General features: G+C 39.5%; 1 protein-coding gene across 1 annotated transcript; it reads right to left on the bottom strand.

Moving 5' to 3' along the window:
- Positions 1-36923: 36923 nt before the first annotated feature.
- LOC140824171 (protein FLX-like 3) lies at positions 36924-67758 on the bottom strand. The gene is made up of 5 exons (XM_073185768.1): positions 67478-67758; positions 51890-52031; positions 51552-51747; positions 37112-37194; positions 36924-37007 (listed from the first exon to the last, which is right to left on the bottom strand). Exons 1-5 carry the CDS (start codon positions 67756-67758, stop codon positions 36924-36926), a joined length of 786 nt encoding a protein of 261 aa, XP_073041869.1.
- Positions 67759-69964: the final 2206 nt, after the last annotated feature.

Here is a 69964-nt window from a genome sequence, read left to right as displayed (position 1 = left end):
TTAGACATAGAAAACACATGCTTACTCTCAAGCTCAATCATACCTTAGGACCTTCTACGATTTGCCACGACACGCCCTTAATAATCCTTGCACTAACCCATAACATCAAACTTAAAATGAACTTACAAATATTTCCCAAAACAAGGGTACACGGACCCCGTGTTTGGGTCCGGGATAGGGTCCGTGTACATACTGCCTAGAGTGTGTCGGGAAACGGAAGGGGCACGGACCCCGTGCTCGGGTCCGGATGGGGGTCCGTGTAGACTCTGGAAGAAGACATTGAAAGGAAGCAAAGGCACGGACCCCGTGTCAGGGTCCGGGTGAGGGTCCGTGTAGGCACTGGAAAAAGACACTAAGTGAAACCCAAAGGCACGGACCCCGTGCCCTCATCCGTGTAGGGGTCCGTGTAGATACTGGAAAAAGACTCCGAGAAGACAACAAAGGCACGGACCCCGTGACAGGGTCCGTGTACAGGTCCGTGTACCCACTGTGATCGCGAACTTACGAAAATTCTGAACACCCAATGCTTATTCTTCTAGACTCGGTTATACGGACCAAGCACCGACACCTCGAGACTCATCCTAGCATACCACAACATAAATCCAAATTGTTCAAACGTTTCAAAACAACAGTGTTCGCTCTACGACACACACAACCCAAAATACGGCAATTGACATCAAACCGTTTCCTACGACTTCTAATTAGTTCGAGTGCCTATCGACATGAAACGTAACCTCAAAAACACTCTTAACATCATTACTAACATACCCGTACGCAGCAACGATCGCCCGTCGATTTCCAACGAAGCCTGCAACTTAAAACTTCAAGAAACGTATCAATAACAAAATTTTCTGAAAATTTCAGCTTGCGCAGTCGCACGGAAAATATCATAACTCACTCAATTTTCGTCCAAAAATTTCGAATCATATATCAAATCGAAGGTATCGAAAAGTTCTACGTTTTTGCCGTTGAAAGATTTCCCAAAATATGAACATAAAAATCGCAGTATTGACATGAACAGTAAAAACGAGTTTTAGATCTAAAAATTTTCCTTCGAAATTGATCCGATTCATGATCCGCTCAAACTACTATCATCATACATAACTTTTACGCATAAAAATTGACACAACGCATAATATGACTTGATCGACACAGCAAGAACAGAATATACGTGCTTTTTTGATGATAACGTTACCGAAAGACGACACCGAAAAGGAGATAGAGAGAGGCTTGATCCGGGACGAACGTGACACCGATTTCTTGCAATAAAACCCACCAAAAACCCGATGGAAGGACAAGGGGAAGGGGCGGCTGCTATACTCCTCAAAAACCCTAGCTTTTGCTCTCATAAATAATAAAAATTCTGATTTGTGAATGTGTGTGTGTGTTAACCGATTTTTAGTGTGTGTAAAAGTGTGTTGGTGTGGGTGCGTGTGTTTTAAATATTTAGGAGACTAACTTGCTAATTAAAATAATTACTACACTAATCTAAAATGCTAGTCTCCCCCAAATAATAAAACCTCTACAAAAAGAAATACTAATTTTACTCACTTTTAAATAAAAATTCTTTAATTAAAATATAACACACACCATACTAGACTTTAAAAGTTCTAAAATCATAAACTCACAAAATAATTAATTTAGGATTCAAAGATGCTAAAACTTACTAAATTAATTAAAATGCCCCCAAACTCAACTTAAAATAAAATACCATATTTTAACTGGTCACAATCGTCACCGGTCTCTTCCTCGATCTCGCCTCGAATAATCGCCTGAATCATTAAGCTCGAAAGACATTTTAACGTGCATCACATAAACATAAATAATTTAAAATAATGCATTTAAATAAATCATGCATCGCCAAAACTCATTTAAATTTAATTTAGATGATTTAATAATTAAATGAATGCATGGGTTATACGTGTATTAAATTTGGGCACTACAGTTCCTCCCCCACTTATAAAAATTTCGTCCTCGAAATTAAGTCTTACCGAACAACTCCGGGTAGCGAAGTCTCATGTCGGCCTCTGACTCCCAAGTGGCTTCTTCCACCGATTGATTCAGCCATTGGACTTTGACCAACTTAGTCGTCTTGTTCCGAAGTCTGCGCTCCTGTCTGTCTAGGATTTGGACTGGTTTCTCCTCGTAAGACAGGTCTGGAGTCAACTGCAGCGGCTCATAACTCAGAACATGAGAAGGATTAGCCAAATATTTTCTCAGCATCGAGACATGGAACACATTGTGCACCCCGGCCAGATTCGGCGGAAGGGCTACACGATACGCTAGCGTCCCAACTCTGTCCAAGATCTCAAACGGTCCAATAAACCTCGGACTCAACTTGCCTCTCTTTCCAAATCTCATAACACCCTTCATAGGTGCTATCTTGATAAAAACGTGATCTCCTACGGCAAACTCGAGATCTCTCCTCCTTTTATCTGCATAGCTCTTCTGACGGCTCTGGGCGGTCTTCATTCTGTCACGAATCTTGACCACCACGTCTGCAGTTTGCTGAACTATTTCTGGACCAAGTTCTGTTCTCTCACCAACTTCATCCCAATGAACTGGTGATCTGCACTTCCTCCCGTACAACGCCTCATAGGGAGCCATACCAATAGCTGCTTGGAAGCTGTTGTTGTATGTGAACTCCACTAGAGGTAGTCTAGATTCCCACGTTCCTTGAAAATCAATCATGCACGCCCTTAGCAAGTCCTCTAAAACCTGAATCACTCGCTCAGACTGGCCATCTGTCTGCGGGTGAAAAGCTGTACTGAAAAGCAACTTCGTCCCCATGGCTGCATGTAAGCTCTTCCAGAAGGACGATGTAAACCTCGGGTCCCTGTCGGACACAATCGAAACTGGGAAACCATGCAAACGGACTATCTCCTTAATATAAAGCTCCGCATACTGCGTTATGGAGAAAGTCGTCTTCACTGGCAGAAAGTGCGCTGACTTAGTGAGTCGGTCCACTATAACCCAAATAAAATTAAAACCTCTGACTGACTTAGGTAACCCAACGACGAAATCCATAGTGATGTTCTCCCATTTCCACTCTGGGATAGGGAGGGGCTTAAGCAAACCTGCTGGCCTCTGATGCTCTGCCTTTACCTGCTGACATGTGAGGCACTCAGATACAAATCTGCGGATATCTCTCTTCATCCCTGGCCACCAATACAGAATCTGCAGGTCTTTGTACATCTTGGTACCTCCTGGGTGAATAGAATACGGAGATGCGTGCGCCTCTGTCATAATATCCTGTCTGATCGAATCAACACTAGGCACCCACATCCTGCCTCTGTATCTCACGATACCATCTGACACTGTGTACAAAACACTGCCCTTAGCTTCGTCCTTCAGTCTCCATTTCTGTAGTTGCTCATCTGAAGACTGTCCTGCTCGGATGCGGTCTAGTAAGTCAGATTTGACTGTCAGATTAGACAGTCTAGGAGCTCTGCCCTTATGATAAACCTCTAGACCAAACCGCTGAATCTCAGACTGAAGAGGTCTCTGAACTGACAATTGTGCTATGACTGCCACTTTTCTGCTCAAAGCGTCTGCTACGACGTTAGCTTTTCCCGGATGGTAGCTAATCTCGCAATCATAGTCTTTCACAAGTTCTAACCACCGTCTCTGTCTCATATTCAGCTCTTTCTGCGTGAAGAAATATTTGAGACTTTTGTGATCGGTGAAAATCTGACACTTCTCGCCGTATAAGTAATGTCTCCAAATCTTCAATGCAAAGACAACTGCGGCTAATTCCAAATCGTGAGTCGGGTAGTTCTTCTCATGCACCTTTAACTGTCTGGAAGCATAAGCTATAACTCTACCCTGCTGCATCAACACTGCTCCTAAACCGAGTTTAGATGCATCGGTGTATAACACATAGTCCCCTTGCCCTGATGGCATGGCTAACACCGGTGCTGAAATGAGAGCTTGCTTCAAGGTGTCGAAGCTCTTCTGACATTCATCACTCCACACAAATTTAGCATTTTTCTTGGTTAGTGAAGTGAGTGGCACTGCTATAGACGAAAATCCCCGAATAAACTTACGGTAGTAACCCGCTAAACCCAAAAAGCTGCGGATTTCTGATGCATTCTTTGGCTCTACCCATTCCTTGACAGCTGCCACTTTGGCTGGATCCACTTCAATCCCTCTACTAGACACTATATGCCCCAAAAACGCGACTTTCTGCAACCAGAACTCGCACTTACTGAATTTTGCATACAACTTACGGCTCTGCAAAGTCTGCAAAACTGTCCTCAAGTGCTGGTCGTGCTCCTCATGGCTCTTCGAGTATATGAGGATATCGTCAATGAACACTATGACGAACTGATCGAGGAACGGCTGGAATACTCGGTTCATGAGATCCATGAAAATAGCTGGAGCATTGGTCAATCCAAACGGCATCACTAAGAACTCGTAATGCCCGTATCTGGTCCTGAAAGCTGTCTTATGCACATCTGCATCCTTTACTCTCAGTTGGTGATACCCTGATCGAAGATCGATTTTGGAGAACACGACAGCTCCCTGCAACTGATCGAACAAATCTTCGATCCTAGGCAACGGGTACTTATTCTTGATCGTTACCTTGTTCAACTCACGGTAATCGATGCACAGTCTCATGCTCCCATCCTTCTTTTTCACAAAGAGTACTGGTGCGCCCCACGGTGAGAAGCTCGGGCGGATAAACTCCTTGTCTAAGAGTTTTTGAATCTGCTGTTTGAGTTCTAGCATCTCTGCTGGAGCTAATCTGTACGGTGCCTTAGAGATGGGCACTGTACCTGGCATGAGGTCAATGGCAAACTCCACCTCTCGATCTGGTGGAAGGCCTGCGACGTCGTCTGGGAAGACGCCTGGAAATTCACTGACTACTGGCACTTCCGAAATAGAAGGAGTGGGCACGTCAGGCGCTGCTATAACACTGGCCAAGAAAGCCTGACATCCCTTTGAAAGTAATTTCCTCGCCTGCATGCACGAAATCATACGAGGAAAACTTCTCCATCTAACCGGCTCGAATAAAAACTGCTCCATACCGAGCGGTCTGACCAACACTGACCTCTTCTGAAAATCGATTAGAACTCTGTTCTTAGTCAGCCAGTCCATACCCAAAATGATATCGAACTCTGGCATCGGTAAAACGATCAAATCTGCATACACTAGGTGGCCCTGTAGTTCTAGATCGATATCCCTGATCACACTGGTAGCTAACAACTCTTCCCCTGATGGGACTGTCACTGAGAAGTTCAAGTCTAGACCGATGGACTTGATGTCCAGGTGATTAGCAAAGGTCTCTGATATAAAGGAGTGAGTGGCTCCTGAATCTATCAGTGCAGTGGTAGCTAATCTCTTTATAAAAATGTTCCCTGAGATACGTTAGCACAACACGACTTATATCCAAAATACTAACGTTAACCTTACGCATAATAAAATTCAATGTCCTATGTCATTCCCAAAATGCTAACAAGATAATGACCCAAATATATCCTAACAACACTAGCATCCTAATAATTCCAAGTAAAATTCCACATGCAAGGCAAAATACTACTGAGCTTAGGTAGAAAAGTTTATCGGTCAGTAAAGTCGTGTCTGGATCTGCCTCCTGAGCATGCATGGCAAAAACCCTCCCTTGGGTTGGTTGCTTCCACTGCGGACACTCCTTAAGCATGTGGTCGGTTGCACCACACTTGAAGCACTTGCCTGATCCATACAAGCATGGTCCTGGATGTTGGCGGTTGCATTTAGGACACACTGGGTAAGCGGCGGGCTTCTGAGGCGCCCCCTGCTGTTGCATCGGACCCTTGCCCTTCTGTGGGCCATGGTGAGGTTTCTTTCCAGGCTGCCCCTGGTAAGGTTTCTTAAATGGTGGCCGCTGCTGATACTGTTGCTGCTGTTGCGGTGCCTGAAAGGGCCTCTTGCCCAGGCGGTCCTTCTCAATCTCCCTCATGTCCTGCTCTGCCTCCAACGCCCTCGCTACTGCGACCTCATAGGTCATAGGCCCTACCACCTTCACGTCACGGCGCAAGATCGGCCGCATCCCAAGGAGAAAGTGTCTCACCTTGGCCTGAGCATCATTGGCGATCAAGGGCATAAATTGGCAACCCTTCTCAAACTTCTGCACATAATCAGCTACGCTGCTATCTCCCTGTCGTAGTGTCATGAACTCTCCAATCAGTTTCGTACGCACTTCCTCAGTGAAGTACTTGGAGTAGAACACCTCCTTGAACCCATTCCACGTGAGAGTCTGTAGGTTAACTATCACGGATGCGCTCTCCCACCAAACTCTTGCACTCCCATGAAGTAGAAAGATAGCGCACCTCACTCGATCAGTATCCTGCAACTCCATGAAATCGAAGATTACTTCGATGGATTTAACCCATCCCTCTGCTATCAATGGGTCCGTCGTCCCTGAGAATTTGTCTGGGTGCATCCTGCTGAATCTCTCATAGACAGCCTCAGCTCTGGGTCTCGCCCCTGCATCAGCCACTGTCTGGTTACCCATAAACTGGGCAAAGAACTGAGTCATTCCGGCCATCATCTGGGCCTGCATGTCGGGTGGTGGAGGTGGTGGAGGATTGGCTCTCTCCTCGCCTCGAGGCTCTCTGTCCTCCTCCCTATCTTCCCGGTTAATCTCACGTCTAGGAGGCATACTGTTTAACATAATTTACCCAACACGTAAACCCAACATGCATGATTATAATACCAATGACAAAAGATGCACGTAATTTGAACTTAAAACATATACATGCTGAAATCATGACTTAATGCATAGTACATAGCATAACTCAAAACTTTTAAAACTTACAGACTTGAGGTGTGACTTCGAGAGCTTCTTGCGACTGGCAGTAGGCGTAACCCTTTACAAGAACACCGCTCTGATACCAACTGTAACGAACCGTATTCTACACTACTTAAAATTTGCGGAAGAATTAAAAATTTTCTTAAATAAAAACATTCATACGGTCGTCACTCAACATTCATAAAAATAAATCTCACCATCATCCGTCACCAATAAAATTTTGCTAAAATAAACTGTCTCAAAACGTCTCACGTTCAAATCAAAACATCAGAGTATTTTAAAAATTTGCATAAACATAAACTTGCGGTCCTCGGGTTTAGCCTGCCACTCAGCCCAAGCCTGCCCCTTGGTCATCACCTCCTGTCTCCTCAACATAGTCACCTGCATCGATCAAGTCTAGTGAGTCTAAAGACTCAACACGTATAAACTGGAATAACGAGTACTACATATTAAGGTCGCATGCAACTTTAAAATAGGACATACATACTTGGAACTTGAACTTGCATAATAAACTTGAACATACGTACATACATACTTCGACGTGCCATAACTTAAACTTTTCATAAACATGCTGCATACTTGAACATACTTTAACATACATAACTTCATCATTTGCGTAGAGGATGTTTCAAAGCGAGTGACCCGTAACATAAATGAGCCTGATCAGACTATACCACAGTACTGGGCTGACAGGGACGTATCCGCTGCCGCATACATAAGATCCCTGTTCATAATTTAACAGGCCAGTTGATCCACGTTCATAATTTAACGCTTCACAACCACGATCTAACCCGTTCATAATTTAACGGGCGGATTGGTCCCCGTTCATAATTTAACGCTTTCCAATCCTAACATAATTTGGTCACAAGACATTTAGCATACCTCGAAAACTTAAAATATTTTATTGCACGTCAACATACTTACTTGGCGTTGAGGGATTCGTTGGACTTCGACTGGGGCCGTTGCTGCAACTTACTAACGTGAATTTCATACTTAACTTGCATTGCTTAGACATAGAAAACACATGCTTACTCTCAAGCTCAATCATACCTTAGGACCTTCTACGATTTGCCACGACACGCCCTTAATAATCCTTGCACTAACCCATAACATCAAACTTAAAATGAACTTACAAATATTTCCCAAAACAAGGGTACACGGACCCCGTGTTTGGGTCCGGGATAGGGTCCGTGTACATACTGCCTAGAGTGTGTCGGGAAACGGAAGGGGCACGGACCCCGTGCTCGGGTCCGGATGGGGGTCCGTGTAGACTCTGGAAGAAGACATTGAAAGGAAGCAAAGGCACGGACCCCGTGTCAGGGTCCGGGTGAGGGTCCGTGTAGGCACTGGAAAAAGACACTAAGTGAAACCCAAAGGCACGGACCCCGTGCCCTCATCCGTGCAGGGGTCCGTGTAGATACTGGAAAAAGACTCCGAGAAGACAACAAAGGCACGGACCCCGTGACAGGGTCCGTGTACAGGTCCGTGTACCCACTGTGATCGCGAACTTACGAAAATTCTGAACACCCAATGCTTATTCTTCTAGACTCGGTTATACGGACCAAGCACCGACACCTCGAGACTCATCCTAGCATACCACAACATAAATCCAAATTGTTCAAACGTTTCAAAACAACAGTGTTCGCTCTACGACACACACAACCCAAAATACGGCAATTGACATCAAACCGTTTCCTACGACTTCTAATTAGTTCGAGTGCCTATCGACATGAAACGTAACCTCAAAAACACTCTTAACATCATTACTAACATACCCGTACGCAGCAACGATCGCCCGTCGATTTCCAACGAAGCCTGCAACTTAAAAATTCAAGAAACGTATCAATAACAAAATTTTCTGAAAATTTCAGCTTGCGCAGTCGCACGGAAAATATCATAACTCACTCAATTTTCGTCCAAAAATTTCGAATCATATATCAAATCGAAGGTATCGAAAAGTTCTACGTTTTTGCCGTTGAAAGATTTCCCAAAATATGAACATAAAAATCGCAGTATTGACATGAACAGTAAAAACGAGTTTTAGATCTAAAAATTTTCCTTCGAAATTGATCCGATTCATGATCCGCTCAAACTACTATCATCATACATAACTTTTACGCATAAAAATTGACACAACGCATAATATGACTTGATCGACACAGCAAGAACAGAATATACGTGCTTTTTTGATGATAACGTTACCGAAAGACGACACCGAAAAGGAGATAGAGAGAGGCTTGATCCGGGACGAACGTGACACCGATTTCTTGCAATAAAACCCACCAAAAACCCGATGGAAGGACAAGGGGAAGGGGCGGCTGCTATACTCCTCAAAAACCCTAGCTTTTGCTCTCATAAATAATAAAAATTCTGATTTGTGAATGTGTGTGTGTGTTAACCGATTTTTAGTGTGTGTAAAAGTGTGTTGGTGTGGGTGCGTGTGTTTTAAATATTTAGGAGACTAACTTGCTAATTAAAATAATTACTACACTAATCTAAAATGCTAGTCTCCCCCAAATAATAAAACCTCTACAAAAAGAAATACTAATTTTACTCACTTTTAAATAAAAATTCTTTAATTAAAATATAACACACACCATACTAGACTTTAAAAGTTCTAAAATCATAAACTCACAAAATAATTAATTTAGGATTCAAAGATGCTAAAACTTACTAAATTAATTAAAATGCCCCCAAACTCAACTTAAAATAAAATACCATATTTTAACTGGTCACAATCGTCACCGGTCTCTTCCTCGATCTCGCCTCGAATAATCGCCTGAATCATTAAGCTCGAAAGACATTTTAACGTGCATCACATAAACATAAATAATTTAAAATAATGCATTTAAATAAATCATGCATCGCCAAAACTCATTTAAATTTAATTTAGATGATTTAATAATTAAATGAATGCATGGGTTATACGTGTATTAAATTTGGGCACTACAATACAAATAGTAGAAAGAATATGATAAGCTCATATGATGAGTATCATGAAACTCATATTTGGAATACTGTATATTCTAAACAGTTCCTAGTCGATTCAGCCGCCGCTAAGAAGGATATAGGCCGCTCGAGTTCGAGACTAGTATCTGCGATGTGAGTACCATGTTTCATTGGTAGGGGACATTGTGATTTCCGAGCATGCAGATAGGTGCTCCTGGTAGAGTGCACTGAACAACCCTCCATAAAAGACTTTCCAAGTGGTTCTCACTTATCGAGTGGAAACGTCCTAGTTTATGGTTGTACACCATTAGTCCTTATGACCCGGGACAACATTGAGACTCTATGTGCAAGAACTACACTTTGACTTGTTTACCGACTCTCAAGGGGTCATCAGGTGGCAAGGTTGGGTGTTCTGTCGAAACATATAGGAGTCGATGCATTATAGTCGGGGATTCACCGCTTACCTTCGGGTATGGATATCCTATGTGTTCTCATGTGTATGTAGGTTGAAATCTCTTATCAGAGTATGGTGGTAATTATGAAGGGTTTCATAGATTACACCATCGATGCAACTATAACATGACACATAGTATCGATTCATTGACAACTCTCGATATACCAATGGTTGTCGAATCGGTCGGGATATATGAGTTGAAGGGACCGTACTGTACGCTAACCATAATTGAATGGTTCTTGCAGGCACTATCATTTGATACCTAGGGAATCATGTAAGCGATGCTGCTAGGCGTTTAACATGATTGTTTGGGTACTATCAGACTTGAGTTCTGACGTTCTTGTTATCAAGGAGTTGATAAGTAAGAATGAAGCAATTGGGGTATGCTCATATAAGGACATGTTTAGTCCGAATCACATAAAGATGTGAACCCACGGTTAGTTGTATCAATGAACCATTGAGGGTCACACAAGTGCTAACTTTTTAGATCCCGTTGAGAAGTAAAATAGTTCAATGTGTTGAACGGCTTATAAAGGAGTTTATAAGCGTAAATAAAATAGAAGTATGACTTCTATAAAGAGAATATAACTTTTAATTTGAGGAAATGTTCCTAAATTAAAAGTTGACCAAACGAGTAATGTATTTGAAAATTGTGATTTTCATATACATTATTATGGACTAAATTAAATTAATTCAAGTGTTGAATTAATTAAACACTAGTGGACCTAGTAAAGTTCAAATAATTAAATTAATTCAAGTGTTGGATTAATTAAGCAACATTGGGCCTTGTAGAGCCCAATTAGAAATAATTATTAAACTAGTGGGCTTGAGTAAAATCAAGTAAAGGTTAAATGGTCTCAAATGTGTTTGAGACATTTAAATAAAAGTCCATGGGCCTTGTAATTGTTACAAGCCCAAGTCAAAAGGCATGCTTGGAAGGTGAAGGGTTGGAGACAACTTTTTAGTTAATTGCATGGCATGCACATGCACCTTTTTGCTTTAACTTTTTCCACAACCAAGAAAAGTCTCCCCCTTCTCTCCTCCCCACCCCTTTGGACGAAATTTTGCTCAAAAATTTCTCTAAAATTTTCTTCTTCAATTGTTGAGGAAAGAAAAACATTTCTCAATGAAAAATGCTCTAATTTTTCTAGTGCAAAATTAGAGTGGTTCTAACATGTTACTGGTGGACCTAATTTTGAAGGAAATATTCAAGAACAAGGTGAAGCTTGTAGATTGCCATCTTTGAAGAGCTTAGTTGTTTATCAACTAAGTTGGAGCCAAACATCAATATCAAGAGATTGATACGTATATTTTTTTTAACACCCTATGTATGACATTTTGGTGTTTGTTGTATTTGTTACACAAAATATGAGGTGGCCGAAATTTCTTGATGAAAAATCAAAATTTTTAACTTCTGTTGCGCTTCCGGTCACCATAACCGATCCCCTTTCAAGTGGTATCTGAGCTATGGTTACGACTTTGTGTAGCATTTACAAGATATTATATTGAGATTGATTTCTAACCGCATAAGAATGAAATTTGCAATAAAAATCAAGGCATGACAAAGGGGTATTTCGGGCAGCATGTTGCTGCCCGTGTCGGGCAGCTCTGGCTGCCCGAGGGGCTGCCTGTTTCGGGCAGCAAGGGCAGCCCGAGAGGCTGCCCGAACCCCTCTGTCGAAAATAAAAAAAAATTGTCGTCCGAATCCGGCGACGGAGCTCCGGCGATGGCGATGACGACTAGTGTTTCGAAAAGTGTTTTGGATTATCAAAGTGTCATAGGCCTTGAGTTGTTGGGTCATTGGATGGCTAATATATTTGTGAATTTTAAATGGGCCAAAATGTTTTTTGGTGAAAAATAAGTTTTTGGGCCTTTAAGTTTAAAATTACAAAAGTTGCAAAATTTTCTCATAAAATAAATAATTGAAGTTGGACTTTAATTATTTATAGTAAATTATGATTTATAAGAAATTCGTTTATAAATAAATTAATTGGAAAGTAGAAAAAGGTGTTTTTATACTTTGTTAATTTAGTTTATAATCGTGGCGGTTAGTGATTCAAGATATATAATATTGGATCAATTAATTATTGTGATAATTAATTGATGGTGTATGATATGTGATATTATGCATGAAGGATGATCAAAAGCCCAAGCTCAATTTGCTAGGTGTATGCTAGGATATTTTGTGTTGAATGATTGTAATAATTATCAATTTATAAAGTGGGCTTGGTTTATGGACCGTTCCCACCCCCATGAGATGTATCCCTATTTGCCATGGATATTTATTTGTAAATATTAGTATAGTGGATGATCAAGATTGGAAGATGGTGGCCATGATGATTATGAAGATCGAAGACATGTAAATATTGGAAGCTAATGTAATAGTTGCATTTGCATCTCATTCATTTCCCTAGGATTGGACCTAGGCCCGTGTTTAGCTCACACGGGCCATTAGTATTGGGGCGATTGATCATCCTTGTTTTGTTTACTATTTATAATATATGCATGATATGTTATAAATAATGAGTATGTGCGTTATTGTTATGATAATAACAAAGTTGCATGAATCCGGCAAACATACAATCAAACATGGCGAGCTTTTAAATAAAATTAATGATGAGACTTTCAAAAAATTAAAAACCCTCATTTTGAATAAGATTCAAAATTAATATCAAGCCCGAAAAAGGGAATTATAAATTTGTTTATAATTTCCATGTCTTCCATCGACAATGGGTGCATGATGAACGCTACCCGTACTCGAGGCTCGGCTCATATTATTGGGAGGGCTCTGGGTGCCGGAAAGCTGTAACATCCATTGACATGGTGATGTGAACTACGTGGAACTCCTATGATTTCGGCTCATATTATTGAGGGAACTCATGGCGACCGTCCATTATGGTTCAACATCGATGGGTAAGACTTGACAAGTAAAGATGAACGACATCATATTATTGGGTCCTAATCAAACGTGAGACAAAAGTTTACGTAGAGGGTTGCATTGTGATGCAATTGGAAACTACCTTTTAGGAATTGTGATTGGCTGATATTATTCGGGATCATAATTCGCTAATTGGACCTTATGTACCTACTGAGGAAAGGAGTTTCCCGTTTTCACTATAGGGTAGTGAAAGATGTCAAAACAGTGGGAGCAAATATTTATGAAGTAAAAGTCCAAACTTCATATCTTACTAAATATTTTAAAATAATCATCAACATTTATATGTTCTTACTTTTCAGTACAAATTGACAATGTCTTCAATTCTCGAAAAACACATATTAACTGGACCTAATTACCTCACTTGGCTAAGAAACCTGAAAATCGTCTTGAATTCGGAAAGGATAGCATATACACTGACTGAGTCGCCCCCTGTTGAGGCTCCGACTAACTGCACTCCTGAGGAATTGCATACTTACAAGGAATGGTGTGACCATGACTTGAAAGCCAGGTGTTATATGCAGGATTCTATGAATGATGAGCTGCAGAGGCGTTTTGAGGATGCAAAGAGTGCTGCTGACATTCATTTGCATCTCAAGGAGCTCTTTGGTGAGCAAACACGGCCTCTTAGGCATGCTACCGTCAATGAGCTGATCACTTTGCGCATGCGAGATGGGGCCTCGATCCATGAGCATGGCCTGAAGTTGATTGGGCTCGTGGACAAGCTCGTTGGCATGGATCTGATCTTGCCTTCGGAGTTGACCACCGACGTGTTGCTCTTATCGCTGCCTAGCTCATTTGATCCTTTTGTGGTGAATTTGAACATGAACAAGCTAGAACCGACCCTTGAGGAGTTGGTGAGCATGCTTGTGACCATTGAGTCCACCATCAAGAAAGAGAAGCTGGTTCTTTATGTGGGTTCTTCATCTGGTACGAAGATTGATCCACATGAGAAGGGAAAGAAGCGTTCTTTCCAACGTCCCAAGAAGAACGTGCCCTTGATGAGGCAATCTCCGAATCCCGTTGTGGCAGCCATACCAGTTGAGGCTGACAAGACTGCTGATGAATGTCATCACTGCAAGAAGCCTGGACATTGGAGGCATAACTGTGGAGAATATCTTGCCCAGAAAGGTTCTGGAACTGGTATGTTCTATATTGAAGTAAACATTTCAATTAACTCTACTTCTTGGGTATTGGATACCGGTTGTGGCTTATATCTCTGTAATGAGTTACAGGTGATGGGAAGAAGTAGAAGGCTTAGGGAAGGTGAGACCTTCTTGAGGGTGGGCAATGGAGCAAGAGTTGCTGCCAAGGCTATAAGAGATGTTTACTTGCTATTGAACAATGATTTTAAGTTAATTTTAAGAGATGTTTTGTTTGTACCTGAATTGGTGAAAAAACATTGTTTCCATTTCTATTTTGATAAAGATGGATATTCTTGTTTCTTTTGCAAAGTTGTTTGCAATATTTACAAGAATAAATGTTTGATTGATACTGGTGAACTTGAAAACGATCTCTATAACTTAAAATTGAAAGATATTCCACTAAATGTCCATTTAAAGGCAGACACCATATGAGATATGGATGGGTAAGCCACCCAAATATTCTTATCTTAGAATATGGGGGTGCCCTGCTTATGTGAAGCAGGTAGTGGGAGATAAATTGGATAGTCGATCCATTTTATGTTTCTTTGTGGGATATCCAAAGAATTTTGTTGGATATTATTTCTATCATCCCTAAGAAACAAAGGTGTTGTTTCTAGGAATGCAACCTTTTTGGAAAAGGAATTTTCTATTGGATAGAAAAAGGGAGATGATAGAACTCGAAGAGGATCGAGAGACACCCAGAATTATAGAACCCACACCCGAAGAGCCAAGAGAGGAGATACAAGCTCCTAGAAGATCTGAGAGAGTCTCGAGACCACCTATGAGGTATGGTCTGCTTCTTGAAGAGGGCCATGATGAGCCTATCCATGGATGTGATCCAAGGGACCTTCAAGGAAGCATTATCTGATGTTGATTCATCCAAGTGGCTTGAAGCAATGGAATCTGAGATGAATTCCATGCATTCGAACCAAGTGTGGAATCTCGTGGATCCACCTGAGGGAATTGTTTCCATAGGGTGTAAATAGATTTACAAGAGGAAACTTGGGGCGGATGGGAAGGTATTGACCTTCAAGGCGCGATTGGTGGCAAAAGTATATACTCAAAGACAAGGAGTTGACTTTGAGGAAACCTTTTCTCCAGTTGCAATGTTCAAGTCTATAAGGATATTGCTAGCCATAGCTGCATGGTATGACTATGAGATATGGTAGATGGATGTCAAGACAGCCTTTCTTAATGGGGATATTAAGGAAGAGATTTATATGCCTCAACCTGAAGGGTTTACATCTGTTGGAATTGAGCATATGGTATTCAAACTTCAGAGATCTATTTATGGTCTAAAAGCTGGCATCTAGGAGTTGGAACCTCAGATTCGATAGTACGATCAAAGAGTTTGGTTTTATTAAGAATCCTGAGGAACCTTGTGTGTATAAGAAGGTCAGTGGGAGTGTTGTGACATTCTTGGTGTTTTATGTTGATGACATTCTACTCATTGGGAATGATGTAGGAATGTTGCAATCAACTAAGATATGGTTAGCGAGTAAGTTCTCGATGCAGGACTTGGGTGAAGCATCTTTTGTATTGAGAATACAAATCTATAGAGATAGATCGAAAAGATTGCTTGGTCTCACCCAGTCCACATACATTGATACCATCGTGAAGCGGTTCTCGATGGCTGACTCCAAGAGAGGACATCTACCAATGTGTCATGGCGTGTCCCTATCCAAGTCTTTCTCCCAAGACTGATGCAGAGATAGCGGCGATGACAAGCATTCCTTATGCATCTACAGTTGGTAGCATCATGTATGGGATGATATCTACACGTCCTGACGTGGCTTTCACACTAAGTGTAGTGAGTAGATATCAATCGAACCCTGGTCTTCCACACTGGAAAGCTGTGAAAGACATCCTCAAGTAGTTGAGAAGGACCAATAAATTGTTATTGGTCTATGGGGTGGAGAACTGAAATTGGAAGGCTATACCAACTCTAGCTTCCAAAGCGATATCGATGACTCGAAGTCAACCTCTGGGATTGTATTCATGCTCAATGGTGCTGCTGTCTCTTGGAAGAGTTCCAAGCAAGACAATACTGCGGATTCCAGCACAGAGGTCGAATACATTGCTGCATCAGATGCAGCAAAGGAGGCTGTTTGGATAAGGAATTTCGTCCGAGAGTTGGGCGTCATTCCTAATGGAGTTGCTCCTGTCCCGGTGTTGTGTGACAACAAGGAAGCTATAGCTCAAGTAAAGGAGCCCAGGTCTCATCAGAAGTCCAAACATGTATTGGGAAAGTACCACATCCTCAGAGAGATCGTGGATAGAGGAGATGTCATGATTGACATAGTCGGCTCCGCAGATAATGTTGCTGATCCACTAGCTAAGCCTTTACCTGGACCATTATTCGAAATGCATCGCGAATTGATGGGTTTAAAGCACATGGGTAGTTGGCTCTAGTGCAAGTGAGAGATTTTTAGAGTAGGTGCACGTCGAGCCAAGTGTTGGCCGAGTGTTCACAATGAAACTCTATGTATAAGCAATCTTTATTTTAATAATATTTGAAATTATTGTTTTGGCACATCTTTATCTGTATACCCATGCTAGTTGCATAGATAAAGCCCTTGAATATACAAATAGTAGAAAGAATATGAGATGCTCATATGATGAGTATCATGAAACTCATATTTGTAATACTGTATATTCTAAACGGTTCCTAGTCGATTCAGCCGCCACTAAGAAGGATATAGGCCGCTAGAGTTCGAGACTAGTATCTGCGATGTGAGTACCATGTTTCATTGGTAGGGGACATTGTGATGTCCGAGCATGCAGATAGGTGCTCCTGGTAGAGTGCACTGAACAACCCTCCATAAAGGACTTTCCAAGTGGTTCTCACTTATCGAGTGGAAACGTCCTAGTTTATGATTGTACACCATTAGTCCTTATGACCCGGGACAACATTGAGACTCTATGTGCTAGAATTACACTTTGACTTGTTTACCGACTCTCAAGGGGTCATCAGGTGGCAAGGTTGGGTGTTCTGTCGAAACATATAGGAGTCGATGCATTGTAGTCGGGGATTCACCACTTACCTTCGGGTATGGATATCCTATGTGTTCTCATGTGTCTGTAGGTTGAAATCTCTTAACAGAGTATGGTGGTAATTATGAAGGGTTTCATAGATTACACCATCGATGCAACTACAACATGACACATAGTATCGGTTCATTGACAACTCTCGATATACCAATGGTTGTCGAATCGGTCGGGATATATGATTTGAAGGGACCGTACTGTACGCTAACCATAATTGAATGGTTCTTGCAGGCACTATCATTTGATACCTAGGGAATCATGTAAGCGATGCTGCTAGGCGTTTAACATGATTGTTTGGGTACTATCAGACTTGAGTTCTGACGTTCTTGTTATCAAGGAGTTGATAAGTAAGAATGGAGCAATTGGGGTATGCTCATATAAGGACATGTTTAGTCCGAATCACATAGAGATGTGAACCCACGGCTAGTTGTATCAATGAACCATTGAGGGTCACACAAGTGCTAACTTTCTAGATCCCGTTGAGAAGTAAAATAGTTCAATGTGTTTAACGGCTTATAAAGGAGTTTATAAGCGTAAATAAAATAGAAGTATGACTTCTATAAGGAGAATATAACTTTTAATTTGAGGAAATGTTCCTAAATTAAAAGTTGGCCAAACGAGTAATGTATTTGAAAATTGTGATTTTCATATACATTATTATGGACTAAATTAAATTAATTCAAGTGTTGAATTAATTAAACACTAGTGGACCTAATAGAGCTCAAATAATTAAATTAATTCAAGTATTGGATTAATTAAGCAACATTGGGCCTTATAGAGCCTAATTAGAAATAATTATTAAACTAGTGGGCTTGAGTAAAATAAAGTAAAGGTTAAATGGTCTCAAATGTATTTGAGACATTTAAATAAAAGTCCATGGGCCTTGTAATTGATACAATCCCAAGTCAAACGGCATGTTTGGAAGGTGAAGGGTTGGAGACAACTTTTTAGTTAATTGCATGGCATGCACATGCACCTTTTTGCTTTAACTTTTTCCACAACCAAGAAAAGTCTCTCCCTTCTCTCCTCCCCACCCCTTTGGACGAAATTTTGCTCAAAAAATTCTCAAAAATTTTCTTCTTCAATTGTTGAGGAAAGAAAACACTTCTCAATGAAAAATGCTCTAATTTTTCTAGTGCAAAATTAGAGTGGTTCTAACATGTTAGTGGTGGACCTAATTTTGAAGGAAAGATTCAAGAACAAGGTGAAGCTTGTAGATTGCCATCCTTGAAGAGCTTAGTTGTTTATCAACTAAGTTGGAGCCAAACATCAATCTCAAGAGATTGATAGGTATATTTTTCTTAACACTCTATGTATGATATTTTGGTGTTTGTTGTATTTGTTACACAAAATATGAGGTGGCCGAAATTTCTTGATGAAAAATCAAAATTTTTAACTTCCGTTGCGCTTCCGGTCACCGTAACCGATCCCCTTTCAGTACTCACGTTGTACTCACCAGGCAGATCGAGTTTGTAGGCGTTGTCATTGATCCTCTCAAGAACTTGGAATGGTCCATCGCCTCTTGGTAATATTTTTGAACGCCGCTTCTCAGGGAACCTTTCCTTCCTTAGGTGTAGCCACACCCAATCGCCCTTCTCAAACACCACCTTTTTCTTTCCCTTGTTGGCTTGCTTTGTGTATTGTTCATTCTTCTTTTCAATATTGGTTTTGACCTTTCTCATGCAAGCTTCTAACAAATTCAGCCTTCTTTTTCACATCCATGTTTAACCTTTCACTCACAGGTAAAGACATCAAATCCAACGGAGTCAAAGGATTAAAACCATAAACAATTTCAAAAGGCGAATAATTGGTAGTAGAATGCACGCATCGATTGTAAGCAAACTCAACAAATGGTAAAAAATTCTCCAGATTCTTTAAGTTCTTTTTAAGAATAGCACGCAAAAGTGTTCCTAAAGTTCTATTAACAACTTCAGTTTGTCCATCCGTTTTAGGATGACAAGTAGTAGAGAACAGCAATTTAGTGCCAAGTTTATCCCATAAAGTTTTCCAAAAGTAACTCAAAAATTTAACATCACGGTCAGACACAATAGTCATAGGCATGCCATGCAAACTAACGACTTCTCTAAAGAACAAGTCCGCCATGTTAGAAGCATCATCTGTTTTGTGACAAGCAATGAAATGTGTCATTTTAGAAAATCTATCGACAACAACAAATATTGAATCCCTCCCCTTCTTAGTCCTAGACAACCCCAAAACAAAATCCATAGAGAAGTCAACACAAGGCTCACTAGGGACCGGAAGTGGTGTATACAATCCATTCGGTTGTGTTCTAGACTTAGCTTGCCTGCAAGTTATGCACTTATCACAAACTCGTTCAACATCACGCTTCATATGTGGCCAATAGAAATGTTCATGTAATACACTTAAAGTCTTAGCCACTCCAAAATGCCCCATTAGACCACCCCCAAGCGCTTCCCTAACAAGTAATTCACGAATGGATGATCTAAGGATGCACAACCTATCTTCTTTAAACAAGAAACCATGATGCAAATAAAATTTGTCATGTGGACCATGCATACATGTTTCAAATACATCCTTTAAGTCCTCATCTAACACATATAATTCCTTCGCAAGCTCAAACCCCAAAATTTTTTACTCCAAGGTAGAGATTAGTACGTACCTCCGTGATAGTGCGTCGGCCACTACATTTTCCTTACCTTGCTTGTACTTGATGATGTAGGGGAATGTCTCTATGAATGCCACCCACTTCGCATGCCACTTGTTCAGCTTTTGTTGACCCTTAAGGTGCTTTAGAGATTCATGATCCGTATGAATCACAAACTCCTTAGGCCTCAAGTAGTGTTGCCACGTCTCTAGGGTCCTTACGAGCGCGTAGAATTCCTTGTCATACGTGGGATAGTTCAGCGCTGCTCCATTGAGCTTCTCACTAAAGTAGGCCACCGGTCGACCTCCTTGCATCAAGACTCCACCAATACCTACATGTAGTAGCCCGAATTCCAAATTGGGTAATTAACGGAGTAATGGTGATTAAGAAGGTTTAAGGTGTAATTTTGGCTATGGTCATGATCGGACGGACCGAAGAGGGTTCGGAAGCACCGAAGAGTTCGGACGATCCGAAGTGTAGTTCGGTGAATCCGATCATAGGTGTCAAGTGTTGATCGACACGTCATTTTCCATGCATGTTCGGACGGTCCGAAGTGTATGATCGGAGGATCCGATCATGAGCTGTCAAGAGCCAATGGACACGTAGCGTTCGGACGTTCCGAAGTGTTGTTCGGAGGATCCGAACATGGCCTATAAATAGTGCTCGGATTTCTCATTTGTGACTTGCCAATTCATGATTTTGCCTCATAGTTGAGAGGATTTGGAAGGTTTCTAGGGTTAGTTGTTGGTCGAGCGATAGCCAAGAGCTGCCAGGAGTAGTAGCGTAGCGGCGCCTGAGTTTCAAGGCAATCGACATCAAAGGGCTGTCGACGGACGAAGGTAAACCCTAAACCTTTGGTAGTACTAGGGAGTACTGGTTTTGCTAGTCGAGCATGGTATTATTGATTGAGTATGCTTTTGATGCGTAGGCTTGTGCTAGACCTGATTAGCGGTGTTGCGTAAGGCTAGGCTTGCTGTGATAGAGGTACGAAAGTACTATCCGAGATATCCTGGTTGAGTATACATTCATATATGTGTTGCATGAGTATTTGCTGCATTGTTATATGTCATATGATGCATGCTATTATGTCACGAGTTATGATGCATATTGCATATCATGTTGAGCCGTATCTCCTTCGAGATAGCCTTTACTGTTGAGCTGTATCTCTTTCGAGATAAGCTATATCTTGGGGCCGCTCAGCCCTGTCTTGTGGACGCATGGACACCGAGAGTACACAGTGGCCGACGGGTCGGGAGGGCTTCGGTGGTCCGGGACATTTTAGGTCCACGTCTGTTCTTGCAGTGGATGCAGTGACCCAGAGGTTGGACCGCGCGGCACTATCCACTTGGCGCCTCTAGACTGAGCATTTTGAGATCCTTTGTGATTCCTGTTTCTTGACTACCCTGGTATCATATCATAGCATGTGCATTTCATATAGGTTTGTATACTCATACTTTTGTACTGGGCGTTCTTATCGCTCACGTCCTCGGTTTTGTTTATTCTTGGACACCCCATTCCCACGGGGCAGGCCTCAGGTTGGATGGCTCAGGAGGAGCAGGAGGAGGACGTTGAGTAGCTGGTTGGTTTAGTTTTCAGTGTTTTCCATTTGATTCGATATGGTTGTACTGGATATTTCATTTTGAGTTAGTCTAGACTTCGATTTCGATTGGGTTGTATAACTATTGTTGTTGGCCATATTTCCGCTGTTATCTCTGATTATAATTAATTAGGTTAATTGCATGCTTAGTTTTTGATTAGTAGGTGATTCTGGAACGGGTCACTACATTTATGGTATCAGAGCATGCGTATGATTTTGGGATATAGATTCTGTTTTGGGATTTCCGTTGACCATTTTACCATTTTCCCTATTCTATCTTGTAGCGATGGCTGACCATTTTGATGACGGGAGTAGTCAGGGGAGTGTAGGTCGATGGGGTGATCAGGACGATCGTAGGCGTTACCGTGAACATCGTCATCGTCGGGATGGTCCTAGGCGTTTTGATTTGCATCGTTTTATTCAGATGGGGCCTAAGCCTTTAGTTGGTGGTGAGACTCCCGATGATGCTGAGGACTGGTTAGAGCGCATGGAGAGTTGTTTCCGTGCATTTCAGTGCACCGAGGAGCAGAAGATAGAGACCCTTAGCTTTCTTCTCGAGGGCCGTGCGCGCAAGTGGTGGCGATCGACTTCTGCGCCGATAGTCCAGTCCCAGGGTAGGGTGACTTGGGTCGATTTCCGTGCAGCTTTCATGCAGCTGTACTTTCCTCGAGCCCTTCGCCAGGCCAAGACGATTGAGCTCCTGAACCTTAAGCAGGGGAGTATGTCTGTTGATGAGTATCAGCAGAAATTCTTTGAGTTGTTACCCTTCGCTCCTCATATCAGTGGCAGTTCTGAGGCCAAGTATGATCATTTCCTCCAGGGCCTTAATCAGGAGATCTTTGATCGAGTCACTGTCTGTGATAATCCTACTTCTTATGATGGGTTAGTGAACCGGTGTCGCCAGGCAGAGATCAGTCTCCAGCGTGGTAGGGCTATTCTTTCTTCTTCTAGACCTCCGAGTACTTTGAGGCCTCGATCTCAGTCATTCAAGAAATCTGGTTCATCTTCTTCTGGATCTGGATCTCGATCTAGTGGTGTTTTCCGCTTTGGTAAGAAGAAGGAGTCTTGTGCGCATTGTGGGAAGAACCATCCATCGGAGCAATGCCGAGTAGCCGCAGGAGCTTGTTATCAGTGCGGAGAGATGGGGCATATTAAGAAGAATTGTCCTCAGTTGCGAGGTGGAGCAGGATCCAGTTCTGGATCTCAGACGACTGTTCAGCAGAGGAGGCAGGGTCAGGCAGTGGGTAGTTCGAATCTTCGACCTCGTGCCCAAGGTCAGGTTTTTGCGCTGAACCAGGATCAGGCTGCAGATGAGACGGAGAGAGTCATAGCAGGTACTTTTCATTTATGCGGTATTCCTGCTTTTGTTCTTATTGATACAGGAGCCTCTCATTCCTTCATTTCTGCACGATTTGTTAAGCGTCATAGGTTACCCTATGTTTCTCTAGACGTCATTCTTTCTGTTTCTACCCCGATGGGTCATTCGGTGTTAGCGAAGCGTCTAGTGATGGGTTGTCCCTTAGATTTTGAGGGTAACGAGTTGACTGCGAATCTTATGATCCTAGAGATGGAAGATTTTGATTGTATCTTGGGTATAGACTTATTGACTACCTACCGAGCTACTGTGGATTGTTACCAGAAGCTTGTTCAGTTTCGTACGACTGAAAGCTCTAGTTGGTTTTTCTATGGTGAGGGAGCGCGACCTCCGATGCCAGTGGTATCTGCTCTGAAAGCCTGTCGTGCTTTAGAGTCGGGCGGGGAAGGCTACCTCATCTATGCGATTGATTCATCCACAGGTAGTGTTGGTCTAGAGGATATTCCAGTAGTTTGTGAATTTCCTGATGTTTTCCCAGATGAGATTCCTGGTTTTCCTCCGGTTAGAGAGGTGGAATTTGGCATAGATTTAATGCCAGGGACTGCACCGATTTCTCGTGCCCCCTATCGTCTTGCTCCGTCAGAGATGAGAGAGCTGAAGCAGCAATTGCAGGATCTTCTTGATAAGGGTTATATTCGCCCGAGTGTTTCGCCTTGGGGAGCTCCAGTCTTGTTTGTCAAGAAGAAGGATGGATCGATGCGGTTGTGCATTGATTATCGCCAGCTGAATCGGGTGACGATCAAAAACAAGTACCCTTTACCCCGTATTGATGACTTGTTCGATCAGCTTCAGGGTACTTCTGTTTACTCCAAGATCGACTTGCGATCGGGTTATCATCAGATGAGAGTCAGAGATGATGATATTTCCAAGACTGCATTTCGTACTCGTTATGGGCATTACGAGTTTCTAGTTATGCCATTCGGATTGACGAATGCGCCAGCGGTGTTCATGGATCTGATGAACCGAGTCTTCCGAGATTTTCTGGATCAGTTTGTGGTGGTTTTCATTGACGATATCTTGATCTATTCCCACAGTGTGGAAGAGCATGCCCAACACTTGAGGATTGTGTTGCAGATTCTTCGCGAGAAGCAATTGTATGCTAAGCTGAGTAAGTGCGAGTTCTGGATTGATCGTGTGGTATTCCTTGGTCATGTGATTTCCAAGGAAGGAGTTTCTGTGGATCCCAGCAAGATTGAAGCAGTGCTGAATTGGTCACGTCCGACGACGGTGGCTGAGATCCGTAGTTTTCTAGGTCTGGCAGGGTATTATCGTCGCTTCATCGTGAATTTCTCTCAGATAGCCAGACCATTGACGCAACTTACTCGGAGGGATGTTCCATTTGAGTGGTCATCCGAGTGCGAAGATAGTTTCAGAGAGCTTCGTCGACTTCTGACTTCTGCACCTGTTTTGGCGTTACCGTCAGGATCTGATGGTTTCAGTGTTTACACCGATGCCTCCACTCAAGGCTTAGGGTGTGTGTTGACGCAAAACGGTCATGTGATTGCTTATGCTTCCAGACAGCTGAAATCTCACGAGGAGAAGTATCCCACTCATGATCTGGAATTGGCAGCTATTGTGTTTGCGCTGAAGATTTGGCGTCATTATTTGTACGGTGTTCAGTTTGAAATCTTTACTGATCATAAGAGTCTGAAATATCTGTTCACTCAGGCTGAGTTGAACATGAGGCAACGTCGTTGGATGGATTTGCTGAAGGATTATGATTGCGAGATCAAGTACCATCCAGGTTCTGCGAATATCACAGCTGATGCGCTTAGTCGCAAGGTGAGAGCCTCTGCACTTCAGATTTGTGCTATGACTAGTGCCATCCAGGATAGTTGCTCGTTGGGGTTTAACTTCAAGCATCGGAAAGGTATGGAGAGCATTCGTGTTGCTACCATTTTATCTGAGCCCAATTTGTTCACTCGGATTCGAGAAGCTCAGATGTCTGATCTCAAGACTCAGAGATTAGCTCGGTTAGTTGGTGGTGATAGCAATTTCCATTATCAGTCCAATGGTCTTCTGTGCTTATCTAATCGGGTTGTAGTACCAGAGGATGACACTTTGAGGGACGAGATATTGTCTCAGGCGCATCGAAGCAAGTTAAGTGTTCATCCAGGAAGCAACAAGATGTATAGAGACTTGAGGATGCGGTTTTGGTGGAAAGGGATGAAGCGCAGCGTGTATCAGTTTGTCTCCAAGTGTCTAGTTTGCCAGCAGGTTAAGGCAGAGCACCGTCGACCGGGAGGATTGTTGTTGAACTTACCTATTCCAGAATGGAAGTGGGAGCATATTACGATGGATTTCATTACTCACTTGCCATTATCTTCGAGGAACAGCGATGCTATCTGGGTAGTGGTGGATCGACTCACCAAGTCTGCTCATTTTCTGCCGTATAATCGTGATTTCACTTTCGATCGTATGGCTCGATTGTACATTCAGGAGATTGTACGTTTGCATGGAGTGCCTGTCAGTATTGTTAGTGACAGAGATCCTCGTTTTACCTCACGGTTTTGGGGTAGTTTCCAGTCAGCTTTGGGTACTACACTGAGTCTGAGTACTGCTTATCATCCGGAGACTGACGGTCAATCAGAGAGGACTATCCGTACGCTTGAGGATATGTTGCGAGCCTGTGTTATGGATTTCGGAACCGCTTGGCAGGATCATTTGCCTTTGATTGAGTTCGCGTACAACAACAGCTATCATCGTAGTATTGGTATGGCACCATTTGAGGCGTTGTACGGGCGACGTTGTCGTACTCCATTATTCTGGGATGAAGTCGGGGAACGACAGGTAGAGGGACCGGAGTTAGTCCAGCAGGCTATAGATAAGGTTGCAGTAATCAAGAAGCGGATTAAGACTGCTCAGGATCGACAGGCTAGTTATGCGAACACAAAGCGTCGACCTCTTCATTTTCAGCCAGGTGAGAAGGTGTTTCTCCGAGTTTCGCCTTTTCGCAGGATTTTGAGATTTGGTCTCAAGGGTAAGCTGTCTCCGAGATTTATTGGTCCATTCGAGATACTGGAATGTGTGGGAGATTTAGCTTACAGACTTGCGTTGCCGCCGTACCTATCAAGTATTCATGATGTGTTCCACGTATCCTTGTTGAGACGTTATGTAGCAGATGAGTCGCACATCTTACATCCATCTGAAGTTCAACTTGATACGGATTTGTCTTACGTGGAGCGACCAGTTCAGATTCTAGATCGCAAAGATAAGGTGTTGCGGAATAAGATCATTCCTCTTGTCTTAGTGCAGTGGCAGCGTCGAGGCACTGAAGAAGCCACTTGGGAGTTAGAGAGTCGTATGCGTTCGGAGCATCCAGAGCTCTTTTGAGTTGTGCTTTGTATAAGTTTGTGTTTTCAGTTGTAATCATAGTATCAGTTGTATTCAACAACAATTGAGATGTATTAATGATGTTGTTATTTCGTTTTGTTCATTCTCTAAGCCTGATTTCGAGGACGAAATCTTTTAAGGGGGGGAGAATGTAGTAGCCCGAATTCCAAATTGGGTAATTAACGGAGTAATGGTGATTAAGAAGGTTTAAGGTGTAATTTTGGCTATGGTCATGATCGGACGGACCGAAGAGGGTTCGGAAGCACCGAAGAGTTCGGACGATCCGAAGTGTAGTTCGGTGAATCCGATCATAGGTGTCAAGTGTTGATCGACACGTCATTTTCCATGCATGTTCGGACGGTCCGAAGTGTATGATCGGAGGATCCGATCATGAGCTGTCAAGAGCCAATGGACACGTAGCGTTCGGACGTTCCGAAGTGTTGTTCGGAGGATCCGAACATGGCCTATAAATAGTGCTCGGATTTCTCATTTGTGACTTGCCAATTCATGATTTTGCCTCATAGTTGAGAGGATTTGGAAGGTTTCTAGGGTTAGTTGTTGGTCGAGCGATAGCCAAGAGCTGCCAGGAGTAGTAGCGTAGCGGCGCCTGAGTTTCAAGGCAATCGACATCAAAGGGCTGTCGACGGACGAAGGTAAACCCTAAACCTTTGGTAGTACTAGGGAGTACTGGTTTTGCTAGTCGAGCATGGTATTATTGATTGAGTATGCTTTTGATGCGTAGGCTTGTGCTAGACCTGATTAGCGGTGTTGCGTAAGGCTAGGCTTGCTGTGATAGAGGTACGAAAGTACTATCCGAGATATCCTGGTTGAGTATACATTCATATATGTGTTGCATGAGTATTTGCTGCATTGTTATATGTCATATGATGCATGCTATTATGTCACGAGTTATGATGCATATTGCATATCATGTTGAGCCGTATCTCCTTCGAGATAGCCTTTACTGTTGAGCTGTATCTCTTTCGAGATAAGCTATATCTTGGGGCCGCTCAGCCCTGTCTTGTGGACGCATGGACACCGAGAGTACACAGTGGCCGACGGGTCGGGAGGGCTTCGGTGGTCCGGGACATTTTAGGTCCACGTCTGTTCTTGCAGTGGATGCAGTGACCCAGAGGTTGGACCGCGCGGCACTATCCACTTGGCGCCTCTAGACTGAGCATTTTGAGATCCTTTGTGATTCCTGTTTCTTGACTACCCTGGTATCATATCATAGCATGTGCATTTCATATAGGTTTGTATACTCATACTTTTGTACTGGGCGTTCTTATCGCTCACGTCCTCGGTTTTGTTTATTCTTGGACACCCCATTCCCACGGGGCAGGCCTCAGGTTGGATGGCTCAGGAGGAGCAGGAGGAGGACGTTGAGTAGCTGGTTGGTTTAGTTTTCAGTGTTTTCCATTTGATTCGATATGGTTGTACTGGATATTTCATTTTGAGTTAGTCTAGACTTCGATTTCGATTGGGTTGTATAACTATTGTTGTTGGCCATATTTCCGCTGTTATCTCTGATTATAATTAATTAGGTTAATTGCATGCTTAGTTTTTGATTAGTAGGTGATTCTGGAACGGGTCACTACACTACACCTAAAGCATCACATTCAATTTCAAAAGTGTTAGCAAAATCAGGTAAAACAAGTAAGGGAGCATTAATCAATTTTTGTTTAATAAGATTAAAAGACTTCTCTTGCTCCTCGCCCCAATGGAATGGAACATTTTTCTTGATTACCGCTGTCATCGGTGCAGCCAGTGTGCTAAAATTCTTAACAAACCTCCTATAGAAGCTTGCAAGCCCATGAAAACTTCGGACTTGACCAACAGTAGTAGGCGTTGGCCAATCTCGAATAGCACTTACCTTATCTTCATCCACATGTATCCCCTGTGAGCTTACCACAAAACAAAGGAAGACAAGTTTTCTTGTACAAAAATCACATTTCTTTAAGTTAGCATATAAATTTTCAGCCCTTAATGTGATTAGCACAAGTCTCAAGTGATTAACTTGCTCATCCAAATTTTTGCTATACACTAGGATATCATCAAAGTAAACCACAACAAACTTTCCTATGTGTGCACGCAAAACATGATTCATTAACCTCAAAAAGGTGCTAGGAGCGTTAGTTAAGCCAAAAGGCATGACCATCCACTCATATAACCCGTATTTGGTTTTAAAAGCAGTTTTCCACTCGTCACCTTCCCTCATCCTAATTTGGTGATAACCACTCTTCAAATCAATTTTGCTAAAGATACAAGCACCATGCAATTCATCTTACATATCATCTAGCCTAGGTATGGGATGTCTATACTTAATGGTTATGTTATTGATTGCCCTACAATCTACACACATACGCCATGAGCCATCTTTTTTAGGAACTAATAAAACAGGTACCGCACAAGGTGACATGAACTCACGTACAAAACCTCTATCTAACAACTCACTTACCTGCAGTTGAAGCTCCTTAGTCTCCTCCGGATTGCTCCTATAAGCTGGACGGTTTGGCAATGCACTCCCGGGCACCAAATCAATTTGGTGCTCAATCCCCCTCAATGGTGGTAGTCCTTGAGGTAGCTCTTCCGGAAATATATCATCAAATTCCTGCAATAGTGAAACAACAATGCTCGGAAGGGACCCGGCTATATCACTAGTGTTATAGAGGATCTCTTTATAAAGAATCAACACAAGTGGTTCATGTGTGTGCAACAAGTGTTTCAACTTACTTTTTTGGGCCATATATGATTTCTTTTTGGCCTCTTTCCTCTCATTTTCTTTCCTCTCATTTTTTCTTTTGTATGGCTATCTCACTCTTTTTATCACTCTTTTTTTCAGTCATCTCATTTTTGTTTTCAAAGGTTATCTCACTTTTTAGTTCACTCTTTTTTTCGGCCTCATCTCTCTTTTTTTTTTTTCAAATGGTCATCCAACACTTGCTTTTGGGACAATAGAAGTAGAACAATAGAATCTTTCTTCATCATAAATGAATACCTATTCTTGTAGCCATCATGTGTCACCCGCCTATCATATTGCAAAGGTCTACCCAACAATATATGACATGCATACATGGGTACCACATAACACAAGACCTCATCCACATGCTTCCCAATAGAAAAAGACACAAAAACTTGCTTGTTCACCTTCACCTCCGCACAATCGTTCAACCATTGAAGCCTATATGGTTGGGGATGCTTTAATGTAGGTAAACCCAATTTTCCACCATCTCACTACTAGCCACATTGGTACAACTCCTCCCATCTATGATTAAATTGCAAACTTTTTGATTTACAAAACACCTAGTATGGAACAAGTTTTCCCTTTGGTTAGTCTCCTCCTCCTTGACTTGGGCACTCATGATATGCCTTGTCACTAGTGGTTCACCTACAACCGCCTCATATCCCTCATCAGGATCCTCTAGCGCAGGCATCTCATCATCATCGTCTTCCTCCTCACTTTGAGACACATACTCACCATATTCATTCAAAATCATTACCCTTTTATTAGGGCACTCACTAGCAATATGTCATAACCCTTGACACCTAAAACATCTAGTATCTCTAGAACGAGTAAGAGGACTTTCAGATTTACCTTGCACTCCTTGTTTAGGCGCCTCTTGCTTGGTCTCAAACTTGGGCTTGGTCACCACTTTATTTTCATCACGTTTTGCCACATTTGGTCGCCAAGAAGATGATGAACCCCCAGTTTGATTGGTGCGGCCAACTCCACGCCTTTTAAGTTGTTGCTCCACTTTTATGACCATTTGCACCATCTCGTCTAGATCCAAGTAGTGCCTAAGCTCCACTTGATCTTGAATTTCCCTGTTCAAACCACAAAGAAAACGTGCCATGGTCGCCTCACTATCTTCCTCAATATTGGCCCTAATCATGATTACTTTCATCTCCTTATAGTAGTCCTCAACACTCTTCAACCATTGCCTCAAGTTTTGTAACCTCTTAAACATCTCCCTGTAGTAGTGATTGGGCACAAACCTCTTCCTTATTACCGTTTTCATCTTATCCCAAGATTCAATAGGTCTCTCATTATACCTCCTTCTAGTGGTCACTAATTGATCCCACTAAATGAGAGCATAGTCTAAGAATACAACCACCGCCAAACTCACCTTCTTTTGTTCGGAGTAGTGGTGACATTCAAATATGAACTCTACCCTCTTTTCCCACTCTAAGTACGCCTCCGGGTCAGACTTGCCATGGAACGATGGAATTTTCATCTTAATGCTACCTATGTTACCATCTTCCCTATTCCCATCATATCTACATCGTACGGCTTCTCTTTTTCCTCTACCGAATCCTCTACCTCTTCCATTCCTACCCCAATTTTCATTTTGACTTTCCTCGTCTCCTCCCAAATCATAGTCCTCCTCTTCTTCTCCTCTACCCAAATCTTTATTAGACTTAGCTTTACCCCCACTAGTACTAACTTCAAGCCTACTCATCTTCTCATGTAATGGCTCCAACTCAACCCTCATCATTCGACTAAAATGCCCAAACAACGCCTCCATTTGAACCTTAGACAATCCCGGGTTCGAACTATCTCCTACCTCCCTCTCCATCTAATATCAAATTTGTACCTGCAAGAAAACGTTAGTAGAAACAAAATAATACTCACCCAAATGCTCACGGTCACACCAAAGAAATTCACTCGTCTTTTCTCTCAAATTTTTTTTTTGCTCACAACAAATACACACTAGTCACTCCAAAGAAATAACACTCACACTCAAATGTTTCCACACGAATTTAATGTTTCTTTCTAAAGTGTGCTCAAGCTTTGTATTTGAGTATCAAACAACCAAGTTCAACTTGTGAACAAATGTGATCGACTCACTTGGACTGCGTAGACAAGCAATTTGAAGATAAATACTATTAATTTTTTTTTTTTACTGTGTGAGACACTTGTATATGACTCACAAAAAGGAATAGAACAAAATATCAAAAAGAAATAATGGTGAATTTTCGGATTTTTTATACTTTTTTTTTTACTCTAAGGCCGAGTAAAAACTTGAAAATCCAACAAAAAAATATCACCAAAATTTCAGAAACTGATGAAGAATGGTAGAACAAAAACAGATCCGAAAAAGGACGAAGAAATAATACATATATGAAGATTTAAGAACAAGATAAACTTACTTGAATTCAATGAACTTAAGCTCTGATATCAAATGATGTGAATCTTTGTGCGAACGAATAGCAAACACGATTAAAATTGAATCGCGCCCTCAATTCAATAACGAACAAAGAATCGTTGTTGTCCCGATCTTTTGGTGTGTGTGATTTTCACCTCTAAACTATAAAAAGTTTAGCAACGAATAATCACGGAATAAACAATCAATATTATGACGAACCTTCAAAGAACAAGTCGAAGACAATCCGCATAAGCACGATCGACAAACGCCACAAAGTTAAAAACTTTGATAAGTTTGATTTTGTTAACAAAGCAAAAACTTTAATTGTTTAAGAGAGAAACTCAAGAACAATGATAAAATATCAAATATCAAATATGATCTGAATTGTGTGTCAAATTTCGTCCAACATGTTTTTAATAAACAAAATATATCAAAAATCTAGTCTCCAAAATAATTAAAACTCTAGGAAGGAAAATATTCTCGCTCAGCCGCCTCAGACACGGACCCCGTGTAGCCCTCCGTGTACGAGTCCGTGTACTCACGGGAAATCATCTTCAGCTGGAAACAAGGGGCACGGACCCCGTGTCCACCTCCGTGTACGGGTCCGTGTACACTCGGTCTTCGCAAATGTCATAGGACACGGACCCCGTGTCCTGGTCCGCGCTCGGGTCCGTGTAGACACTGGAATTCTTCATCCTCGGCTGTAAAGGGCACGGACCCCGTGTGCAGGTCCGTGTACACGTCCCGGGAGTCTCGGCCGTCTCCAACAATGCTTGAATGATATTCCGTTGGCCTCCCGACGTACTCCCATGCGTCACGACCCTTTCATGCTTGCTCATGACTCCCTATAGTGCCTCCTTGAACTTCTTTAGGCGTCCCCTCGTGACTGGTCCTTCCGGTAACTGCAACGGATCTCATGCCTTCTTTGGAGCTTGACCACCCGTGTTCGCATCACATTCAGCACATGATGACGACATCATGAACTGCGATCTCATTAATATTATGAGAATTTAACCCAATTATGTAGTTTTAGTTAATACAGTGTGCCCCTAACTGTTAATAGTCAGACATGTACTCATGTGCCCAAAGTGTGTGACTGAAAATTCTCAATGCAGACACATCTGAATCACATAATTAGACCCACATTAATTTGTACTTCCCAAGAATCAATACATAAACTCTATTTCCATATTTTTTATTAACTTCACAGATCAAACAAAATATCGCAAGAAAGATTTTTGGAATAGAAACATTCATAAGCCAGATAAAATAAATCACTAAACAATGATTAAAGAAACTAAAAGCAACCTTTATTTTGGAATCTATGGTCAAACATGTTCATGGTCCAATTACCTTGTCATTGCAGAAAATTTCGATAAAAGCGATTTACCAATCTGCAAGAAGAGCAAAAAGAGAAGGCAGAGATAAGTCAGAGAAACAATGACATTTATAAAAATAAAGGCAAGGATTCATAAAAAAATAAAAAGAAAACTTATAGTGAAAACACCATTTGATATCCTCAACTAACACTAGTAATTCAATAAAATAATCAAAACAGAAGCAAGAGCCAAGTAGATAATACTACATAAACTCATCGTAGTATCCACAACGGAAACAGACATGGTTAGAGCAATGAGATATTACCCTTGATTCGCCAAGGGATTCGGAATTCAAACACCAACTTTGGTGATACCTCCAAGAAAATGTATTCCTTCTTGACCAACTTCCTAATAGATTATAATTCAATCAGCACAGTCGATTATGTAGCAAAGTCCAGCTAAAACAAGCCACAACACTGAAAACTTTGTGGTTTGCTTCACCAGGTATTGTGGCCTGCTTAACTTGTCTCCACTAAAAATGTTAATAGAAACAATATTACACCCACAAGACCGCTTTCCTATAATATTCTTATGAGTAATTAACTCAAGAAATTCATTAGATCACTAAATATAAAGACCTCTCCAAAGCCCAAATTCTAATCAATCTGCCCCCTCCAAGGGATGCTGGAACAAGCATGTGATAGAAGACAACTAAAAGGCCACTTCCACCAAACTATAAATTCAACAAGTGGTAATAATAAAAAGTCGTAACCTACAATTTCACTCATATCTTCATGCACAGTGTCTTGTTGCAGTGTTGAGAATAGCATTTAATTCAATCCATGTCAATCTCCTTTATATCGACTGTGAGACCAAGTTTTCATTGTCGAAAAAATACTTCCAGGAGAGAATCAGAGCTTGTAAAGGCACCGACTGAATTCTATAATTTATTTTAACAATGCAAGCTGAAACCTCCAAATAACCAAATTGGTGAAAATCACATCGATGGTCAGCCAACATCTGCATATAATTTTGGATGATGAGGCCAACTGATTATATGATGAAATGTTGCATGGGGATGTTCTAATTCCGTCACCTATCAAAACATATCACAACTTAGTGGAATAGATATCCCATATTAACACAGCATATCCGCTCAGATATTCTCACATTTCCTAGACTCCAAAAGCCTAAGCTTGCATTCCTATAGAACCAAGGCACAGACGCTTGCTATCTCCTTGCCTTTTTGTTTTCTCGTCAATCTTGGAATTGAAAATAACACAAGAGAAAGGGAACTGGAGCCAAAAAAACATATAATTTAACAAAAAGGTAATACTATACACGCATCAACTATAAAATTCTCAGTTACATTCAGCATGATGAAAAATTATGCATTAAATTAATCAGATCATGACAAATAATTAAAGAAGGCTTGAGGCACTCTTGATCCAGAGGGGGCAATCGTATGAGCCAGCGACAGGGGAAGGGGGAGGCAAAAGCACCCAAGCACAATCATATGGGTGTATATTACAAGCTAGTTATGACACATTACCTATTTAACAGGAGGATACTTACTTGCCTATATAGTGAAGCCAGCTTCATCATACAGCAGCCATCACAACTTCTTTTGGTCGTTCCACGATCATGATGACTTATAGGGCACCTTGTTTACCTCAGAGCTGGTAAAAACTACTTGACTACATAGAAAGAATTCAGGGGAACAAAAAAATGGCAACCAAATGGGAACTTCTTGCTCATTTGCAAGGTACTACTATTGTCAAAATCTGGACAGGCCAAAACATTAAGGCTACGTTTGGTTGGAAGGATAGGATAAACTAATGATTAGTATATAAATGATAAAGAAAATGATTGTGGTAGGATTGTAATATATGGTGTAAAATAATATTATGTTTGGTAAGATTTTTAAGTGTAGGATAATTTTGAATTTTTTGATGATAAGACAAAGTTGCCCTTCCCTTTCTCGGCGGCGGCCGCCGGCCGGCCGGCTGGAAATGGTCGGCCGGAAACGGCCAGCGGCGGCCGGAAATTTCGGCCGGCGCCGAAATGGTCGGCGCCGGCTCCGGCGGTCGGTCGTCGGCAGGCGGCGGTCGTTAAGGCGGCGGGAAGTGGTGGTGAGTTTGAATTTAGGAGAAGGGTAAAATTGAAAAAAAGGATGGATTAAGAGTAGGATAAATAATCCTAGGGAGTGAGGAGGTATTATTTTAACCTACCTAATATAACCTAATCATTCATAGGAGGGATTGACTTGGTTAAATAATCACCCGTACCAAACGCCGGATAAAATGGGATAAAATAATCTATCCCACTTTATCAAGCGAACCAAACGCTCCCTAAATGACAAGAGACAAATAAATAAGAAGAATAGATTCGACACTTGCAAGAGTAAGCCTATATAGGCAGTTCCTAGGTGCTCCTTCAGACAAAATGAAGTGAACTTTCCACATTCCAGTGAGCAAAATTATGACTAAACCATGAAAATATTTAATTTCCCAGCTTCTCAGATGTCACTAAACAAGCTCTCTAGACTCACCCTAAAAAAATTATAATCGCAGCACCATATCAATACAACAGCCGCACAGGTAACTCCAGCACAAGATATTCGACCTAAACCAGTATTGACAACTTTCCGAGCTTTACAAAGAAATAATCACTCCTAATCACAGCTTTTACTGACATATGACAGTAACTCGTTCTCATTCCCAGCAAATACCTTCTTCCACCATAACACGCTCATAACAAAATTAATGCATGACCTTAGGGGTCAAAGCTCAGTTCTAGATCAGGATCACAAAGGCAGCGGCATACTTCCAGCGGTAAACTCAAGTTTTTATCGATAACATAAAAAAATATCACAAACCTCAACATATGCACAAGTATAAGCTATGGGATGTGCTGCTAAAATAATGCCATCAGATCTGCTGACATAAATCTCTGAGTCTTAACAAAGACCAATCCAAGCTCCTATTCCAATGAAAAGTAACTTACGGCACAATGAATTTTATCCAGCTAGATACAGAAATTTAATCTCCATTAGATCTTCTCCAAGCATTCAAATGGAAAATTTTAATATCAAATTTGGTTACACGGCAACCTTCTAGGTGACCTACCCATCTGCTACAACTTAAAAAGATATCACATATCAAATTAACTATTACGAAGCATCTAAGGACATTCTAACTCGACACATTTATCCGAAAAGACAAACAAGCTGCTGACTCCTGAAAGATCACACCATGGCTGTCATATTTTCTATAGTTCAAAACGGACCAAATGTGTAGAAAAGTCATCAACAGCTTGAAAGCAACCTCTGCGGACACTACAATTTTTGGCATTTTCACATAACCAAATTCGCTTCAAAAAATATAAAGTACATTACGTCTGCTGTACATTTTCACCACCAAATCATTTCAACTTCATTGGAGCGACCTCTGGATGGAAAACTCTCCCACCATCTCTCTGCTCTCAAAACGGCTTAATTCACCTTGAAACTACATTAATCGTACATCTAATCTAGAAACCAACCAACCAACCAAATGCAGAGAAGATTTAATGATGTGATCTGAGATTAAAAAAAAATAGAAACAGCGACACCACAATTTTGAGGCGAAAAACAAGCCAAGGCTGCATGAAAATGCTATTGACCGGAATTAAAGTCACATAAAGACAGATGATGAAAAGATAGAAGTGTTCATCTGAGATTTTCACCACCAAATCATTTCAACTTCATTAGAGTACCTCTGAACAGAAAACTCTCCCACAACTACAAATTTTTTCTCCTTCAAAACAGCTGAATTTCAACAAGAAATCCACCCTGCAACTCCATTAATCGTATATCTAATCTAGAAACTAACCAACCAAATGCAGAGATGATTTAACAATGCAACGATTTGATAAAAAGTACTAGAAACAGCGACACCACATTTATGAGGCGAAAAACAAGCCAAGGCAGCATAAAATGCTATTGAGCAGAATTATAGTAACTTAAAGACAGATGATAACAAAAGATAGAAGTGTTAATCTCCTATACAGGTACGTAAACGGCATAAATATATAGAAATAAACTAAAGGTCTTAGTACGCACAAATTCATGAAATCACACTCTATTTCCCTTCACTATTGGGCTTCAGAAAACAGGGCTCGTGATTTGCGCTCCAAGAACTTTTGTCATATCCATCCGCATCTCAACGTCGAATCACCCACGGTTTTTCAAGGCCATCCCAGGAAGCAGAACCTGAACAATATGGACCGATGTAATTTATAGCACCCTGTAACAAAAAAGTAAAGGTCAAAAATAAAAATAACTCCTCGCACAAAATGTCTCAAGCCAAAAAGAAGGAAAATCTGGTGCATTAGATTATTAAATCCAAACCTGAAGAATCCCACATACATTTTCATAAGGATTAGGAAAGCTAGAATTGGGATTGCTGAACTCCATCGCTCCAATAGGTCCACCTAAACAGCCAGATAAGAAAAATCGAAGGTGATAAATATAACAGCACAAGCGCGAAAAAAAAGTTAAATATTAGCGTCAAACAGACTAATTGACTGAATAGGCTTTTATACCCCCTCAATTAACTAGGTTGAAAGAGTTAAATAGTCCAGATATATAAATAAAATGTTGTAGAGGAAATATTGATAAAAAGAAATAAGATGATTTTCAGAATGCACAAAAATTTCAAAAAGAAAAAGAAAAAAGATATACCCTTTCCAAATCAGTGGCAGCTTGCTAGAAATTCCTATTTAACATAGTTCACGTGATAGAGATCTGCCCACCACTACGACGGGTCTTAACAAACACAACAAATGACAAAAATTGCAGACCAAAAGTGGTCGTAGGCAATCATTTACACCGTTCACCATATATCACATCATAGAACATTCAAATCTTGCAGAACATACAAGACCAAAAGTAACTTTTAGGATGAACATGTTGGATCTGGTTTTCTACACGCCCAAACGTAGTGGAATTTTTAAAAATATGTTTATTTTGACAATCAAAAATAATATTTGCTTTGGACGTTCGTATGATTTTAACAAAAACATACATAGGATGTTAGAAAATTTATGATTTTGTGAATAAATCACTGGACATCAACTGATCCGATATTAACGGATTAGCTCTTGTTGATTCCCTACAAACTTTATTCAAAGAAATCCTCCTATCAAGTCCACGACTAGATAGTATGTTCCTCTTTCAAATTGCACTAAAGAATGTGAAAGAGATTTTGCGTATCAGAGAAAATTTTTGAAAGACGGCTCAAAGTCTTTTTATCAAAAGGGGTGGCCGAAATTATCTTTAGTTTTGGAGAGGGATTCTCGTGAGTTTGTGGTGGGTTATTAGGGTTTGACTCCTAAACCCTTATTTATAGTAAAATAATAACCTAATTACATAATTAAAATTAATGGGCTTGATTTAATTATTTAGGCTAGTCCAACTAGTTTAATTAATTTATTCAAAGCCCATTAAAACTTTAATTATTTATTATGTTGGACTTGTACTCCTACACGCCTATAAAACATACTACCCACCATATTTAATTTATTAATTAATAAACTCAACTTTTGAGTTTAATAAATTAAATATATTATAAATTCAACATTTGAATTTATTATTTTAATTATAAATTCAACTCCTTGAATTTTTATGACCTCCAACATTTAATATTTAATAAACCCAACATTTGAGTTTAATAAATTAAATTCTCAAATTTTATAAATTCAACTCTTTGAATTTATTCTCTCAAAATTTAATTATCATAAATTCAACTCCTTGAATTTACTATATAATATAAATTCAACTTCTTGAATTTATTCTCTCGACGGGAACAAACAATCCAGTACTTGTGTGACCTCCAATGGTTCACGGATACAGCTAGCCGTGGGTTCACAACTCTTTGTGATTCATGACATAATCCTTTATTCGGGCTTACCCTAGTTAGCCTCATTCTTTTCATCAACACCTTGATCAAGAATGTCAGAATCATTTCTGATTGCACCCATCGGATCATGCTAAGAGCGTCTAATAGCATCGCCCCATGATCCCCTAGGTATCACTGATAGTTCCTGCAAGAACCAGACGATTATGATTAACGTACAGTACGGTCCTTTCATCTCATATATCCCGATCGAATATGTAACCATTGGTTCATCGAGAGTTGCATATTAATTCGATAACTATGTGATAACTATAATAGTGGCATCGCGTGTATTATTTGAGAACTCTTTCTCTAACGTACATCTCATACTCTGGCCAGAGATTCCATGCACTATTATTTCATCAGATCACACAGGATATCCACACCCGTAGGTGAGCGGTGAATCCCCGACTACAATGCACTGGCTCCTAGATGTGTCGCAACTGTACCCAACCTCGCCACCTGATGACTCTCCAGGAGCCGGTAAACGAGTCAAAGCACAGCCCTAGCATATAGAGCCTCAGTGTTGTCCCAGGTCGCAAGGACTAATGGTGTACAATCATAACCACAGACTTATCCTCTCGATGAATGATAACCACTTGGAAAGTCCGAGGGAGGGTTGTTCGGTATAATCATCATAAGACTACCCATCTGCATGTTTGGATATCTCTATGTCCTTACCAAGAAACGCAGTACACAACATCACATATGCTAGTCTCGAGCTCAAGCGACCTTTATCCATGTTTTAGGCAGCTGAATCGACTAGGAACGGATTTATAATATGCAGTGTTTACAAATGAGTTTCAACATCGAATTACGATTTATTTGTATTAAAACATAATCAAGGACTTTATCTATGCTGATTGCATGGGTATACAGATAAAGTATAACGAAACCATTAAAAGTTAAATTATATTAAAATAAAGATTTTTTATTTCACTTGAGTCAATAAATTCCCTAGCCAACCATTGACTTACATGACATCTACTCTAACAGAACCATCTGCATGTCACTGTAATATTTAGTACTATTGTTACTATCTTATAAATGAACTCAAGAATAATGAATATACAAGGAAAAAATAATCTATTATCCACAAAAATTCTCTTCCAAATTAAGTGAAAGTAATTGGTACCAATAGCCACATTAGAAACCCAAATTAAGCACTTTGTTAAAGTAATGAACCTCCATCAAATGGAAGACTTTTCAGAATTACAAGTTGCTCTTTAGAGGTTAACAAGACCAAATAACAACTTGAAAAGTTTGATCAACAACATGGTAAAGTTTGCATGCTTAAATTCAGAAAGAAAAAAATAAGGAAAAGCACCAAGTATGTGGGGACCCGGGCTCTAACTCAATTCTTTTGGGATTTAATTGGATCTTTGTTCGAAAATGTGGGTCAAAATTTTGCTTTTAGCATTAATTCAAATGTATAATAAAAGCATGACATATCTTTATAATGTTAGAGTAGGTGCCCGTCGAGCCAAGTTTTGGCCGAGTGTTCACAATGAAACTCTATGTATAAGCAACTTTTATTTTAATAATATTTGAAATTATTATTATGGCACATCTTTATCTGTATACCCATGCTAGTTGCATAGATAAAGCCCTTGAATATACAAATAGTAGAAAGAATATGAGATTCTCATATGATGAGTATCATGAAACTCATATTTGTAATACTGTATATTCTAAACGGTTCCTAGTCGATTCAGCCGCCACTAAGAAGGATATAGGCCGCTAGAGTTCGAGACTAGTATCTGCGATGTGAGTACCATGTTTCATTGGTAGGGGACATTGTGATGTCCGAACATGCAGATAGGTGCTCCTTGAAGAGTGCACTGAACTACCCTCCATAAAAGGACTTTCCAAGTGGTTCTCACTTATCGAGTGGAAATGTCCTAGTTTATGGTTGTACAGAATTAGTCCTTATGACCCGGGACAACATTGAGACTCTATGTGCTAGAATTACACTTTGACTTGTTTACCGACTCTCATGGGGTCATCAGGTGGCAAGGTTGGGTGTTCTGTCGAAACACATAGGAGTCGATGCATTGTAGTCGGGGATTCACCGCTTACCTTCGGGTATGGATATCCTATGTGTTATCATGTGTATGTAGATCGAAATCTCTGACCAGAGTATGGTGGTATTTATGAAAGGGTTTCATAGATTACACCATCGATGCAACTACGACATGACACATAGTATCGATTCATTGACAACTCTCGATAAACCAATGGTTGTCGAATCGATCGGGATATATGAGTTGAAGGGACCGTACTGTACGCTAACCATAATAGAATGGTTCTTGCAGGCACTATCATTTGATACCTAGGGAATCATGTAAGCGATGCTGCTAGGCGTTTAATATGATTGGTTGGGTACTATCAGACTTGAGTTCTGACGTTCTTATTATCAAAGTGTTGATAAATAAGAATGGAGCAATTGGGGTATGCTCATACAAGGACATGTTTAGTCCGAATCACATAGAGATGTGAACCCACGGCTAGTTGTATCAATGAACCATTGAGAGCCACACAAGTACTAGCTTTCTAGATCCCGTTGAGAAGTAAAAATAGTTCAATGTGTTGAACGGCTTATAAAGGAGTTTATAAGCGTAAGGAAAATTAAAAGTATGACTTCTATAAAGGAGAAAATAGTTCAATGTGTTGAACGACTTATAAATGAGTTCATAAGTGTAAAGAAAAATAGAAGTATGACTTCTATGAGAGAAATGTAAATTTTAATTTATGGAAGTGTTCCTAAATTAAAATTGGCCAAGTGAATAATGTATTTGAAAATTGTGATTTTCATAAACATTATTATGGACTAAATTAAATTAATTCAAGTGTTGAATTAATTAAACACTAGTGAGCCTAGTAGAGTCCAAATAATTAAATTAATTCAAGTGTTGAATTAATTAAATTATATTGAGTCTTGTAGAGCTCAATTAAAATAATTATTTAACTAGTGGGACTTGGGTAAATTCAAGTAATGTTTAATTAGTCTCAAATATGTTTGAGATAATTAAAATTTAGTCCAAGGTTTTTAATTTGATTAAAAACCATATAATATGCATGCATGGGAGGTGAAAGGTTGGGAGACTACTTTTTGAGTTTTCAAGGCATGGCATGCAACTTTTTGGAACACCTTTTCCCACTACCAAGACTAGTCTCCCTTCCCCCCATTGCAAGACAATATGGCCGAAATTTCTCCACTTTTTCTCTCAAGTTTTCTCTCCATTTTCTTCATTTTTGTGTTCTTCAATTGTTGAAGAATACACACACTTCTCTTTGAAAAATCCTCATATTTTCTAGTGCAAAATATGAGGGGATCTACCTAGTTGGTGGTGGGCCTAATTTGAAGGAAAGATTCAAGGAGGAGGAAGCTTGTAGATTGCCATTCCTATCAAGAGCTTAGTTGTTTGACAACTAAGTTGGAGCCATTACATCAATCTATAAGATTGATAGGTAAATTTCTCAAACACCCTATGTATGACATGTTTTTGGTGTTTGTTGTATTTTGCTACACAAGATGCAAGGGGGCCGAAATTTTCAAAAAAATTATGCTTCCGTTGTGTTTTCGGTCTCCCTAAATCGTTCCCTTTCAAGTGGTATCAAGAGCTATGGTTACCATTTTGTGTAGCATAATACATGATATTATATTGAGATCATTTTCTAACCGTTTGAGATATTTTTTGCAACCAAAATCAAGGCCACTTTTGAAGCTATTTTGGGCAGCATGTTGCTGCCCATTTCGGGCGCCTCGGGCTGCCCGAGGGGCTGCCCGCAAGGGCAGCCCGGGGCTGCCCGAAACCTCTAGTTTAATAAAAAATAATAAAAAAAAATTTTGTTTCCGGAATCCGGCGACGGAGCTCCGGCGACGGCGATGACGACTAGGGTTTCCAAAAGTGTTTTGGATTACCAAAGTGTCATGGGCCTTGAGTTGTTGGGCCATTGGATAACCAACACATTTGTGATTTTAAATGGGCCAAAAATGTTTTTGGTGAAAAATTGAGTTTTTGGGCCCTTAAGTTTAAAATTACAAAGGTTGCAAATATTTTCTCATGAAATAAATAATTTAAGTTGGACTTTAATTATTTATAGTAAATTGTGATTTATAAGAAATTCGGTTATAAATAAATTAATTAGAAAGTAGACAAAAGTGTTTGTATACTTTGTTAATTTAGTTTATAATCGTGGCGGTTAGTGATTGGATCAAGATATATAATATTGGATCAATTAATTATTGTGATAATTAATTGATGGTGTATAATATGTGATATTATGCATGAAGGATGATCAAAAGCCCAAGCCCAATTTGCTAGGTGTATGCTAGGATATTTGATGTTGAATGATTGTAATAATTATCAATTTATAAAGTGGGCTTGGTTTATGGCCCGTTCCCACCCCCCATGAGATGTATCCCTATTTGCCATGGATATTTATTTGTAAATATTAGTATAGTGGATGATCAAGATTGGAAGATGGTGGCCATGATGATTATGAAGATCAAAGACATGTAAATATTGGAAGCTAATGTAATAGTTGCATTTGCATCCCGTGCATTTACCCTAGGATTGGACCTAGGTCCGTGTTTAGCTCACACGGGCCATTAGTATTGGGGCGATTGATCATCCTTGTTTGTTTACTGTTTATAATATATGCATGATATGTTATAAATAATGAGTATGTGCGTTATTATTATGATAATAACAAAGTTGCATGAATCCGGCAAACATACGATCAAACATGGCGAGCTTTTAAAATAAAATTAATGATGAGACCTTTCAAAATTAAAAACCCTCATTTTGAATAAGATTCAAAATTAATATCAAGCCCGAAAAGGGGAATTATAAATTTGTTTATAATTTTCTTGTCTTCCATCGACAATGGGTGCATGATGAACGCTACCCGTACTCGGGGCTCGGCTCATATTATTGGGGGGCCCTGGGTGCCGGAAAGCTGTGACATCCATTGACATGGTGATGTGAACTACGTGGAACTCCCATGGTTTCGGCTCATATTATTGAGGGAACTCATGGCGACCGTCCATTAAGGTTCAATATCGATGGGTAAGGCTTGACACGTAAAGATGAACGACGTCATATTATTGGGTCCTAATCAAACGTGAGACAAAAGTTTACGTTAAGGGTTGCATTGTGATGCAATTGGAAACTACCTTTTAGGAATTGTGATTGGCTGATATTATTCGGGATCATAATAAGCTAATTGGACCTTACGTACCTACTGAGGAAAGGAGTTTCCCGTTTTCACTAGAGGGTAGTGAAAGATGTCAAAACAGTGGGAGCAAATATTTATGAAGTAAAAGTCCAAACTTCATATCTTACTAAATATTTTAAAATAGTCATCAACATTTATCTATTTTTACTTTTCAGTACATATTGACGATGTCATCGATTCGCAATCCAATATCCGTAATACTCGACAAAAACATATTAACTGGACCTAATTACCTCACTTGGCTAAGAAACCTAAAAATCGTCTTGAATTCGGAAAGGATAGCATATACACTGACTGAGTCGCCCCCTGTTGAGGCTCCGACTGACTGCAATCCTGAGGAATTGCAGGCTTACAAGGAATGGTGTGACCATGACTTGATAGCCAGGTGTTATATGCTTACTTCTATGAACGATGAACTGCAGAGGCGTTTTGAGGGTGCAAAGAGTGTTGCTGACATTCATTTGCACCTCAAGGAGCTCTTTGGAGAGCAAAGACGTCCTCTTAGGCATGCTACCGTCAAGGAGCTGATCACTTTGCGCATGCGAGATGGGGCTTCGGTCCATGAGCATGGCCTAAAGGTGATCGGGCTCGTGGACAAGCTCGTTGGCATGGATCTGATCTTGCCTTCGGAGTTGACCACCGACGTGTTGCTATTATCGCTGCCTAGCTCATTTGATCCTTTTGTGGTGAACTTCAACATGAACAAGATTGAAGCGACCCTTGAGGAGTTGGTGAATATGCTTGTTACGTTTGAATCAACCATCAAGAAAGAGAAGTTGGTTCTTTATGTGGGTTCTTCATCTGGTACGAAGATTGATCCACATGGGAATGGAAAGAAGCGTTCTTTCCAACGTCCCAAGAAGAACGTGCCCTTGTTGAGGCAATCTCCGAATCCCGTTGTGGCAGCCACACCAGTTAGGGCTGACAAGACTAGTGATGTTTGTCATCACTGCAAGAAGCCTGGACATTGGAGGCGAAATTGCAAGGAATATCTGGCCCAGAAGTGTTCTGGAAACGGTATGTTCTAAATTTAAGTAAACGTTTCAATTAACTCTACTTCTTGGGTATTGGATACCGGTTGTAACTCACATCTCTGTAATGGGTTACAGGTGATGGGAAGAAGTAGAATGCTTAAGGAAGGTGTGACCTTCTAGAGGATGGGCAATGGAGCAAGAGTTGCTGCCAAGGCTATTGAAGATGTTTACTTATTATTGAACAATAGTTTAAGTTAATTTTATGAGATGTTTTGTTTGTACCTAATTTTGTAAAAACATTGTTTCCATTTCTATGCTGATAAAAATGGATATTTTTGTTTATTTTTCAAAGGTGTTTGCAACATTTACATGAATGAATGTTTGATTGGTAATGATGAACTTGAAAACGATCTCTATAACTTAAATTAAAAGATATTCCACTAAATGTCCATTCAAAGGCATACACCATATGAGATATGGATGGGTAATCCTCCTAAGTATTCTTATCTTAGAATATAGGGGTGCCCTGCTTATGAAGTAGATAGTGGGAGATAAATTGGATAGTCGATCCATTTTATGCTAATTTGTGGGATATCCAATGAATTCGATTGGATATTACTTCTATCATCCCCAAGAAACAAAAGTGTTTGTTTCTAGGAATGCGACCTTTTTGAAAGGGAATTTCTATTGGATAGAAAAAGGGAGATGATAGAACTCGAATATGTTCGAGAAACACCCACAATTGAAGAACCCACACCCGAAGAGCCAAGAGAGGAGATACAAACTCCTAGAAAAGCCGAGAGAGTCTCGAGACCACCTATGAGGTATGGTTTGCTTCTTGAAGAGGGCCATGATGAGCCTAACCATGGATGTGATCCAAGGACCTTCAAGGAAGCGTTATCTGATGCCGATTCATCCAAATGGCTTGAAGCTATGGAATCTGAGATGAATTCCATACATTCGAACCAAGTGTGGGATCTTATAGATCCACCTGAGGGAAAGGTTCCCATAGGGACTTGGGACGGATGGGAAGGTATTGACCTTCAAGGCGCGATTGGTGGCAAAAGGATATACTCAAAGACAAGGAGTTGACTTTGAGGAAACTTTTTCCCCAATCGCAATGTTCAAGTCCATAAGGATTTTGCTAGCCATAGCTGCATGGTATGACTATGAGATATGGCAGATGGATGTCAAGACAGACTTTCTTAATGGGGATTTTAAGAAAGTTATTTACATGTCTAAACCTGGAGGGTTTACATCTATCGGAAGTGAGCATATGGTATGCAAACTTCAGAGATCTATTTATGATCTAAAGCAGGCATCTAGGAGTTGGAACCTCAGATTCGACAGTACAATCAAATAGTTTGATTTACTAAGAATCCTGAGGAACCCTATGTGTATAAGAGGGTCAGTGGGAGTGTTGTGACATTCCTGGTGTTATATTTTGATGACATTCTACTCATTGGGAATGATGTAGGAATGTTGCAATCAACTAATATATGGTTAGCGAGTAAGTTCTCGATGCACGACTTGGGTGAAGCATCTTTTGTATTGTGAATACAGATCTATTGAGATAAGATCGAGAAGATTGCTTGGTCTCACCCAGTCCACATACATTGATACCATCGTGAAGCCGTACTCGATGGATGAGTCCAAGAGGGGACATCTACCAATGTGTCATGGCGTGTCCCTATCCAAGTCTGTCTCCCAAGACTGATGCAGAGATAGCGGCGATGACAAGCATTCATTATGCATCTGTGATTGGTAGCAACATGTATGGGATGATATCTACACGTCTTGACGTGGCTTTCGCACTAAGTGTAGTGAGTAGATATCAATCGAACCCTGGTCTTCCACACTGGAAAGCTGTGAAAGACATCCTCAAGTAGTTGAGAAGGACCAATAAATTGTTCTTGGTCTATGGGGTGGAGAACTAAAATTGGAAGGCTATACCGACTCTAGCTTCCAAAGCGATATCGATGACTCAAAGTCAACCTCTGGTTTTGTATTCATGCTCAATGGTGCTGCTGTCTCTTGGAAGAGTTCCAAGCAAGACAATACAACGGATTCCAGCACAGAGGCCGAATACATTGCTGCATCAGATGCAGCAAGGGAGGCTGTTTGGATAAGGAATTTCGTCCAAGAGTTGGGCGTCATTCCTAATGGATTTGCTCCTGTCCCGGTGTTGTGTGACAACACGGGAGCTATAGCTCAAGCATAGGAGCCTAGGTCTCATCAGAAATCCAAACTAGTATTGAGAAAGTACCACATCCTCGGAGAGATTGTGGAAAGTAGAGAAGTGTCTTTTGACACAGTCGGCTCCGCCGATAATGTTGTTGATCCACTAGCTAAGCCTTTACCTGGACCATTATTCTACAAGCATCGCGAATCAATGGGTTTAAAGCATATGGGTAGTTGGCTCTAGTGCAAGTGGGAGATTGTTAGAGTAGGTGCCCGTCGAGCCAAGTGTTGGCCGAGTGTTCACAATGAAACTCTATGTATAAGCAATCTTTATTTTAATAATATTTGAAATTATTATTATGGCACATATTTATCTGTATACCCATGCTAGTTGCATAGATAAAGCCCTTGAATATACAAATAGTAGAAAGAATATGAGATGCTCATATGATGAGTATCATGAAACTCATATTTGTAATACTGTATATTCTAAACGGTTCCTAGTCGATTCAGCCGCCACTAAGAAGGATATAGGCCGCTAGAGTTCGAGACTAGTATCTGCGATGTGAGTACCATGTTTCATTGGTAGGGGACATTGTGATGTCCGAACATGCAGATAGGTGCTCCTTGAAGAGTGCACTGAACAACCCTCCATAAAAAGACTTTCCAAGTGGTTCTCACTTATCGAGTGGAAATGTCCTAGTTTATGGTTGTACAGAATTAGTCCTTATGACCCGGGACAACATTGAGACTCTATGTGCTAGAATTACACTTTGACTTGTTTACCGACTCTCATGGGGTCATCAGGTGGCAAGGTTGGGTGTTCTGTCGAAACACATAGGAGTCGATGCATTGTAGTCGAGGATTCACCGCTTACCTTCGGGTATGGATATCCTATGTGTTATCATGTGTATGTAGATCGAAATCTCTGGCCAGAGTATGGTGGTAATTATGAAAGGGTTTCATAGATTACACCATCGATGCAACTACGACATGACACATAGTATCGATTCATTGACAACTCTCGATAAACCAATGGTTGTCGAATCGATCGGGATATATGAGTTGAAGGGACCGTACTGTACGCTAACCATAATAGAATGGTTCTTGCAGGCACTATCATTTGATACCTAGGGAATCATGTAAGCGATGCTGCTAGGCGTTTAACATGATTGGTTGGGTACTATCAGACTTGAGTTCTGACGTTCTTATTATCAAGGTGTTGATAAATAAGAATGGAGCAATTGGGGTATGCTCATATAAGGACATGTTTAGTCCGAATCACATAGAGATGTGAACCCACGACTAGTTGTATCAATGAACCATTGAGGGCCACACAAGTACTAGCTTTCTAGATCCCGTTGAGAAGTAAAAATAGTTCAATGTGTTGAACGGCTTATAAAGGAGTTTATAAGCGTAAGGAAAATTAAAAGTATGACTTCTATAAAGGAGAAAATAGTTCAATGTGTTGAACGACTTATAAATGAGTTTATAAGTGTAAAGAAAAATAGAAGTATGACTTCTATGAGAGAAATGTAAATTTTAATTTATGGAAGTGTTCCTAAATTAAAATTGGCCAAGTGAATAATGTATTTGAAAATTGTGATTTTCATAAACATTATTATGGACTAAATTAAATTAATTCAAGTGTTGAATTAATTAAACACTAGTGGGCCTAGTAGAGTCCAAATAATTAAATTAATTCAAGTGTTGAATTAATTAAATTATATTGAGTCTTGTAGAGCTCAATTAAAATAATTATTTAACTAGTGGGACTTGGGTAAATTCAAGTAATGTTTAATTAGTCTCAAATATGTTTGAGATAATTAAAATTTAGTCAAGGTTTTTAATTTGATTAAAAACCATATAATATGCATGCATGGGAGGTGAAAGGTTGGGAGACTACTTTTTGAGTTTTCAAGGCATGGCATGCAACTTTTTGGAACACCTTTTCCCACTACCAAGACTAGTCTCCCTTCCCCCCATTGCAAGACAATATGGCCGAAATTTCTCCACTTTTTCTCTCAAGTTTTCTCTCCATTTTCTTCATTTTTGTGTTCTTCAATTGTTGAAGAATACACACACTTCTCTTTGAAAAATCCTCATATTTTCTAGTGCAAAATATGAGGGGATCTACCTAGTTGGTGGTGGGCCTAATTTGAAGGAAAGATTCAAGGAGGAGGAAGCTTGTAGATTGACATTCCTATCAAGAGCTTAGTTGTTTGACAACTAAGTTGGAGCCATTACATCAATCTATAAGATTGATAGGTAGATTTCTCAAACACCCTATGTATGACATGTTTTTGGTGTTTGTTGTATTTTGCAACACAAGATGCAAGGGGGCCGAAATTTTCAAAAAAATTATGCTTCCGTTGTGTTTTCGGTCTCCCTAAATCGTTCCCTTTCATATAATAATTAAACAACATCAGATACATACAAGTCTGTCTAGTACAACCATACAACTAATGTTCGAATCTTAAATACAAGTAGTTCAGATCTAAACAGAAACTAGTAGTAATCTGCTGCTACACACGGCATCACCACGCTATCAACTCTCTCTTCCTCGTCGTGACCCTGATCCTGCCCCACCTGTTGCCATGCACACATACAGACACGACAACAGCCGGATAACTCCGGTGAGAACATATCCCAGTATAAAACATGGATGCATGCAATGTAATAATCATGTACAAAAGCATAGCATATATCAAGTAACATGAATGAAAATCTAAACATGTAGAAGAATACAAATCTGTATTCAACATTTAAATCTTGACTCGACTCATTTCTAATCTAGGGATCCCGGTGTGAATAAGACGGTCTGTCACCTACCCAACCACTCGGGGCAACGGTACGTCTTATTCCTAGACTTCGGTCAACTCTGTATCGAGGGTCTACACATATAGCAAATCTGCTCCTATGCGTCGATACACCGAAACGTCTAGTTTTGGCAAATCTGCCAATATCTCCTATCTCAGGACTCGAATATAACTCAATAAATAAGACATTACATAATCAAATGTAATAACAATCTAGTATGTGATTTAGGGAAACTCGTATCAAATCTGAATCGAGTTGTGCAATCCCAAGACCACATGAATTATACCTTTCGTCGCACAATCTCTGTCGAGATCTTGAAGTCGGAATGTCAAACCTGTCACTTCAAATCTGAAATGGCAATGTGTAGACACACAATATCAATCTCTAACTCAAAGCAACACATATTCCAATCAATAATAAATCTCGGTACAAATCGACGGCATAACAGCGTAATTCTCGGTACCGGTCAACTCAGTCTCAACATATAACAATATCATAATCTCATCAACATCACAATATCAATGACATAATCCCTTCCAACTCTGAAAATCGACATACTCTTCAATAATACATGCTGAAAATCGAAACAATAGCATACGGTGTCTGAAAATCGATCCGATAGCGAATATATCAAGCTCAAGATATCAAAAACACATATTTTAACTCAAATATGAATTCTTCCAACACCTGAATATCGAAACATGCTGAAAATAACTGAAACTTACATCCTTAGCTAGCTCTTGTTGCAAGGACCACAAATCTGTACTCGAAATTAAAATCGGATAGCTAGTTGTTGCATAATCTCAATTCTAACATGAAGAAACTTTGAAGAAAACAAAAGGAACTCTCGGTGCTCTTAGCAGCTGAAATGAAGAATGAAGATTCAGCAATTTCGTATATATATATACATGCCATGTGTCAAGTCAAGAAAAGGAGGTGGATCTCTCGCATGCAGCACCGCGGGTGCGCTCCTCTTGTACCGCGGGTGCGCTGTGCTCACGGCGAGTTCATCAAAAATTGCAACACTTAGACCGCGGGTGCGGTCCCTGCATGACCGCGGGTGCGGTCTCACCACCGCGGGTGCGGTCTTGTTAGCACCGCGGGTGCGGTCTTGCTTCGCACAAATTCACCAACTTTCTGTCACCTACACCGCGGGTGCGGTAGTCCTAGCACCGCAGGGGCGGTGTGGCTTCGGCCATGCTTGCTCAAACTCTCATTTTTCCTGTCATGCATTCTCCTCTTCAAGTCAACATCAATGACAACGGATAATTCTCGAGCCTTACAAAGTAACATGGTAAAATATGTACAAGATAGCATAAGACAAACAAACAGAAATGTCTGATTTCTCAAAAGAAGTCTAGAGTACTTGACTTGTTCCAAAACCATTAGAACAATTTACATAGAGAATAAATGAAAATAAATATGTCGAATTCTGAACAGATAAAATACAACAGAACACTTACTAAGAAGAAGAAAGGAGCTGAACATTTCCATACAGCAAGTTAGTGATGGACCATAATCAGAATCGAAAAGCATTATCAAATTTCAAAATACACACTTCACAAGAAGAAAACAAGGAGTAGAGACTGGAAAGTTTTCAGAATATTCATTTCAAATGAGTGTCTTCCGAAGGATGAAAAAAACTTGCAAAAACATGAAAAGAAAAGGCATCCACCTGAACTCCAAGCTCTAGCACCGGAATTTGCCAGCTCAGAACGAAGCTTTTCAATATCACGTGCCATTTTCACCATGTTATTTTCCATTGCCTGTCTCTGTTCTCTCAGCTCAATATTTGCATTCTTTTCGTAATCAATGGCATTTCTAAACATCAATAGTACTTGATTAAACTTGCCCGAAGATATTATGAAGACCTAAGAAAAAAATTTCTACCAAAAAGAGGTGAAAAACTTTTAGAGAAATATGAAAAATTGCGAGAAGAAACCTAGTGCGCAACAGTTCCTGATGCAGTCCATCAATCTCAGTCCTCAAAAAAGGAATGTAACAGTTATCAACCTGCAGCTTTGCGAGTTCTTGAGAGAGAGAATGAACCTGCCCAGATAGATCCTGCTTGATGGTGCGCAGTCTTTGAACTTCAGCTCGAAGTTGTGCTGCTTCACTTTTTAGAGGTTCAGTTACACGAAGGTCAGCCTCCAGCCTAGTATGTTAGAGTAGATATTCTGTAACTCAACGGTTCGTTAGGGAATTTATTGATTCAAATGAAATAAACAATCTTTATTTTAATATAATTTAACTTTTTAATGATTTCGTTATACTTTATCTGTATACTAATGCAATCAACATAGATAAAGTTCTTGATTATGCTTTAGTACAAATCAATCGTAATTCGATGTGAAACTCATTTATAAACACTGCATATTCTAAATTCGTTCCTAGTATATTCAGCCGCCTAAAATATGGATAAAGGTCGCTTGAGCTCGAGACTAGCATATGTGATGTTGTGTACTGCGTTTCTTGGTAAGGGCATAGAGATATCCAAACATGCAGATGGGTAGTCTTATGATGATTATACCGAACAACCCTCCCTCGGACTTTCCAAGTGGTTATCATTCATCAAGTCGTGGTTATGATTGTACACCATTAGTCCTTAGGACCCGGGACAACACTGAGGCTCTATATGCTAGGACTGTGCTTTGACTCGTTTACCGGCTACAGGAGAGTCATCAGGTGGCGATGTTGGGTACAGTTGCGACACATAGAGAAACTAGTGAATTGTAGTCGGGGATCCACCGCTCACCTACGGGTGTGGATATCCAGTGTGATCTGATGAAATAATAGTGCATGGAATCTCAGGCCAGAGTATGAGATATACATTAGAGAAGGAGTTCTAAAATAGTACACGCGATGCCACTATTATAGTTATCACATAGTTATCGAATTAATATGCAACCCTCGATGAACCAATGGTTGCAGATTCGATCGGGATATATGAGATGAAGGGACCGTACTGTACGTTAATCATAATCGTCTGATTCTTGTAGGCACTATCAGTGGTACCTAAGGGATCATGGGGCGATGCTACTAGACGCTCTTGCCATGATCTGATCGGTGCAATCAGAAATGAGTTCTGACATTCTTTATCAAGGTGTTGATGAAAAGAATGGGGCTAACTAGTTGTGAACCCACGGCTAGCTGTATTCCTGAACCATTGAGGGTGGCACAAGCACTGGATCATTTGTTCTCGTTGAGAGAATAAATTCAAAGAGTTGAATTTATATTATGATATAGTAAATTCAAGTAGTTGAATTTATGATAAGTAAATTTTGAGAAAATAAATTCAAGGAGTTGAATTTATGAGATAGTAAATTTAAGAAGTTGAATTTATGAAATTTGGAGTAAATACATTCAAGGAGTTGAATTTATAAAATTTGAGAATTTAATTTATTAAACTCAAAAGTTGAGTTTATTAAATATTAAATTTCGGAGGTAATAAATTCAAGGAGTTGAATTTATAATTTAAATATTAAATACAAATGTTAAATTTATAAGAGATTTAAATTAAATGTTATTGGTATATGTATAATGGGCTTGTAGGAGTACAAGACCAACATACATATTATTAAAGTTCTTAATTAAACTTTAAAAGATTAATTAAATAATTAAACTAGTTGGACTAGGATAATTAATTGATGAAGCCCATTAAGTGTTTGATTATATATATATATATATATATATATATATATATATATATATATATATATATATATATATATGTATTAGGTTTGGGGTTAATTAATTAACACTCATAATTTTGAAAAAACCTAGCCTCCACTATTTCTCAATTGGGTTCTTAGAGAATGAGCTCTCCAGTTCCTCCAAAAATATTTTTGGCCACTCTTCAAGAAAAAGTTTTCGAGTCCTCTCACAATTTTTGGTCTCAACGTAAAACATCTTTCAAATATTCTAGTGCTATTTGAAAGATGAACAAATCTTCTGGTCGTGGACTTGATAGAAGGAGTTCTTGAAGAAAGTTCGTAGAGATTCATCAAGAGCTATATTCGTCTATACCGGACTAGTTGGAGCCAAGTGATTTAATTCACCAAAGGTATAAAATTATAACGCCCTATGAATGTTTATGATAAAATCATATGAGCGCTCAAAGAAAAAAATATTTTGATTGTCAAAATAAAATAAAAATTTTAAACTTCTGCAGCGTTTGTGCATGAGAAAACCGAGATCCAACAGTAGTATCAGAGCCAAGGTTTTTCTAAATCGTATGATTTTGATATTGAATAATTTATTTCTAACCACAAATGAAAATTTTTCAGAAAATTGTAGCACCATAAAATTTTTTTTTTCCCAGAAATTATATAAAAAATATATTGGGCTGCCCGGAACTGTTCCGGGCAGCGCACTGTGCCGCGCGCGCATGCGGAGCGTACGCACAGCGGGCGGCTGTGCGCGGCGAGTGCCACCGCGCAGCGCACCTGTGCACACAGGACCTCTACTGCTGCCAGAAACGTTCAGGCAGCGGGGCGGCTGCCTAGGAGTGTCTCGGGAATCGTTCTGGATGATGGGCTTGAATTGTTTGGGCCTAAGGTACAATTTTTTGATATTTCAAATTTTTGGGCAAAATTGATACTTTGGAAAATTGGTTCAATTTTTCTTTTGAAAAATTAAATTTTGGAAAATTGATAATTTTCTAGTAAAATAAATAATTAGAATATGATTTTAATTATTTATGGTAAAAATGGATTTTATAAGAAATCAATTATTATTGAATTAATTGGAAATTAAATAAAGGTGTTTATTTAATTTATTAAATTCTTTAATAATTGTGGTGGTTAGTGATAAATTATTAGATATATGATTTCTCAGTTTATTAAATTTGTTTAAATAATTGATATTATTATTTGATATTAAATGCATGAAGGATGATCGAGAGCCTGGACCCATGTGCTAGGTGTATGTTACGATATTTTACTGTTTATTCATTTTTTTAATATTTGATATTTTAAAGTGGGCCGGTTTATGGGTCGTTCCCATCCCATGAGATGTATCTCTTATGTGTCATGGCTATTTAAATGTAATTATTAGAAATAGTGGGAGATCAAGACTGGAAGATGGTGGACCCGATGCTCAAGATGAAGACATGTAAAATATCGTAAGCACTTGTAATAGTTGCATTTGCATCCTTGCATTCACCTAGGTTTTGGACCTGGATTCATGTATGGCACACATAGATCTAATAGTGTTGGCGATCGATCATCCTTATTTATTGTTGAATGTCATATTATGATATAAACGATATTTAGTAGTATGCATGTATGTATATTATTAAATAATATAGTTGTATGAATCCAGCAAACATACAAACATGGCACGTGATTTTAAAATTAAAATGATGAAACAATTTAAAATTGGAATCCCTCATTTTGAATATGATTCAAAATTTATATCAAACCGTAAAAGTAAAATTTAAAAGAGTTTAATTTTTTCTTGCCTTCCATCACCCGTGGTTTCACGTTGATCGCTACCCTCGGACAGTGTCTGGCTCATATTATTGGAGAGGCCTGGACGTCGGAAAGTTGTGACTTACATCGGACATATGATGTGAATTAAGTGGAACTCCCATGACTTCGGCTCATATTATTGGGGGAACTCATGGCGGCCGTCTACTACAATTCAATATTGATAGGTCGGTTTGACACGCGAAAATAAACAGCGTCATATTATTGGGTCCTTATTAAACTTGAGGCAAAACATGCGGAAGTTTCATAAGGATGCATTTGGATTCTACCTTTTAGAAATTATAATTGGCTAATATTATTCGGGATTATAATTGGCTAATTAGACTCTACATACCCAATAAGGAAGTACGATTTTCCTTTTTCATGAGAGGGTGTTGAAAATGTCAAAATAGTGGGAGGGAATAAGCAAAATAAAAATCCATATTTTATATCTTAAATTATTTTAAAATAATCAGCAACCATTATTTTGTTTCCATATCAGTATATTTTCGATTTCGTCACGTAATCCATTTTTGTTATTAACAAGCTAACCGAATCTAATTTTCAAGAATGGTTGAAAAAAAAAATTGTTCTCAATTCGGATAAAATGACATACACACTAATGTCAGCCTTGCTGAACTGACAATGCATGTAAGATGGTGGGACCATTGTGTACAAGCTAAAGTGTAATGTGCTCGCTTCTATGTCAAATAAACTGTAAGGACAGTTTGAGGAAATGTTGAATGCTGGTGACATTCGAATACACATGCAAGAGTTACATGGTGCATGAAACTCGTACAGTGATGCACATAACTTTTAAAAACTCATGACTACACAAATGCAAGATGGGGCTCTGGCCCATGAGCGTGGTGTACATATGATTGGGTTTAGCGAGAAAGTTGTGAGCCTGGAATATGTGATTCCTAACGAGTTAATTGATACATCAATTTGTTGTTTTTCTCTTCCTCATTTGACGAGGTTATGGTGAACTTCAATTTGAATAAGATAGATGATAGCCTTGATGAGCTATTCAATATGCTTATAACTTATGAGATCACCATAAAACATGAAATTATTGTTTTTCTAATGGACCTCTCGTCAGACGAAAAATGGCCCACAAGGTAAGGGAAATAAATTTTTTGCCCCTCACAAGAAAAACAATCCCAATAAGAGGCAAACTCTAAAGGACACTTAAAAAGCCTACAAAGCCGGTAAGTCAGAACATATTTCACTGCAAGAAGTTCGGACATAAGAAATTATATGCGCCAGAAATGTTCTAGAAATAATAAATGAATGTTCAAGTAAACAGGATTTTAATAACAAACAAAAGAAAGTTAGATGATCCAAATCTCGCACAAATATTGTAATGACCCGAATTCTTTTTTTGAATGAAGTATTAATTAAGACATAATTAGTGAGTTGTTAATTAAGTATTATTAAGGAATTGATACTTCGGGTTTAAGCTGTTGGTATCCACCGAATTTTAAATGGATAACCCGACCTACTTTGGATTACATTATCTCGAGAAATCCAACTAGACCAATGAGATTCTGAAACGTGACAGATAAGATTGGTTCGGATTTTTTGGAATAATGCGGATGCAGCCTATAAATGGAAGCCGATTCTTTTGTTTCCTTCACCACATTCTTCAGAGAGAGCTCTAGTTGTACCTTAGGTTTTCTAGCCAGTTTCTAGGGCACTTTGGTGTCGGGAAGTTTCGGAGCTAGTATCGACTCGAGAAGGGGTCGGTGAACTGAGATCGAGACATCATCAGCGGGCTGACGACGGACGCATGTATAATCCTAAATCCTTAGATAGTGATTTAAGGATCGTTAGGAAGAACTTGTAGCATGTTTGTTCTGGTTTGATAGTGATTTCATTATGTTGGTATTGTCTAGGTACAGAGCTTTCTGTCAGATTGTTTTAGTGTGGTACGTGATGTACTGACTGAGATATCCAAGCGTAGTATACACACTTATATGCTGTATATTTATCTGTTGCATGTTACATGTTTTACTGCTTTGGCATATTATGCATGACATATCATGTTGAGCCTGATATCTTTTGAGATATACTTCATTTTTTGGGGCCGCTCAGCCCTATTCTGTATTGTGGACGATGGGGCATCGAGAGCTACAGTGTCCGACGGGACCCGCGGGCTCTGGTAACCTGGACATTGCAGGTCCACGTCTTGATGATGAGTGTGGGAGCCAAAACATGCCTAGGGAAGATCAGAGACTACACACTCAGGCGCCTCTAGACTGAGCATGAGATTTTTGACTTGATCCTTGATATCCGAGCATATTGCATTTTGCATGCATCATATCAGTTTGTATACTCGTACATTCTCGTATTGGGCAATTGTCGCTCACGTCCTTGTTTTCATCTTGGGCACCCCATTCCACGGGGCAGGTCTTAGGTTGGACGGTTCGGACGACCAGGGCAGTGGCTAGAGCAGTTGGGTTTTCGGTGGTGATCCAATGGAGGTTTTCTGTGGTTTATCGTTTTCTCGTTCAGAATTTTGTATTTGTTATGGTTGTATTAATATTTAAGACTATTGTTATTGCTTTGTTTTCATTTGGGTTGTAAGATGATTAAGTATTTGGTTTCCGCTGTTTAATTGTTGGTATTAAGTTTAATGTTGCATGTTTATTAGTCTGTTTAGTAGTGGCTCGGGTAAGGGCGCTACATTTGGTGGTATCAGAGCATGCAAAGATTTTTGGGACATTAGTAATTCTGTTTTGAGGATTTAGAGGTTGATTTTACTTTCAGAGATCGAAGCAGTGTTGAGTTGGGGACGACCGGAATCATCTCAAGAGATAAGAAGTTTTCTAGGTTTGGCAGGTTATTACCGGAGATTCATCTCGGGATTTTCTCAGATTGCCAAACCATTGACTCAACTGATGTGTAAGAATGTGCAGTTCGAATGGACTCATGATTGTGAAAATATTTTCAATGAACTGCGTCAATGTCTGACAACTGCACCAGTTTTAGCTCTGCCAACTTGATCAGGAGGGTACATTGTGTACACTGATGCATCACTTCAAGGACTTGGGTGCGTTTTAACCCAGAATGGTCATGTGATTGCATATGCATCCAGACAGTTGAAGAAGCATGAAGAGAATTATCCAGTTCATGATCTGGAATTGGCAGGGATTGTATTTGTTTTGAAGATTTGGCGACATTATCTCTACGGAGAGAGATTTGAGATTTTTACATATCACAAGAGTTTGAAGTATATTTTCACTCAAGCAGAGTTGAATATGCGCCAAAGAAGATGGATGGATTTGTTAAAGGATTATGATTGCGAAATCAAGTATCATCCAGGATTAGCGAATCTTACAGCTGATGCTCTTAGTCGCAAGGTGAGATTATCTGCACTTCAGACAAGTTTCATATCAAGTGTAATCCAAGATTGCTGTTCTCTGGGATTTCACTTCCATCATAAGAAAGGAATGGAACACATTCGAGTAACGAGCATTTTATCTGAACCGATGTTGTATGCCAAAATCAGAGAAGCTCAGTTTTCTGATCCGAAGGTGGAAAAGTTAGCAAGGTTAGCTAACAGAGACAACACATCTGGCTTTTCATTCCAAACAGATGGAACCTTGTGTTTGTCAGGAAGAATCGTAGTTCCAGAAGATTCTAAATTGAGAGACGAGATTTTATCTCAAGCTCATAGGAGTAAGTTGAGTATCCACCCTGGAAGCATGAAAATGTATAAGGATTTGAAGACCAAGTTTTGGTGGAAAGGTATGAAGAGAATTGTTTACCATTTTGTAGCCAAGTGTTTAGTTTGTCAGCAAGTGAAAACTGAACATCGACGACCAGGAGGATTACTTCAGAATCTTCCTATTCCTGAGTGGAAGTGGGAGCATGTAACGATGGATTTTGTCACCCACTTGCCGCTATCTTCTAAATATTGTGATGCAATTTGGGTTGTTGTGGACCGACTGACTAAGTCAGCACATTTCATTCCGTATAGTCGGGAATATAGTTTCGATCGCATGACAAGACTATACATCCAAGAGATTCTTAAATATCATGGTGTGCCAACAAGTATAGTCGGTGATAGAGATCCACGCTTTACCTCAAGGTTCTGGGGAAGTTTTCAAAAAGCGTTGGGAAAGACATTGAGTCTGAGTACTGTCTATCATCCAGAGACCGATGGTCAGTCTGAGAGAACTATTCAGACACTCGAGGACATGTTGCATGCTTGTGCTTTGGATTTTGGACTAGCATGGCATGATCATCTGCCTCTTGTGGAGTTTGCATATAACAATAGCTACCACAGTAGCATTGGTATGGCTCCGTTCGAAGCATTGTATGGTAGACGTTGTCGTACTCCTTTGTTTTGGGACGAAGAAGGAGAACGACAAGTGCAAGGACCTGAATTAGTGCAACAAGCGATTGATGTAGTGGAATTGATCAAGAAGAAAATTAAAACTGCACAAGATGGTCAATCGAGTTATGCGAATACCAAGCGTAGACCTCTACAGTTTCAGTCAGGGGAAAAAGTTTTCCTTAAAGTTTCACCGTTCCGCAGGGTGATGAGATTTGGACTCAAGGGAAAATTAGTCCCAAAATTCATCGGACCTTTTGAGATCTTGGAATGTGTTGGGAATTTGGCGTATCGATTGGCTTTACCGCCGTATCTGTCCAGCATTCATAATGTCTTTCATGTGTTGTTGCTACGACGGTATGTAGCAGATGAGTCGCACGTTCTTAGTTCGACAGATGTTCAACTTGAAGAAGACTTGACTTATGTTGAGCAGCAGCTTTTAATCCTGGGTAGGAAAGAGAAAAAGCTCAGAAACAAGACCATTCCACTTGTTCTAGTGCAATGGCAATGCCGAGGTACTGCAGAAGCGACTTGGGAGTTAGAGAGTCGTATGCACTCAGAGTATCCTCATGTGTTTTGAGTTTTATTTTATTCAGTTGTATTGTACTTCAGTTTTGATTTCGAGGACGAAATCTTTGTAAGGAGGGGAGGATGTAATGACCCGAATTCTTTTTTTTAATGAAGTATTAATTAAGACATAATTAATGAGTTGTTAATTAAGTATTATTAAGGAATTGATAATTCGGGTTTAAGCTGTTGGTATCCACCAAATTTTAAATGGATAACCCGACCTACTTCGGATTACATTATCTCGAGAAATCCAACTAGACCAATGAGATTGTGACACGTGACAGATAAGATTGGTTCGGATTTTCTGGAATAGTGCGGATGCAGCCTATAAATGGAAGCCGATTCTTTTGTTTCCTTCACCGCATTCTTCAGAGAGAGCTCTAGTTGTACCTTAGGTTTTCTAGCCAGTTTCTAGGGCACTTTGGTGTCGGGAAGTTTCGGAGCTAGTATCGACTCGAGAAGGGGTCGGTGAACTGAGATCGAGACATCATCAGCGGGCTGACGACGGACGTAGGTATAATCCTAAATCCTTAGATAGTGATTTAAGGATAATTAGGGAGAACTTGTAGCATGTTTGTTCTGGTTTGATAGTGATTTCATTATGTTGGTATTGTCTAGGTACAGAGCTTTCTGTCAGATTGTTTTAGTGTGGTACGTGATGTACTGACTGAGATATCCAAGCGTAGTATACACACTTATATGCTGCATATTTATCTGTTGCATGTTACATGTTTTACTGCTTTGGCATATTATGCATGACATATCATGTTGAGCCTGATATCTTTTGAGATATACCTCATTTGTTGGGGCCGCTCAGCCCTATTCTGTATTGTGGACGATGGGGCATCGAGAGCTACAGTGTCCGACGGGACCCGCGGGCTCTGATGACCTGGACATTGCAGGTCCACATCTTGATGATGAGTGTGGGAGCCAAAACATACCTAGGGCAGATCAGAGACTACACACTCAGGCGCCTCTAGACTGAGCATGAGATTCTTGACTTGGTCCTTGATATCCGAGCATATTGCATTTTGCATGCATCATATCAGTTTGTATACTCGTACATTCTCGTATTGGGCAATTGTCGCTCACGTCCTTATTTTCATCTTAGGCACCCCATTCCACGATGCAGGTCTTAGGTTGGACGGTTCGGACGACCAGGGCAGTGGCTAGAGCAGTTGAGTTTTCGGTGGTGATCCAGTGGAGGTTTTCTGTGGTTTATCGTTTTCTCGTTCAGAATCTTGTATTTGTTATGGTTGTATTAATGTTTAAGACTGTTGTTATTGCTGTGTTTTCATTTGGGTTGTAAGATGATTAAGTATTTGGTTTCCGCTGTTTAATTGTTGGTATTAAGTTTAATGTTGCATGTTTATTAGTCTGTTTAGTAGTGGCTCGGGTAAGGGCGCTACAAATATGGCACGCTAGACTAGGTCACATTTCTCAAAGAAGGATGCACAAGCTAGTGGGAGAATGCATGTTTGACATGTCAGACATAAATTCTCTATTTACCCGTGAGTCCTGTCTGAAAGGAAAAATGACCAAGACTCCATTTAATGGAAACGTGGAACGTGCACATGGTCTAATGGATTTGATCCACACAGACGTTTGTGGCCCGCTAAGTGTTAGCACAAAATATGGGCAATTCTATTTGATTACCTTTACTGATGACCATTCGAGGTGTTGGTATATTTATTTGATGAAACACAAATCTGAAGCATTTGAAAGGTTCAAAGAATTCGGATCTGAAGTAGAAAAACAGCTAGAAAGAAGTATTAAGACACTTCGATCTGATCGAGGTGGAAAATACTTGAGTGCTGAAATTTTGGGTTATCTAAAAGAGAATGAGATTCTCTCATAGTGGACTGCAACAGCAACACCACAATTGAATGGTGTTTCTGAATGTCGTAAGCGAACTTTGTTTGACATGGTTCGATCCATGATGGGATTCACTGAATTGCCTACATCGTTTTGGGGCTTTGCGCTTGAAACTGCGGCAATGTTGTTGAATAATGTCCATAATAAAGCAGTGCATAAAATACCATATGAGATATGGATGAGAAAAACTCCCATGTATTTTTACATGAGAATATGAGGATGTCCTGCTTGCATGAAGCAGATAGTGGGAGACAAATTGGATAGTAGATCCACTTTGTGCTACTTTGTAGATATCCAAAGAACTCTTTTGGATATTATTTCTATCACCCAATGAAGCAAAAGTGTTTGTTTCAAGAAATGCCTCTTTTTTAGAAAAGGAATTTCTATCAGATAGAAAAGAAAAGATGATAGAACTTGAAAAAATTCAAGATACTCCATCAACTATAGAAGTTGAACCCATTTCCCAACAACCAGTAGTTGAAGTACAAGCTCCTAAAAGGTTTGATAGGGTTATTAGACCACCTGCAAAATATACGCTTCTTCATGAACAAAGCCATGATGAGCATTGACTTGGATGTGATCCAATTAATTTCAAAGATGCAATATCTGATACTGAAGTAATCAAGTGGCTTGAATCCATGCAGTCATAAAGGGGCTCTATGTATCCAAATCAAGTCTGGACATTAGTGGATCCACCTGAGGGATCGTTCCCATAAGATGCAAATGGATCTACAAAAGAAAGCTTGGGGCGGATGGGAAGGCATTGACCTTCAAAGCAAGACTGGTTGCAAAAAGTTATACTCAAAGACTAGGAGTTGACTATGAGGAAACTTTTCACCAGTTGCTATGTTTAAGTCCACTAGAATACTACTAGCCATAGCAGCATGGTATGACTATGAGATACGACAAATGGATGTAAAGACTGCATTTCTCAATGGAGACATCAAAGAAGAAATTTATATGTCTCAATCTGAGGGATACACATCAGTAGGAAGTGAGCATACGGTATGCAAACTTCAGAGATCAATACATGGTCTCAAACAGGCATCAAGGAGTTGGAACCTCGAATTTGATAACACTATCAAAGAGTTTGGTTTTGGTAAGAATCATGAGAAACCGTGCATGTACAAGAAAATTAGTGGGAGTGCAGTGACATTCCTAGTACTTTATGTTGATGACATCCTACTCATTGGGAATGATGTAGGATTACTGCAATCGACGGTTAGCAAGTAAATTCTCCATGAAAGACATGGGTGAAGAATCATATGTATTGAGAATACAAATATATAGAGATAGATCAAAAAGGATGCTAGGACTCACCCAAGTCACTTATATCGATACCATGCTGAAGCGATTCTCTATGGAAGAGTTCAAGAGATGATACTTACTAATGTGTCATGGCGTTACTCTATCTAAAGCTATGTATCCCAAAACTGATGAAGAGATAGAGATGATGACACGTATTCCATATGCGTCAGCTATTGGTAGTATCATGAATGGTATGATATCGACACATCCTGTTGTTGCTTACGCTCTGGGTGTGCAGATATCAGGCGAACCTTGGTCCAATGCATTGGAAGGCCGTGAAAGATATTCTTAAGTACTTGAGAAGGACTAAGAACTTGCTCATGGTCTGTGGAGTGGAGAATTGAAATTGGAAGGTGTTGCGACTCTGATTGTTGCACTCCCAAGAGCAGGTTGTCCACAAGTAGTATAATTCGGTGAGTCCGATATCGTATCCACAGGGAAGCTAAGGTAATTACAAGTCCACTACAATGTCTTTTTGTTTTGTTTTGTTTTTGTTTCTTTTTAATTTTAATTGTTTGAATCTTTAATGGATAAATTTTAATTTTTCAAATTTTAATTTAAGTAGTTGAGATTAAAGGATCCGCTCTTGGTATTTTAATAAAGTTAACATTAACGAATAATATCGAAATCCACTTAATAAAATAGTTCCAATATATTAAATAATCATATTTATATTATATTATATATTATTATCTTATAAGTATATAATATATACCAAAACTTATAAATGTGGTAAAGTATTTATTGTGCTATATATATTTGTAAACACTAAATCAAGGTTCCCATTTTAAATGGTTGGTAAAACCAACTAACATTTAAATGGTACCAAGAAATTAATATTATGATATATTCATATATAATAAATCAAGACATCCACTTTAAATGGTTGGTAAAACCAAACTAACATTTAAATGGTTCCAAGATTTTAGTGTAACATATAGCAACAATAAATCAAAACTCCCACTATAAACAATAAATAGTGATTGAATAATATAAAACATAGATTCTTACCTTTTAGTAACCTTATTATCATGCCAAGAGTTTCACCTTTTCATCTCAACTTTAGGAAGTTAGCTATTCATTATTCAAAGTGTAAAACTTTGAATATGAAATTATCATGCTAATTATATTTAAATGAAGAAATAAAGGAAAAATATAGAGAGAAATATTATGAACTCAAAGGTTTGTTCATAGAATGAGGGATATAGCAATACATTACAATGCACCCCTATTTATAGCCAAATTTGGGGAGACAACCACAAATAAAATATTATTTTTTTACCAAAAGTCTTCATTGGTGTTCCAAGATATTATATTATATTACACATCACTTTTGAAAATCTTCTTCTCCGAATTTGCTTCTTCACATAAAAAGAAACATGTGGATAATTGAGTTGTCTAGTTGTGGTATTTTTTTCAAACCATTTGACCAAGTAATTTGAGAGATATGGTCAAAATACTAGAGCATGGTAAAACTGCCACTCTTTTGGTAACTTTATTTGTTGTTAATTTGATCCCACTTGTGAGAAGATTTTTATCTCATAATTGCCATCAATATTGTAGATATTAACATCAAATTTCTACAGGTCCAAGAATCATCTTAATCCCATTTGAAACTCCAAGTTAATTCTTGTTTTATCGAACTTGTAAAAAATAGTAAAAACTTGTAATTACACAACAAATTATATTTTATACAATTTATTATAAAACATATAATATTTAAACATTTAATAAAACAAAAACTATAATTTTATATTATAAAACATTTAATTAATGTACAATTTTTATGTTTATCAGAAGGCTGCACTGATTATAGCTTCCCATGTGACGTAGATGATTCAAAACGACCTCTGGTTTTTTATTCTTGATATATGGTGCGGCTGTCTCTAGGAAAGATTTCAAGCAAGACACCGTTGCAGATTCCACAACTGAAGCTGAATACATTGTTGCATCTGATGCAGCCAAAGAGGAAGTATTTGTCCAAGTGTTGGGCGTTATTCCTAATGGAGTTGATCCAGTCCCGTCGTACTGCGACAACACTGGTGCCATTGCGCAATCAAAGTAACCAAGGTCTCATCAGCGATCCAAACATGTACTGAGGAAGTTCCACATCATACGGGAGATTGTGGGAAGAGAAAACATATTAGTCGAAAGATTCCCCTCTGCAGATAATGTTGCTGATCCACTTACATAGCCCTTGCCAGGACCATTGTTTCAGAAGCATCGCGAAGCAATGAGATTGAAGTTAAGGGTAGTTGGCTCTAGGGCAAGTGGGAGATTGTTAGAGTAGATGCCCTGTAAGCCAACGGTTGGCTAGGGAATTTATTGACTCAAGTGAAATAAATAATCTTTATTTTAATATAATTTAAATTTTTAATGGTTTCATTATACTTTATCTGTATACCCATGCAATCAGCATAGATAAAGTCCTTGATTATGTTTTAATACAAATGAATCGTAATTCGATGTTGAAACTCATTTGTAAACACTGCATATTCTAAATTCGTTCCTGGTCGAATCAGCCGCCTAAAATCTGGATAAATGTCGCTTGAGCTCGAGACTAGCATCTGTGATGTTGTGTACTACGCTTCTTGGTAAGGGCATGGAGATGTCCAAACATCCAGATGTGTAGTCATATGATGATTATACCGAACAAGCCTCCCTCGAACTTTCCAAGTGGTTATCATTCATCGAGAGTATAAGTCCGTGGTTATGATTGTACACCATTAGTCCTTAGGACCCGGGACAACACTGAGGCTCTATATGCTAGGACTGTGCTTTGACTCGTTTACCGGCTACATGAGAGTCATCAGGTGGCGATGTTGGGTACAGTTGCGACACATAGAGAAACTAGTGAATTGTAGTCGGGGATCCACCGTTCACCTACGGGTGTGGATATCAGTGTGATCTAATGAAATAATAGTGCATGGAATCTCTGGCCAGAGTATGAGATATACATTAGAGAAGGAGTTCTAAAATAGTACACGCGATGCCACTATTATAGTTATCACATAGTTATCGAATTAATATGCAACCCTCGATGAACCAATTGTTGCAGATTCGATCGGGATATATGGATGAAGGGACCGTACTGTACGTTAATCATAATCGACTGGTTCTTGTAGGCACTATCAGTGATACCTAGGGGATCATGGGGCGATGCTACTAGACGCTCTTACCATGATCCGATGGGTGTAATCAGAAATGAGTTCTGACATTCTTGATCAAGGTGTTGATGAAAAGAATGTGGTTAATTAGGGTAAGCCCGAATAAAGGATTATGTCCTGAATCACAAAGAGTTGTCTACCCACGGCTAGCTGTATCTTTGAACCATTGAGGATCACACAAGCACTGGATCGTTTGTTTCCGTTGAGAGATTAAATTCAAGGAGTTGAATTTATGTTATGATATAGTAAATTCAAGGAGTTGAATTTATGATAATTAAATTTTGAGAAAATAAATTCAAGGGGTTGTATTTATGAGATAGTAAATTCAAGAAGTTGAATTTATGAAATAATTGGAGAGAATAAATTCAAGGAGTTGAATTTATAAAAATTTGAGAATTTAATTTATTAAACTCAAAAGTTGAGTTTATTAAATATTAAATTTTGGAGGTAATAATTTTGAGCTCTCCAATTCCTCCAAAAATATTTTTGGCCACTCTTCAAGAAAAAGTTTTTGAGTCATATCACAATTTTTGGTCTCAAACGTAAAAGTTCTTTCAAATATTCTAGTGCTATTTGAAAGAGGAACAAATCTTTTGGTCGTGGACTTGATAGAAGGAGTTATTGAAGAAAGTTCGTAGGAATTCATCAAGAGCTATATCCGCCTATACCGGATTAGTTTGAGCCATTTAATTCACCAAAGGTATAAAATTCTAACGCCCTATGAATGTTTATGATAAAATCATACAAGCGCCCAAAGAAAAACATATTTTGATTGTCAAAATAAAATAAAAATTTTAAACTTCCGCTGCGTTTGGGCACGAGAAAACCGATATCCAACATCATACCCCTTTCCATAAGCTCCCTAGATTACAGTTCTTGTTCAGCGTGAATATCAGCAATGGCTAGATTCATGCGGCGGACCTCTTCCTTTGCAGTATTTAGCTCTCGTTCTAAAGCAATTTGATCCTCAAAAAATCTACAGTTTTCACCCAGAAGATCGCGAAGCTCAACTTGTTGAATTTCAAGTTCTTCCTCCAACAGAGCAGGATGAGGAGGTAGTGGCCGGGCCAAAGGTACTCGAACAACAGGTCCCTCTGGGGGATACCCACGCCTGTGATCGATTGATTCACGAGCACGATTTCTTCCTGCCATCTCAAATCAGATTGCAAAGAGACATGAATACGTGAGATTGGAAAAATAAGAAATCAGACAGAAAACAAGTTCTACACAGCAAAGCTAAAACTTAGTTCAGCAACATGGTATTAATACCACAAGGCCATGCTGCATTCTGCTGAAAGTTTTAGAGTGTTGGTGCTGTAGTCAGATCAATGAGAGGTAAACAACTTTTTGAAGGGAGGAAATCCCCTTGTCCAAAGATCCTTCAAGACCCATGATCATGCAATTAAAAAAAGATAAAATAAAATAAGTTGTCACTTTGAATCAGTTGATTTAATCTAAAATTTGCAAAAAAGAAATCACTTGATCAAAAGCAAGGTAAAATTCATATTGTTTCGTTTCAACCACATTGCACATTGAAACAAAGCCACGAGCAGATCCAAAATTTCACATAATTACATATCCACGTGTTCTAGAAGAACGAATCGACCTCAATAGTTTAAGTTACTATTTGACTAAACTCAATTAAAGCATGAGGTTGATACACATGGGTATGTTGGGAAGGAATAGTGTTTTTCAGTTTCCTGTCTGTGCTCGAGGAAAACATTTTTTTGTTTTTTTCCCCAGAAACACCTAATAGGTGTCTCTTTGGAAGTTGGAAGTGTTTTAATCGGAGATAGAAACAATTTACCTTATGGTGCGGCCCAACACAGTTTGTTATGTCAAAATGCTAAATAGGTAATAGATCAACATGATATCACTTTCACGTGTACATGATTTGTAGAGCCCAAAATCAGTACATGTATAACCCATGCAAGTAGTTAATTATTAAAGCATTCATTTAAATTTTAAAATGAGTATTAATTAGCCATGCAAGAATTATTTAAATACACTATATAAAATTATTTATGTTTATGTGATGCACGTTAAAATGTTTTTCGAGTTTCATGTTTCAGTCGATTATTCGAAGCGAGATGGAGGAAAAGAGACCGGTGACGATTTTGACAATTTTAAATGTGGTATTTTATTTTAAGTTGAGGTTGGGGCATTTTAACTAATTTATTAAGTTGTTAGTATTTTAAAAGCTTAATTTAATCACTAGGTTATTTTATGATTTTAAAGTTTTAAAGAGTTGACACTCGTACACTTTATTTTAAACTAGGAGATGTTATTTAAATTTAAAGAAAGTTTATTGGTTGATTACCATTTTAATTAATGGTTAATTTATAATTAAGCTAAAATTTAGTCCCTAAATATCACCAAACATACGCACCCACACATGTTTACACACACCATTCACGCAACACACACACCCACACCCTCATTGCCTCTTTATTTCATTTTTTAGAAAAGAAAACCTAGGGTTCTCCTTCCCAAGAGTAGCCGCCCACTCCTCTGAATTTTTCCAGCACATTTTCGTTAGTTTTATTTCAAGAAAATCTCTCCACAATCGTCCCGGATCAAGCCTCGCACCGTCTCCGCTTCGTTATCGCCGTATCGTGAGTTTTTCACATCAAAGACATGTATTTTCTGTTATTTCTGCATTGATCTCGTTATATTATGCGTTGTATTGTTATTTATGCGTAAAAATACATGTGTGATGTGTAGAAGTTTGAGCAATGATGTTTGGATCAATTTTGAAACAGTTTTTGGATCACAAATTACGTTTTTACTGTCTTTTCAAAAACTACGATTTTTCGGTCGTGATTTTGAGAAAGGTATGAAAATTGTATAACTTTTCGATATCTTCGATTTGACAATAAATTCGAATTATTTGGATAAAAATTGAGTGAGTTATGGCATTTTTCGTGGGACTGCTCAAACTGTGTTTTCTGAAATTTATGTTATTGATGCGTTCTTGAATTTTTGTTGTTGCAGGTTTTGTTGGGAATCGACGGGTGATCTTTGCTGCGTTTAAGTAAGTCGAGAATGATGTTGGGATTATTTTGGTGTCTCTTTTCTTGTCATTAGGCACCAAGTTGAGTTAGGAGTCGTAGGAATCGATTGGGTGTCAAACTTCGGGTTGTGCCGTTTGGTTGTTGATTTTCGATGTTGGGATCAATTCTGATGGTTTGTATGGGTTGTAAGATTTTCCCGTAGGTTCATCAATCCGAGGCAACACGGACCCCCACACGGACCAGATCACGGGGTCCGTGCCTTTGTTTTTCCACTTGGTGCGTTTTTTTTCCAGTGTGTACATAGACGTCTACACGGACCCTGACACGGGGTCCGTGCCTTTGCT

The sequence above is a fragment of the Primulina eburnea genome, chromosome 2, assembly GCF_022965805.1.
Source record: "Primulina eburnea isolate SZY01 chromosome 2, ASM2296580v1, whole genome shotgun sequence".
Taxonomy (NCBI): Eukaryota; Viridiplantae; Streptophyta; class Magnoliopsida; order Lamiales; family Gesneriaceae; genus Primulina; species Primulina eburnea.
Note: the sequence above shows the minus strand (reverse complement) of the source record. Positions and strands in the feature narration are given on the sequence as shown.

Coding starts and splice junctions, on each gene's coding strand:
- LOC140824171 (XM_073185768.1), bottom strand. CDS start 67,758: ATGGCAGGAAGAAATCGTGCTCGTGAATCAATCGATCACAGGCGTGGG. Junction 52,032..67,477: donor ATTCACGCTGAACAAGAACT/GTAATCTAGGGA, acceptor CTAACATACTAG/GCTGGAGGCTGACCTTCGTG. Junction 37,195..51,551: donor TGCTAGAGCTTGGAGTTCAG/GTGGATGCCTTT, acceptor CTGGCTGTTTAG/GTGGACCTATTGGAGCGATG.